Source organism: Mesoplodon mirus (genome assembly GCF_964341445.2).
Source record: "Mesoplodon mirus genome assembly, chromosome: 3".
Taxonomy (NCBI): domain Eukaryota; kingdom Metazoa; phylum Chordata; class Mammalia; order Artiodactyla; family Ziphiidae; genus Mesoplodon; species Mesoplodon mirus.
In genome coordinates, this window is record NC_138978.1 from 124,197,593 (window position 1) to 124,264,057 (window position 66,465).

Consider the following 66,465-nt stretch of genomic DNA (forward strand, 5'->3'; position numbering starts at 1 on the left):
CTTTCTTTCTTTCTTTTTTTTTTTTGCGGTACGCGGGCCTCTCACTGTTGTGGCCTCTCCCGCTGCGGAGCACAGGCTCCGGACGCGCAGGCTCAGCGGCCATGGCTCACGGGCCCAGCCGCTCCGCGGCATGTGGGATCCTCCTGGACCGGGGCACGAACCCGTGTCCCCAGCATCGGCAGGCGGACTCTCAACCACTGCGCCACCAGGGAAGCCCCAACAGCACATTTTATAAATGAGAAAGAAGAGGCTTAGAGGAAAAAAATCACTTTGAGAGTCAGGGTATAGTTGGGACCGGAACTCAAGTCTCCTGACTCCCAGGTCTGTGCTTAATCCACTTTCACTGCCTCCCCTCTGACTTTTGTCTCCCCTTCCTAGCTTATCCCTGGGGAGGTCAGAACGAATCAGAAAAACGCCCAAAACGCCAAAGCCAAAAAGGACATGGTTCCTCCTCAACCCCTGCAGAGCAACGCCTGCACCTGAAACGTCATAGTCCCAAGTGAATTCACATCTTGGATAACATGGGTCCTTCTGAGGAACTGGCTGTCCTCGGACTTTCCGAATTTAACAGACTTTCAAGATTTTTATTGACCTCGCACGGCTCCTGTCACCATGGTGGCAACACTGTCTAATTCATGGTGGCTGCCCAGGTCTCCTGTCTCCACGGTAACCGGTGCTTTGCGACCTTCAGTTTGCAGCGGTCGTGCTGCAGCCGCTGCAGTGGTTGCTGGGCGACGGCGGAGAGAAGCAGGTGGCTTGAGGTGGGGACCCGGACAGGCTTCCGGTAGGGGTGTAGGGGCGGTTCCGGGGAAACCTGCGCCCCCAGGTAGGGGTGCTCTGGGCCGCCGGCCCCGCAGCCCGCCCTTCCCCGGGCCCATGGCCGGGGCGGTGGGTGGGACAGGGGGCTCAGGCTGGACTTGGCGGCCGGTGGCGCGGGACCCGCTACTGGCGCGGGCCTTCCATTCATGCACCGAACTGCGGGGACGGTTCTATCTGGTGGGGGGTCTCCTAGCCGGAGGAGCGAGAGAGCCGAGCAGTGATATGGTGGTCTTTGATCCGGCTGGGGGCCAGGCCGTGCGGGTGGGAGCCCGGGGCGGCCCGAGGCGCAGCCACCACGACGCGGCGCCGGTGGGCGGGCGCTGGCTCTGTGTGGTGGGCGGCTGGGATGGGTCGCGCCGCCTGGCCACAGTAAGCGCCCTGGACACCGAGCGCGGTGTGTGGGAGGCGTGGACCGCCGCCCCCGGCAGCTGCCCCCCTGCCGGCCTCAGTAGTCACACCTGTACCCGCATCTCCGACCGAGAGCTGCGGGTGGCAGGCAGGGAGGGGGGGACTCGCACTCAGCGTCGTTATGGAAGCATCTACACGTTAAGGCTGGACCCTGGCGCCCGCACCTATTGGTATGACACCCCTTGCCCCAAACCTTTCATGCTCCCTCACTGACACTCCGGAAAAACAGCTTCGCAGGCAATTTATCTAATATCCTCACCCTAGAACCCTCCTTTCCCAGGAATCTTCCATGTCTAAGATAGCTGAACTCTCTTATCAATATTACCCTCCCTCTCAACCGAACTACATATGGCACTGTCCCATGTCTCCTTTCTATCCTTGGCACGGGGGTTGGGGAAAAGGCAGTACAGCACTTATATTTTCCAGAAAACCCAACTCAGGCCTGAATTTCACAGCTATAAGGAAGAAGGCTGCCACACAGTCTCACGTTCAGGTCACTGCGCTGCCCTGCTCCAAAGTCCTGGGCCCCACCCAGGTCACCAGCTATTGCTCTTTGGGGGCTGCAACTCAGCTGAACCAGAAGTAGCTGGGCATTGGAGTCATGGGAAGATTAAGGTATTATCTACTCACATCTTGCAAAGGGTGGAAGGGGGCTAAAATTGGGATGCCCAAATCCCTCCAGACAGTCCCTTCTCTCTCCCCCAAGGAGGAACCATCTGTTGCCCCCCGTTTGATGGAACAGCTTGCAAGTCTCGTGAGCAGTGGGCAGGGGTCCCGGCAGGGGCCTCGAGGACTCCGGCATCACTCATGTTCTGTGGTTGGGCCCTTTGCTGTGCTGTTTGGTGGAGAAACTCTGACTAGAGCCCGAGACACCATCTGCAATGACCTCTACATCTATGATACCCGTGAGAAGGGGCTTAATGGTTGAGAAGGGGAAAAGGTGGGAAGATAGGAGAACCCGAAGACTACAGAAAGCAAGAGGATAGAGTAGTGGGGTAGGGAGAAGGAAGATTTAGTCGACCAATTAAAGGAACACACAGAATGTTAAATTTTGAAGAGGCCCACAAATCCAGTGAGGAGAAAACTAATGAGCAAATCTTTGGTCTGGTTAAGAGCCCCATGGGAGCCAAGGTGCTACTGCCTCAATAACCACTCTCTGCCCTTACCCAGCAGGAAAGTCTCCTTCTCTGTGGTTCCACTTCCCCTGTGCAGACCATGGACTAAAACGCGTGGGCCACCGGACCTGCCTTTGGAATGATCAGCTCTACCTGGTTGGGGGTTTTGGTGAGGATGGCAGGACAGCTAGTCCACAGGTTTGCATTCTGGACCTCTTTATCTAAAGAACAGTGCCAAGATACACCACCAAGCCCCTGTTTTGTTGCAGACTCATAAAGCTTTAGTTATCACCAGTGCTATCTGCCTCATTTCAAATGCTGATTAAATTTCAACCTGAGAGTTAACATCTGTTTCTGAATCTTTTGGCGGGGAGGGAAGTAAATAAGGAGATGCATCTTTATTTGCAAGGTAAAGGATAAAATATGGGACCTAGTTTGATATTGTGAGCCATTAACCAGATGGACCCCAAACCAAAAATCATATGCTTGCCCATGCCCCGCACAAATGCTACCCCTAATACTGGGTGAAAGCTTCAGGCTAGAGCTAAGCATTCTGAACAAAACATTTAATTAACAAAAAAAATTTACAATAGCAGAGAAAACAATAACAATAAAGAGAAATTAGAAGAAGTGGGAATCAGGGTAGAAAAAAATGCAAAGGCCTTGGTCTCTAGGAGACCAACACTCCAGCTGAGCTGGACTTAGCCCCAGCCCCGTCTGAGTTTTCCTTGGCTGCTGGCTTCTCGTCTTCCCCCATGAGACGAATATTGTGCTTTTCCCGGAATTCATTTAGTTCTTTTCCCTTTGCCTGAAGCTGCTGTGTCAGTGTCTCAATGATCTTCTGTATCTAGAGGGCAAACGAAAGGGATTATGTAAGGATTTCAGGACTCCCTTCCCCCATCTGTTACAGACTATGGCTGGGGGAAGTGAAGGAGTGATGATACCTCTAACCTCAGCTTTAACCAAGTATTAATAGTAGAGCCCAGACACAAAAAGTATTCCTTTCTTAAAAACAAGGTTTATAAACTGTAGTATACATAAGAATCACCTGGGCTGCTTATTTTTAAAATGCCACTTCATGGCTCCCATCCCCAAAGGTTCTGAATCAGTGGGTACAGGAGAGGGTCCGGGAAGCTGCATTTTAAATTAGTCCTCTAGGTGATTTGGATGCACGTAGCCATGGACTACACTGTGAGAAACTCCACTCTAACCACTTCCCCTCCCCCAATTCAGCCAGAAAAGAGGCATACTCAGCAACTCCTTTGTCTAAGGAGTTAGATGTAGCATAGCTAAAGAGCATAGGCTAATAGGCTATTTATGCTGCCTTCAACACGAGTTCCTACCCACACTTTCCTCCCCGACATTCCCTGAAGCCCTGGCCTCCCTTTCCTTACTCCATGGTTGCCCAGAGCATCTACACAGGGATTCTTGCTCACCTGCTCCTTGTTGTTCTCCAAGGCAGGCAGCACCTCTTTGACAGTCCGCTCCACCAGTACCCCTCCAACCATGCGGTAGCACTTGCGGGTCTCATCTACCTCCTTCAGCGTATCGATCACTAGGCTGAGGTAGGAGGACAAGGCAGGATCTGAGAATTCAGTCCCACTCCGCTGCAACCCTCTCTTACAAAATGGCCCATCCGCCCCCCAAAAAAAGGGGGGCCCATCCAACTCTCCTGTTGTTTGCTTCTCCTGGCTTCCTCACCTGTGCTCATTCAACTCCATCTCCAGCTCAGCTGCTTTGGATGCCAGGCCCCGCTGTTCCTGCCGAAGGCGGTTGAAGCCAGCAATTACCTAAGAAGGTGAGAAAGAGATAAAGGTGAGAGAGGGGACAGTGGAAATGGCAGAGGGTCAACATAGGATAGCAGGCTTTACGAAGATGCAGTAGTAGACACCTATCTTGGAAAAGGAGTAGAACAGTTTGCAGTTTCTAAATTAAGTCTGTCTGGAATTCCATTCACCCAACACTGAGTGCCTACTAGGTGTGAGATATTTGCTAGGCCATCTTGCAGCTTAGTTTGGTGAGGATTAGGCATCTGTTACATAGGAATGGGGGTGGAGAGCTACTGGAGCACCTACAGTGGAGCTTAAACTTGCAGGTAAAGAGGGCTGTCAGGAAAGGCTTTGTAACAAGCAACTTTTTTTTTTTAATTTTATCTATCTATCTATCTATCTTTATTTATTTATTTATGGCTGTGTTGTGTTGGGTCTTTGTTGCTGCACGTGGGCTTTCTCTAGTTGCGGAGAGCGGGGGCTACTCTTCATTGTGGTGCGTAGGCTACTCATTGCGGTGGCTTCTCTTGTTGTGGAGCACGGGCTCTAGGCGTGCAGGCTTCAGTAGTTGTGGCACACGGGCTTAGTTGCTCCACGGCATGTGGGATCTTCCCGGACCAGGGCCCAAACCCGTGTCCCTTGCATTGGCAGGCGGATTCTTAACCACTGCACCACCAGGGAAGTCCCATGTAACGAGTAACTCTTGTTTGGGTCTGTCCAGCAGCCCTCCCATTAGGCAAGTGCCCCCTCCTAATTCACTTGGGGTTCTTGAGAGGCTACTAATCACAGGACCCTTGCTCTTTGACCACAGGGGCAGTGACCTATATTCTATACTACAGGGATTGAATTTTGAGTAGAGACAAACAGGTACAGAAGGCAGCTGGAGCTAAGACACCTATAGTTGTCCTATAAAGATGATCCTCCATTCCTGTTCCTGAAATCCCCAAAGCTGCCCTAGTTATTGAACTCTGTGTGGCCTAGTTGTTTAATGTTCCTTTTCACTGTGTTCAATTCTGTGACCTACCACCATCCTTCTAAAACACTCTTTTAAAAAAATAATAAATAAGTTGCCCAAAGCCTGCATCTGTAGCCTCTAAACCCTAACTGATACAGGCTTCCTGAGAGATAATGCCTTAACTGAAGCCTGAAGGATTAGAACCTGGGGGTGGGGGTGGGGGGGTAGTGGTACAAAAGAAGCATAATAACACACATAAAGGCCCAGAGAAGTGATTACCACCAGCTTCTTGTTCCCCAGAGACTGGGCAGAGAATTAAACAGTGTGGAATTCAGACAGGGCGCTAATACCACCGCCAGCATCACTTCTAGTGTAGGGCTCTGATGACTGTATTTGGAAAGAAGCACCCGCTGAAAGGCAAAAGGCCAGGTTTCAAGTTTTGTCTCTGCCACATATTGGCTGTATGAACTCTGACGGACTTTTAGCCCTGTTCATTCAACCCTGGCTACACATTAAAATCATCAGGGGACCATTTTTACAACGTGAATAGTGGAGCCTCAGAACAATTACACAATCACTGGGAGTGAGGCCCAGGCCTCAGTGTTTAAAAAAAGATCTCCCATGAAATTCTGATGTGCAGCCAGAACTGAGAACCACTGGGTTAATCTCTCTGAGCCTTAGTTTTCTCACCTGTAAAAGGCAGATGATACGTACTTCATAGGGCTGTTGTATCACGTGAACGAATTAATGTGAACCGGCTTTGTAAGCAGTGAAGTGCATTAATTACTATTATGACCTTCTCTCCAAACCCAAAGTGTACCTTGGACCCTCCTGGTCCACTGCGAGCAGTGAGCCCATTCATTCAAACCACTGCTAAATCTCTCACTCTCATTTACATAATCTCTAGTCTCATTGCCATCACTGACTAACCACCTCATCTTTGCTAGGATCCCTTATCTCTAGCTCTTTCTCTCCACAAGATTCATATACAGCTAATATAACAATGACTAACCACTCATCTTTACTAGGATCCCTTATCTCTAACTCTTTCTCTCTGCAAGATTCATATACAGCTAATATAATCCAAATGACTATCCCGCACCACCCCTACAGCCCTTCTACTGCCCAATAAATGAAGGAATAAATTTGACTAGAAACTTGTCATTCCAGCAACTTGTTTCCTTCTCCCATCCATCATCCTTTCATCTCAATCTGCTTCATCCACTCATTTCAGCAAATGCCTTGGAAATCTCACTCATCTACAAGCTGTTTTTCCTTCACCTTCATTGCCTATATCAAAACTATTCCATTTATAATTAGCATTTTCTCCACTGTCAATGTTACAGATCAAAATACTTTCCTCTAAGAAAATTCCACAACTAAACTAGACTCTAGATGTTCTCCTAGCACCCAAATGACATCCACTCTTCTGCATGTATGTCGTATTTAACACACATTAATGAACTCAGCTTAAATGTCTAAAATTTCTGAGGCCTGAACTCATTTTCCTTAGTAATTAGTAGGAATCTACTTTTCAACCACCAATTTAACACAACTATAGGCAAAAAGATTTTAAATCCAACTTTTCTTCAAATACTTTTGCTAATTAACAACCCCTGTTTCCTCTTGGTCCAGTTATAGAGTTTATTACAACACCAAACTAAAGTAAATATATCTAACTGTATGAGTTATCCACAATTGTTATGGAAAATTTCAGCCACTGATGCACTTGAAGGAAATGAAATCTCTTAGCAGCTAAATGACAACTAACTTTTAGTTAAACGCAAAATACACTGATATTAACCTGCCATCTCTGAGGTGTGCCAGGTAATGAAGACAGAGAGACTATGCTCTATTCCCACATTCTTCCTCCTAAAATACAACTTACTAGTGGTTTTCTCCCCTATGGCTTGACCTAATTTTCCTTCTCTTTCCCTTATTTCGTGTTCTCCTAAAGCAGTCTGGCATGAGTAGGGATGGCCAGGTCACTGTTGACTCTCTCAACCCTATTAAATCATCTAACATATAAACATCCTGCTGAAAAAGAATCCAATTAAAATACCAACTATTTTTCCTTTTTCTTCTTTTGGCAGTGCGGCACAGCATGCGGGATCTTAGTTTCCCCAACCAGGGATGGAACCCGTGACTCCTGCAGTGGAAGCACGGAGTCCTAACCACTGGACTGCCAGGGAATTCCCTATTTTTCCTATTCTAGAGTAACTTCAAGCCTTACAACTATGCAGAGCTCTTTACATTTTCATATTTGGCAGGTACAAATAATTTTACACAGGACACGATCATCTTTTTTTTGTTGTTGTTCCCAGTGATTAAGAATCCGCCTGCCAGACATAGAGAATGGACTTGAGGACACGGGGAGGGGGAAGGGTAAGCTGGGACGAAGTGAGAGAGTGGCATGGACATATATACACTACCAAATGTAAAATAGATAGCTAGTGGGAAGCAGCTGCATAGCACAGGGAGATCAGCTCTGTGCTTTATGACCACCTAGAGGGGTGGGATATAGGGAGGGTGGGAGGGAGGCTCAAGAGGGAGGGGATATGGGGATGTATGTATATGTATAGCTGATTCACTTTGTTATACAGCAGAAACTAACACAACAATGTAAAGCAATTATACTCCAATAAAGATGTTTTAAAAAAAAAAGAATCCACTTGCCAATGCAGGGGACACGGGTTCAAGCCCTGTTCTGGGAAGATCCCACATGCCGCAGAGCAACTAAGCCCGTGTGCCGCAACTACTGAGCCTGCGAGCCACAACTACTGAGCCAGAGTGCCACAACTACTGAAGCCCACGTGCCTAGAGCCCATGCTCTGCAACAAGAGAAGCCACCGCAATGAGAAGCCTGCGCACCACAACAAAGAGTAGCCCACGCTCACCGCAACTAGAGAAAGTCTGTGCGCAGCAACAAAACCCAATGCAGCCAAAAATAAATAAATAAATGAATAAATTTATATTAGAAAAGATATAATTGACATATAGCATTGTATAAGTTTAAGGTGTACAACATTATGATTTTATATATATATGGAAATGATTACCACAATAATGTTAGTTAATACATCCATCACCTCACAGTTACTGTTTGTGATAAGAACTTTTAAGATCTATTCTCGGGGCTTCCCTGGTGGTGCAGTGGGTAAGAATCCGCCTGCCAATGCAGAAGACATGGGTTCGAGCCCTGGTCCGGTAAGATCCCACATGCCATGAAGCAACTAAGCCCTTGTGCCACAACTACTGAGCCTGCGCTCGAGTCCGTGAGGCACAACTACTGAGCCCACGTGCCACAGCTACTGAAGCCCGCACACCTAGAGCCCGTGCTCTGCAACAAGAGAAGCCACCGCAATGAGAAGCCCACGCACTGCAATGAAGAGTAGCCCCTGCTCGCCGCAACCAGGGAAAGCCTGCGCAGCAACGAGGAACCAATGCAGCCAAAAATAAATAAATAAAATTAATTTTTTTAAAAAAAAGATCTATTCTCATAGCAACTTTCAAGTATATAGTACAGTACTGCTAACCATAGTCACCATGCTATACATTAGATCCGCAGAATTTGTTCATCTTATAACTCCAAGTACCCTTTGACCCCCTCTAATCATTCCTCCGCCTCCCCCTCCAAGCAACCACCAATCTACTCTGTTTCTATGAGTTCAGTTTTTGGTTTTTTATTCCACATACAAGTGAGATCATACAGTATTTGTCTTTCATTGACTTATTTTCACTTAACCTAATGCCCTCAGGTTTCCTCCATTTTGTCACAAATAGCAAAATTTCTTTCTTTTTTACAGGTGAATAATATTCTCCTGTATGTGTGTGTGTGTGACATTTTATCTGTTCACCCACAGAACATGGTTTTCTAGTTTTTAAGGGCTATACAGCATTTACACCCTATTGATATATTTTTTAAAGCTAACTATTCTTCTCTTGTTGGGACATTTAGGTTATTTCCAATTTTTCTGTAATAAATAGCATTGCTTTTAAATATCTGGACAAATAGTACAAAAATTTTACAGCCATTTCTCTTGAATCATATTCCCCAAAGTAAGATTAATGAGTCGAAAGGGTATTAACATTATTATAGTTTCTACTGCATGTTGCTATAAAGTTCTCCAAGGTGACCAGATGACTTTACAGTGCTACCAGCAATGTCATGATTGTACCTAATGGTACCTTATATTATCTTTGCTAATTTAATAATTTTTAGAGCAGGAAGAGATCTTAATTCCAGAAACCTTGGAATCATCCTCAACTCACTATCCACACCCAATTAATCTCTAAATCATATCTATCTACTAATACTAAATACCTCAAATCCATCCACTATCATCTCTCACCTGTACTACTGGAGCTTCCTAGCTGAGTTCCACACTTGCCTCCAGATCAGCCCCCTTCAATCCATTCCCCACACTTCAGCACAAGTAACCTTAAATTTAAATCTAACCGTATTATTCCTATGCCTAAACCTTCAATGGTTCCCACTGCTCATGGGATAAAATCCAAACTCCTGAAGACAGCAAAAAGAAGTCCTATAAGACCTGGTCCTTCCTGACCTCTCCCAATCAGTCCTTCTCCCACCTCTTACAGTCAGCACTACTGCCCAGTAGAACCACTTGCAGTTCCCCTATTCATTTGCCTTCAGGCATTTGCATAGAATCCAAACCCTACCTGGCACACTTACCCAAACATCTCTCATTGCATTTTTCTCTGCCTAACTCTAATTCTTTTTTTTTTTAAACTTATTTTTTTTTTTTTAAGTGTTAGGCTTTTTTTGGCTGCGTTGGGTCTTTCTGTGTAAGGGCTTTTCTCTAGTTGCAGCGAGCAGGGGCTACTCTTCGTTGTGGTGCACGGGCTTCTCATTGTGGTGGCTTCTCTTGTTGTGGAGCACAGGCTCTAGGTGCATGGGCTTTAGTTGTGGCGCGCAGGCTCAGTAGTTGTGCCTCACGGGCTTAGTTGCTCCACGGCCTGTGGGATCTTCCCGGACCAGGGATGGAACCTGTGTCCCCTGCATTGGCAGGCGGATTCTCAACCACTGTGCCACCCCCCTAACTCTAATTCTTTCTTCAGGTTTCAACTTAGATTCTTCTAGGGAGCAGTTCTTGCCATCCCCAACTCCCATGTTAACTCCTTCTATGGGCTCACATGTAAGCATATAGCAATTCCTTACATTTTTTAATAGAAAACTTTTTCTGTTTTCATGTATTGTGTTCCTTATTTTCCACCATGCAGCCTGCCTTCTAATCTTTATTGTTATCTTCTTTGGAAATTTAAAATATGCAAATACAACCTCTCTTAAAATATCTATCTTTCATAGTCCTACAATAACCTGCCTTCCTTCCACAGTTTGCATAGTAAAGGAACACTACTATATGCCAAGTACTGTGCTAGACTCTTTTTTTTTTTTTTTTTTTTTGCGGTACGCGGGCCTCTCACTGTTGTGGCCTCTTCCGTTGCGGAGCACAGGCTCTGGACGCGCAGGCTCAACGGCCATGGCTCACGGGCCCAGCTGCTCCGCGGCATGTGGGATCTTCCCAGACCGGGGCACGAACCCGTGTCCCCTGCATCGGCAGGCGGACTCTCAACCACTGCGCCACCAGGGAAGCCCTCTTTTTGTTTTTTTGGCGGTGTTGGGTCTTCCTTGCTGCGCCACCAGGGAAGTCCTGTGCTAGACTCTTTATTTCATTTAATTCTAAAACAAACAAACAGGGCTTCCCTGGTGGCACAGTGGTTAAGAATCTGCCTGCCAATGCAAGAGACGCAGGTTCAATCCATGGTCCGGGAAGATCCCACGTGCCGCGGAGCTACTAAGCCCGTGAGCCACAACTACTGAGCCTGCAATCTAGAACCCACAAGCCACAACTACTGAAGCCTGTGCACCTGGAGTCTGTGCTCTGCAACAAGAGAAGCCACCGCAGTGAGAAGCCTGGGCACTGCAACGAAGAGTAGCCCCCTCTCACTGCAACTAGAGAAAGCCTGCGTGCAGCAACGAAGACCCAATGCAGCCAAAAATAAAATAAATAAGATAAACAAGTTAAAAAAAAAAGATCACACAACTGTAAACAAAAAAGTCAAACTATTTCCACTTGATTTATTTTGGTTTTCTTTTCTTTCTTTTTTGTTTAATTGATACCATATAATTTTGATAACTTTGGGGAAAATCTAAAATCATTACATTTATCCCCAAAAGGTCCTTTGGTCTTCTTATCTACATGATATTTACTCTTATTGGGTTCAATGGAAGAATAAAAGAGGTAGAGAATTATGACTGGATGCATCTGGAAAAGCATTTTCTGGGCTATTGCTGCACGAAATATCTTCTTTTCAGTTCAGTGCCCCCTTTTCTGACAAACATACTCAACTCTAAAAATTTCTTCGACCTTATCAAATGATGATTTGACCATCATCAAATGAGGATTCTCATTCCTTCTCTTCATCAAATATTTTAGGACTAGTCTACATGCACTGCCTCCACTTCCTCACCTCCCAATTCACTTTATTTATTTATTTTTTTGGCCAGGCCATGAGGCTTGCGGGATCTTAGTTCCCCAACCAGGGACTGAACCTGGGCCATGGCAGTGAAAGCACCGAGTCCTAACCACTGGACCGCCAGGGAATTCCCAAGTTCCTTTTTTTGTTGTTGTTACTTCTCTTTTTAATCTAAGTTTTTTCCAAAAAAATGGAGATATCTGCCTCATAGGATGTTGAGAGGATTCATTAATTACATCAAGGACTTAGGACAATATCCAGCATATTACAGATTGTCAATAAATAGTGCCTGCTATTATTATAAAACACCTCCACCTAAATGTCCTATGGATACCTTAAACTCAGGTCATTCAAAGCTGAATTTTCTTTTACTCCATTTTAAACTGCTCTTCTTCTTGTCTCCCCTATTTCTGCTAGTGACATGACTCTAGCCTGGTAGGAACCCTGGTTTCATCTTTGGACACACCCTTATCCCATCAACTGCCAAATTTATTGCCTCTACCTCAGCAGTTTTTCTTAGGCTTACTGACATCACCCTAGTTGAGGCCTTCATTACCTCTTGTCTGAACTACTGCAACAGTCTTCTAAATTATCTCCCCATTTTTGGACTCTCCAAATCCATCCTATACATTGTTGCTAATTTAATTATTTTAGCACTTGGGTGGCATAGAAAAATATTCGTGATATATTATTAGGCTTAAAAAGCAGATTACGGGGACTTTCCTAGTGGTCCAGTGGTAAAGAATCTGCCTTACAATGCAGGGGCCAGGGGTTCGATCCCTGGTCGGGGAACTGAGATCCCACATGCCAAGGGGCAACTAGGTCTGCGCACCACAGCTACTGAGCTCACGCGCTTCAGCTAGGGCCCACGTGCGGCAAACTACACAGCCCACACGCCCTGGAGGCTGCATGCCACAACTAGAGAAGAGAAAACCCACATGCCACAACTAGAGAGAAGCCCGCATGCCATAACAAAGAGCCCGCGTGCCGCAACTAAGACCCGATGCAGCCTAAAATAAATAAATAATAAATAAATCTTTTTTTTTTTTTTTCCCCGGTACACGGGCCTCTCACTGTTGTGGCCTCTCCCGTTGCGGAGCACAAGCTCCAGATGCGCAGGCTCAGCGGCCATGGCTCACGGGCCCAGCTGCTCCGCCGCATGTGGGATCTTCCCGGACCGGGGCACGAACCCATATCCCCTGCATCGGCAAGCGGACTCTCAACCACTGCGCCACCAGGGAAGCCCTAAATAAATCTTTTTTAAGAGAAAAAAGCAGATTACAAAACAGCAAATAGTGTATAATACTAATTTTATAAAATTAAATATGTAAAATATGCATGCCCTCCCTTTCCAACTACACACACATATACAAAAACATAAAGGAGGGGGGAACCCCTCAAAGGATATATTTCAAAATGGTAAGAATAGTTACCTCTGGATAGTAGGATCATGGGTAAAGTAGGATCATGGGTAATTTATTTCTTATTTTGTACTTCTTCTTGTGTTTTCTACATTTTCTAAAATGAATGTGTATAATTCTATGTAATAAGAAAAAAAATCAATAGTATAACATATATCCTTCTATGATTCCCTCACTGCTTACATAAAAAAGTCCTGAATTCTTTGCCATGCAAAGACTCAGCTTGCTTTAAGGACTACATCCTTCTAACTTATAACTCATGATTTAGCTAAACTAGTCACTGCACTTCAAGTCAATCTATGCTTTCCTCAGATCTCTTCTTACCCTATTCCCTATATTCTATTTCTACTGCCACCTGTTCAAATTTATCGAATCCTTCAGGCTCAGCTCAAATATCTCTAATAGGATTATGGTATAAAAAATAGGTCTGTCTGATGCTCAAGTCCCTCAATTAAAAGCCCTGCTCTCCCAGTTACTGACTCTGGGTAAGTTAGCTAAAGCCTCTGAAACTCAAACATCTTGAGGACAATACTGCTACTTCAAATGGCAGTAATTAAGTAACAGAAGATAAAACAAGTAAAGTGCCTAGCACAATGTGCCACTTGCCTCCATCTTGTCTATATGGCTCAAATTTGCACCAGTGATAAGTATAATATTTTTTACCCAGTGTTCTCTCTGGAACACAAACAAAGGCCAGAGAATGCTAAGCAAGGAAAGCCTCAGAACTCAATTACCACAATTCTTCAGTCTCTTTTGAGGGCTTCTTTTTCTCTACCACCCCTTAACTATTGGTTTCACTCCTGTTCTACTTCTTTTTTCACTTTCTGTACAAACTGTAGGTGAGTTCATCCACAGCCATGGCTTTGTCTACCATCCACAAACGTATAATTCTCTAATTTGTATCTCCAACTCAGATTTCTTTCTGTAACTCAAGATTACAAATCAAACCACCTACTAAATGTCTCTACCTGGATATCCCACAAGAAACCCAAATTCAAACTTTTTTTCTCCCCAAACCTGTCCATCTTCCTATATTCCCTGTGGCACCATCAAAAACAGAAACCTGAGGGACATCTTAGACTCCTCTTTTATCCCTTTTTCTCCACTTTCAAGTCTTGCGGTCCATCCCAAACTTTAAGTCCACCTGCATCCCAAACATTTCAGGCAGTTTCATGCCACAGTATTTTTAAACACATTATTCCCTCTACCTAGAAAATCCTCCATTTCCTTCTTTGCTTGACTAACTTCTCTCATCCTTTAGAATGGAGCTAGCTGAAGGATTATCATTTTTACAAAACAAAGTAAGTAACACTTATTAAGCACGTAGTATATTCCAATCACTGCGCAAAACACTTTGTATGCGTTGTCTAGCCTAATCATTGAAATACAGTGAGGTAAGCACCATTACGTTTCCACAGAAGGAGAAGACCAGAAGAAGTAACTCATGGGAGGTCATATATAGGTAGTAAAAGGTAGAAATGTGATTCAAATACAGATCTATCTGAACCCAGTGCACTCGTTACACTCTTAGCCACCCCACTATACCACACTTCCCTTTCCCACCCAACCCCCAATCTCATAATCTCCTGCTTAGTTAGAGGTCCCTCCTCTAGCTGCCATTAAGAAGGCCCGTGAGGAACATTATAAAACTTACTGTTTGGCAACCTAATCAAAAAATGGGCAGAAGGCCTAAACAGACATTTCACCAAAGAAGACATAGAGATGGCCAAGAAGCACATGAAAAGCTGCTCAACATCACTAATTATTAGAGAAATGCAAATCAAAACTACAATGAGGTACCACCTCACACCAGTTAGAATGGGCATCATCAGAAAATCTACAAACAACAAATGCTGGAGAGGGTGTGGAGAAAAGGGAACCCTCTTGCACTGTTGGTGGGAATGTAAACTGATACAGCCACTATGGAGAACAGTATGGAGGTTCCTTAAAAAACTAAAAATAGAACTACCATACCACCCAGCAATCCCACTACTGGGCATATACCGTGATAAAACCATAATCCAAAAAGACACATGAAAAAAAAAATAAATTGAAGGGCTTCCCTGGTGGCGCAGTGATTGGGAGTCCACCTGCCAAGGACACGGGTTCGTGCCCCCGTCCGGGAGGATCCCACATGCCGCGGAGCGGCTGGGCCCGTGAGCCATGGCCGCTGGGCCTGTGCGTCCGGAGCCTGTGCTCCGCATGGGAGAGGCCACAATGTGAGAGGCCCGCGTACCACAAAAAAAAAAAAAAAAAAAAAGACACATGCACCCCAATGTTCATTGCAGCACTATTTACAATAGCCAGGTCACAGAAGCAACCTAAATGCCCATCGACAGACGAATGGATAAAGATGTGGTACATATATACAATGGAATATTACTCAGCCATAAAAAGAAACGAAACTGTGTCATTTGTAGAGACGTGGATGGATCTAGAGACTGTCATACAGAGTGAAGTAAGTCAGAAAGAGAAAAACAAATATCGTATATTAACGCATATATGTGGAACCTAGAAAAATGGTACAGATGAACCTGTCCGCAGGGCAGAAATAGAGACACAGATGTAGAGAAACAAATGTATGGACACCAAGGGGGGAAAGTGGTGGGGAAGGGGTGGTGGTGGGATGAATTGGGAGATTGGGATTGACATATATACACTAATATGTATAAAATAGATAACTAATAAGAACCTGCTGTATAAAAAATAAAGTAAAATTCAAAAAAAAAAACTTACTGTTTGGTTTGTCTTTTCTCAAATGAGTCTGTGTGTTAACTTGAAAACAGGGTCTATTTCATTTATCTTTTTCCCTGTACCCAGCAGAATGTCTGACACATGGCAGACCCTCAAAAAGTATTAAGTTCCTTCTCCCTTGCCTTTTTCCCCCTAAGTCAGGAACTATCTCTTCTTTCCTCCCCAAAATTCCATAGCACTTTATATCTCTCTTAGATATATTTCTGCCTCACATTAGCATTTTGTATGTCATATTTTTCCCACCAGACTATAAGCTCATTGACTGTAGGGGTCAGTTTTAAAGAGCTTTATGCAAATACCTCTGCCTATAGTAACTGTTCAACAAATAACTGATAAATGATACTTTAAAAAGCTGTTGTTCTGACTACGTTTCCCTATTACACAGACTTCTTCCCACCCCTAGTAAACACTAGCCCCACTATTAGCAAACCATGGTTCCCAAGGCACAAGGGGCTTTTCTGATTAATTTATCAAACGTTTCCCGGTGCTAGGCACTAGGGGAAATGCATGCTCAGAGTTTTAGTAAAGGATTTCTGGTCTCTAAAAAAAATTCAATCTAGTAATGACTCCCGAATCAAAATAGTATGAAACACTAGACTGTTCGAGTATGTGAGTCACGTGTCTCTGCAGAGCGATGACGATTTTCAACGTGGTTTCAGGGTCCAGTAACAGACTACCCTCCCGGCCGTTGACTAATCCCCTGGGATTCGTTAGGAGCTGCCTTGCCCAGCCATACCCTGTTTGAAGGTGCGGAGGAAAATAGGGAAAGTGCCCACCCATCTTTCCTCAGACTTGCGCATCCTCCCAGACCCTGCTTCTCAGAGCTTTTCTATCCCCCAGGCTCACTCAACACTCCGAGGGGGCGTGGCTTTCACCTACCAATCCGCCTACTCTCTCCCCGGGGGCTCAGCTAGCTTCTCCAAGGGCCCTCCCCTCTCTGGGTGGCCACACAAATGTGGGACTGGAGTAAAGGTCTGCACCAGCCACAGGCTTCCCCCCTGTTCTCACATCGACTCCGGACCCAGCCGGGTTGCCTTCCTTCGCGTTCCCTGCTCCCCACCTGCTCTGCTGACACCGTCCCCTTCCCCGCGCCGCTCCCGCTGTTCTTGCCGGTGCGACCGCTGTTCTCCGCCATCTTCACCGCCTGCTGGGCTTCTGGCCTGCGTAGCTCAGCCCACCCGCCCTGCGTCACGTCCGGTCTCGGAGTTACCGCCCTCTCGCCCCTGGCTCCCCCACCTCCTGGCCGCTCTTCGGTTCGGATCCTGCGAATCGTTTTTGGCCGTATCTTCATGTAGGACCTACTACCTATCCCAACCGCTGCGGTGACTCTCACCTGCCATGCTTTAACTTGTGCAACAGAGACGCTGCCCCTGGGAGAGGCGGGGAAGGACGGGTTAACTGGAGAGTGGGGCGCGGGTTGGGCCCTGGGTGATGAGGAACGAGGAAGGGTGAACTTCTCCTCAGAGACTCTGGTGGGGGAAATATGCTTTGCGTCAATAAAACTGTGCAGGTGCACAGTCGAGAACAGAGGCTGGGAAAACCAAGGAAGTATCTTGGAGATGACTTGTGAACTGCGGAAACATTTGACTGAGGAAAGAGGCTTCAAGTTAATGTGAGATCAAAGCCCTTTCCTCCATCTTCCCACTTTATGAGCTCTTCTGTAGCCCATAATTACTTATGGTACAGAGTGTTTTGAAGACTTGGGGGGTTTTACAGGCGGGGCCCTGATTCAGCTTCACAGCATGACGAGAGAAGTCAGAGGATCTTAGAAATTTATTGCTTGAGAGTGGGGTTGGTGTCCTGATTTCTCACCTTCTTCAGGTTGGGCTTCATCATCAGGCCTCCTCACCAGCTCCTGTCCCTTCTTTTGTGTCCTGGACTCCGGATACCTCGACTCTCAGTACTTTGTGCTCAGCCCAGGTAACATGTTTTGTTGTGTTCTCAGTGCCTGGCACATAGTAGATGCTCAATAAATGTTTGTTAAATGTATGGATGGTGGGAAACACTGGGGTGCCAACCATCACAGAACATTTGATCAGTGGGTCATTGTGCCATGGGGCACTGTGCCCTGTAAGAGCAGATTCAAAGGAAAGTCCAGCCTTCCTGCCTCCCCGCCTCCCCATTTTAGCCTCTTATCATTAAACTTGGGTTTCCCCATGCTAGTCAGTCTGAGTCCTGCCTGTGCCATTCACAGCCTCAGAGCCATGGCTGTCTCCTCTTCCTCCTGGGAACTACCCCTGGTGGCTGTGTGCCAGGTAACATCGACACCAGACAAGGAGCAGAACTTTATAACGTGTGCTGAGCTGATTCGGGAGGCTGCCAGACTGGGCGCTTGTCTGGCTTTCCTGCCTGAGGCATTTGACTTCATTGCACGGAACCCTGAAGAGACGCTTCACCTGTCTGAGCCACTGGGTGGGAACCTTTTGGGAGAATATACCCAGCTTGCCAGGTATCAGGGAAAGGGGGAGGAAGAGGTAGTTTCTTTCTGGGTAATGTCCCAGGATTGCCAGATATGAGGGTAGAGCCTTGAGAAGAGTTGTCAGTGTCCCCTCCCCCTCAGGGAATGTGGACTCTGGCTGTCCTTGGGTGGTTTCCATGAGCGTGGCGAAGACTGGGAGCAGACTCAGAAAATCTACAATTGTCATGTGATTCTGAACAACAAGGGTGAGACTTCAGCCTGCCTCTTCTCAGGCTCTTCTATCTAAGATTCTCCAGAATTCTGTGTTGTTTCTCAACTCTGTTTCCTTGGCCAAGGGTTTTAGGGGCGTTTGTATTTCTGTCGCTAGCCTATAAGCTATCTCCTCTTTGGGAGGAGAGGAACTAAGCTGGGCTTCTAGAGCACCAGCACTGAGTACTCTTTCTCCCTCTTACTCAAGGGTCAGTAGTGGCCACGTATAGGAAGACGCATCTGTGTGACGTAGAGATTCCAGGGCAGGGGCCTATGCATGAAAGCAACTCTACCATACCTGGGCCCAGTCTTGAGTCTCCTATCAGCACACCAGCAGGCAAGGTGAGAGTTGTGAAAGGATGAGGGTGGGAGAGGAACAAGAGGGAGGGGAATAGGAATATTTTGAAGTGGTAGTAGAGGATAGAAAGCCCTAAGGAGTGGAGTAGCGGGGTTATGACCAGATGCTGTGAAAAACAGGGTGGGGGACTAAATAGACTATTTTCATTCCAGATTGGTCTAGCTATCTGCTATGACATGCGGTTCCCTGAACTCTCTCTGGCATTGGTTCAGGCTGGAGCAGAAATACTTACCTACCCTTCAGCGTTTGGATCTGTTACAGGCCCAGCCCATTGGGAGGTAAGAGGACACCTCTTTAGAACATAAGGGCTTTCTCTTACCTCATTCTCCACCCTTGGCTCTACCAGTTAAAAGATTTTCTTCTCCTTCCCACCTAGTGGGAAAATTCATTTCCCCAGATTGTTGCCTCTCAGAATAGTTAACATAGTAAATCATTCATAGGCAATTATCAGAATGGTCACAGTGGATAGATTGGCCTGTAATTTCCATGGCCTATCACTTCCCTACTAGCTGCTACCTGTACTTAAGTGAACGCCCATCTCCTCCATCCCCAGGTGTTGCTGCGGGCCCGTGCCATTGAAAGCCAGTGTTACGTAGTGGCGGCAGCACAGTGTGGACGCCACCATGAGAAGAGAGCAAGTTATGGCCATAGCATGGTGGTAGATCCCTGGGGAACAGTGGTGGCCCGCTGCTCTGAAGGACCAGGCCTCTGCCTTGCCCGAATTGACCTCAGTTATCTGCGACGGTTGCGCCAACACCTGCCCGTGTTCCAGCATCGTAGGCCTGAACTCTATGGCCATCTGGGTCACCCACTGTCTTAAGACTTTTGACTTCTGTCCGTTGAGACCCCCATTGTGAGCTGGTGTTGCTGTGACTTGTAGGCAGGACCCAGGTGCAGCTCCCCTCACTTGGAGAACCTTTTCTCTCTTGCTGGAACACAGGCTCAGCTTCTTGGGAAAGAAGAAACTTTGACCTGAGCTCAGATTTCAGTTTCAGAAAGGTGGAATTTTATATAGTCACTGTTTATTTCATGAAAACTGAAGTTATGCTGAGGGCTGAGCAGCACTGGCAATGAAAAAAATATAATCATCATAAAGTCTGTGTCTGGATATCTCTTTTGGGAGCCGAAAGGGGAGGTGGTATTGTACCAGCTGGACTAGGCTCCAGTTCTAGGCCTCCTGACTCATTCAACATGCCTCCCTATCTAAATAAAAGTGCAACACGCAGTGCATGTCCCAACCCCATGCTCCCAAGCTTGGGGGTGGGAGTGGGGGTAGAGGATGGGGAAAGAAAAAGAAGAAAGGAATTGATATTGAATCATTTCACTTTCACCTATGATGCCCTTTGCCCAAGCCAGAAGAAAGCAAAGGGGAAAAGGGCTGCAGGGTACATATTTATTTTCACTTGAACATGGAAAGGAAGTGTCACACTCCCCCTTCCCCTTTTTAGGGGGAGTGCATTTTAATCAGCAACCTCTTCTCCATCCACCCTGTGTATGTGTGTACACACACACCACAGTTGGGAGGGTGACTAGGCTGACCTAGTCCGCTTACCTATTACTCCTTTGAAGAGGGTTTGACAAAGAGGGAAAAGAAAGGAGCCACACCAGGCCGAGATTTCAAGCCATGGAATGGAGTAACGAGGCAGAGAGGAGCAGCACCAGAGGCCAGGAGAGAGTGGAAAGGGCCACAGCTTCTTTGTTTTTTAAAAATTCTATAATTTGGGAGAGGGTGGTGATTAATTTCCAAAATACACTTCAGAGTCCCACCTTCCACACAGCTCCCTACAGACAGCCCTTTGGTTTCTCAGACAAAATTTAAGAGCCCTCATAAAGCCAGAAGTACTGATAACCCCTCAATGCACCCAAAAGCAGTGATCACTTCAATTCCTTACAAAGACTATGTTCTATAGACTTTGCTTCTCCCTATACATTTGTCTTATGGCTCAGTGGCAAGGTGGCTGTAGAGACACACATGAGGGGGGTAAGTGGAAAAGGGAAACAAAGGGAAGCCCAGGCACATGGGTGCAGGGAGGGGTGGGGAACACCACTTCCATTTTTCATTTGTCTTTTCCTTTAAAAAAAAAAAGGCAGGGGTGTGATTGGTTGGAAGGGTAGAGAACAAACCCCAGAACGGTATGTAAGCTCCAGAGGTGGGTGGTGAGAAGTCCCCAGAGAAGTGAGAAGGGGGAAAAGGTCAGGGCAATGCTTGCAGCATCAAGTTCCTCAGGAGTTTCTGTCGGCCCAGCTCATAGTCCTCCTCATCCACGTTCACCAGCAGCTTGATGGCCTCATGGCCCACAGCCTGCTTGAGGGAGTCTGTGATGAAGACACCTTTAAGTGCCTCTAGTAACGAGCCATTGATATAGTCGCGCCAGAATGCGTCGAGGTAGGTGAGCTCAGAGAACTTGATGTCACAGATGATGGAGCCCAGGTCCCGGGACTTGAGGATGGTGTTGGCCTGGTTAAAGCGCTCAAACTGGCGCTCAAGTGGGTCCTGCTTGTTAGAGAAGACGTTGCCCTGCAGAGCAGTCTCATGCTGGCAGTATTCAGCCCGAACCCGCAGTCTGATGTCTGTGGGGAAAAGAAGATATGCAGAAGAGGTTGCAGTTTACACCCAAGTTTGAAAGGTTGAATAGAAGAGCAGAGTAGCAAACTTGGGAACATCACTTGACAGCTTCTCTACCTCTTCCCAGGACTAGTTCTTTTATATGTACCTCCGAAATCCTTGCCTGAACTCAAGAGGTGCCCAGGTCAGATTACTTCCATCACTCACAAGTAGCACCTTGATTCTAGGAGATATTTTCCTAATTAACAGACACAGAATTTCACTTTAATACTCTATCATGACTTGGGTCATCCTACAATAAGGATGTCATAACAGCATCCCTTTCATCTAGTATTACCTAGAAAGAGTTGAAATATACTCTGCCACAAAGGTAGAGGAGTCCTCCTCCCAGAGACTATACCATTCAATCTCACTTGGCAACAGCAATCAAACGGAGCCTTTACACTGAATAGAATAACTGCCCAGTATTCCAGCAGTTCTTTGTATTTCCCTTCAAGTCTACTCTACCTCTAGAACCCTTGAACTTCCTCACCGCATGTCTGCTTTTCCTTGGGATCTGGTGTCACTGACTTCCGGCGTTTTCGCTGGCTCCCAAGTGTGGCTCTCCCTCGAGCTGGCCGCTTGCTACACATCTGAGGGCCCGAAGTGGGGCAGCACACCACAGGATAGTGGGGAGGCACTGACCAGAGGGTAAAAAGGGAGACATAGTAGGGTAAAAGCAGAAATTCAAACACTTCACTTGGAATGGGGAAGGATCATTTAGACTTAGCATTAAAAGCAGTATCAATAATGTGACCTGAAAGGTGGACACAATGTGGGAACAATTACAGGGCCCAGATGAAGCATTAACACCTCATCTGATTTGGGGGGGGCCAGACATGGCGGGGGAACACTGTCCTTTCATTTAGGCTGGCAAAACTGGGAAAAGATGGGTCCAGTGTCCTCTTTCTTGATTATGGAAATTAGGGGGAGTTAATATTGTCTCACCTGTTTTAGGGGGGTGGGGAGGCCTCGGTTCTGGATCGCTGAGGGCTCTGGGTGTCACGTAGCGAATTGATGTCTCTTCCAGATATTTGTCTACAAGATCAGGGCACACTGTAGGGGGAGAGGGATTCACTCAGGAAAAGATACACCCTTCCCTTCTAGTCCAACCCTCCAATGGGCCTCATAACCTATTCTCCTCAGTACTCCCCAGCGTCAATGCCTCCTTCTGCTTGGCCTCCCATGCTGCTCACACAAGGCCGCCCACAGCTCTTCCCTGATTCCAGTGTCCCCAGCCCCCAATGCACCCTCACCAGCCCGTCTCCTCTTGAGGGTGACGTAGGGCAGCAGGTCATGGCGGGTGATGATGCGCAGCAGCTGCAGCACCTGGCGAAAGTTACTCTCATCACAGCGGCCCTGGCGCTCCAGCGCCAAGAAGAAGTCACGTCCATTTCGGATGAGGCCACGCTCGTGGTCATCAATGACATCAACAAAGAGGAAGGAAAGAACTCGTACGTCTCTGTGTGTCAGGTGGGTGCCCACGATGTCAAACATGCGATGCAGGCTATACAGCCCGTGCTCTTGCTCACCATGCTCTTCGGGCCACACCTGGCTTGCCCTCCGCTTTAGGCCCGCCATGCTGGGGGCTCAGGTGCACAATGCTTTCCAGAATCCCTGCTCAGCAGCTGCAATCCCCACTATACTATAAGGAAAAGGAAAGAACCTGTGAACCACTCAATGGCAGGAATTAGTCATCCATTCCTATATTCCCAGAGCCCAACACAATGCTTGGCACAGTGTAGTGCTTAATAAGCGTTTACTAACTTTTACAAAGTTTTTTTTTTTTTTTTTTGACTGCACCACGCGGCATGTGGGATCTTAGTTCCCCGACCCTTGCATTGGAAGCACGGAGTCGTAACTGCTGGACTGCCAGGGAAGTCCCTACAAAGTACTTATAAAATACAGCCTAGAGCTCTGTATATCCAACAGATGCTGCCCTAAGTCCATATCCTACTGGAGAAAGATAGTAACTTCTGCTAAGTAAGACTTGTTAACTGCAATTTTAGCACTACATATTCAGCAGAATTTTCTATTAAATATTACCCCAATTGTTCCTCTGGCCTCCAAAATACTGCTTTTGGTCCCTTGTGCTCTCCCTGCCAGCACCCCCAATCAATTCATCCCTTAAATGTAGGTGAAATGAGGAGAAGTAGAGAATTCAGTCTAAATTCTAATATAGAAGCTGCATCAGATGAACTTAGGGGCTGACAACAGGGAAACTGAAAGCCTTTAGGGTTAGAACTAGTTTTAATTCTGCCTATTTCAGGACTTCCCTGGTGGTGCAGTGGTTAAGAATCCGCCCGCCAATGCAAGGGACACAGGTTCGATCCCTGGTCCAGGAAGATCCCACATGCCGCGGAGCAACTAAGCCTGCGAGCTCCAACAACTGAAGCCCACACGTCTAGAGCCCGTGCTCCACAACAAGAGAAGCCACCAAAATGAAGTCCGCGCACCACAACAAAGAGTAGCCCCTGCTTGCCGCAGCTAGAGAAAAAGACCATGTGCAGCAACGAAGACCCAGCGCAGCCATAAATAACTAAATAGAAAAAAGAAAACTGGGACTTAAAAAAAAAATTCTGCCTATGTCATTAACAAACTGTGTAGCTGTGTGACCTTAAGTCACTTAACTTGAAAGTCTTACTGTCCCCATCTAGAAAACAGGGATGAAAGAAACTACTCCTCGGAGTTAAGAATCCAATGAGAAGATGCATGTGAAATCACTGTAAAACTTATCTAAATGGTTAAGAGATTTCAGAGATAAGCATCCTTGGCCTCTGCAGCCCAGACTCATCCCTCCACAAACCTAACCTCATTTTTCCTACAATCAAACCAAGTCCAGGAGAATAAATGCTAAGAAAGTTAATTAAATATCCACCAAAACTCATGGATTTAAAACAACAAACATCACTAAGCTCCTAGGTTGAGCATTCTTGTAAGTCTCCTATGCCACCTGTACTCGCCTGATGTTCACACACCATTTGGATATGTCACCTTCTAACCTTTCCTCATGGTTGTCATTTACCAATCCCTTGTCAATGACCAATCCCAGTCCTACATTTATTATATATTTTGGCATTTAATTCACAAATTTCCTCCATCATTCTGGGTAATATCAGTGACCCAGCCAATAACCAATCCTCAAGTCCAACAACTTTCACCTCCTCTCTAGCCACTCATATTTACTGCCCTGGCAGGGAGTACCACCCAGTACTGCTCCACCATCTGACCACAACCTCCAATCACCCAATCAATTATAAATTCCTGTTGATGCTACTTTCTATTTCTTAAATCTGCCTCACCCTTCCACTTCTACCACCACCATGCTGGTTCAGGCCCCAGTAATCTCTCACCTGGATTACTGCAACAGCCTCTCTAAGGCTGTTGCAGCCACCAACCCTAACCTGCCTAAATCAATCCCCCACGTCCAGCTGAATTATCTAAAATGCACAATTGACCACATCACTTTTTGGCTTAAGACCTCGCTACAGTCCCCTCCTCACCAATAAGAACACTCCAGACTCCTTACCCAACACACCAAACCTTCCAAGATCAGGCCTTGCCTACTTTGCCAACCTCATAACTCACTTTTTATTCTCTAACATTATCCGTTTGTTTATAGTTCACATACATCATACAATTCATTTCTCTGTAACTTTCTTCAGACTAGTCTCTTTGCCTGAATGCCCCTCTCCCTTCTCTTCCACACCCCCCATTACCACCCTTTTTCAGATGGTTAACTCCTACTCATCCTTTAAGAATCAGCTCAGATGCCATCTTCAAATTCATTCTCTACACCCCCATGCTGGTATAAGTAGTCCTTTTCTGTGATCCTATGGAACACTGTACATATTTCCCTTAAACCATTTATCGAAGTGTACTAAAATTATTTGTGTATTTATTATTCTATTAGATCTTAAGCGACTCATGTAGAGAGCCTAGGTCATATTCATCTTTATGTGTCTAGTGCCTAGCAGTGGATGGAGGCTGGCATATAGTAGGAGTAACCTGTTGTTGAACTGAAATGAATCTCCAAGAGATCACCACAAGCAACACCAATTAAGAAAAAAACTCACAAAAATCCAAGAGTGAGAGGACCCAATTAAAAGTACATGCAACTCAGGTATCATGCATATACTCTTAACTGGCTATAGCCTCCCCCACACTGCAAAACTACCCATACCATAGCACCCTACTCAACAGCGAGACAGGCCGTTCTGTCCATTTTATACTCCAAGAAACTGAGGCTAGGTTAGAAAGAGAATAAAATTATAAACTACTTCAGAAAAGTCAAGCTGTTGGGGACTCAGAAAATTGAAGAGCAAGTAGGACCTGGTTCTCTCCTTTAATCCTGAAACGGAAGCACAGAGACTCATACCCTTAAGAAAAGGGGAGGGCTTCCCTGGTGGCGCAGTGGTTAAGAATCCACCTGCTAATGCAGGAGACATGGGTTCGAGCCCTGGTCCGGGAAGATCCCACATGCTGCAGAGCAACTAAGCCCGTGCGCCTCAACTACTGAGCCTGCGCTCTAGAGCCCGCGAGCCACAACTACTGAGCCCACGTGCCTAGAACCCGTGCTCCCCAACAAGAGAAGCCGCTGCAGTGAGAAGCCCGCGCACTGCTACGAAGAGCAGCCCCCGCCTGACGCAACAAAAGAAAGCCTGTGCGCAGCAATGAAGACCCAACACAGCCAAAAATAAATAAATAAACAAATAAGAAAAGGGGAGGGCCACCCTGTAATCACCTAGCCCCATACCGTGGGTTCAGATATGTGGACAGGAAATATAGCCCGTATCTAGTTATGAGAGCCCAGATGTCCCACCCAAAGCATGGGAAACAACAGGGAAAATAGCAATTCAACTATTGACTGGTTTTCCTTGTCTCTTCCTCTCTTGTTTCACCTGCTGCAGTCACCGGCTACAAACAGAGGGGACTGAAGGAAAACAACTTCTTGCTCATAGCAGGTAACATGAGAAAACTGAGTCTCCTTAGAGCCCCTACAACTTCTCCTTGTTCCCTATCCCACCTGTTCCCCTTGGCCAGCTGTTCATTATGTGGGTCCCATAAAAAACAGATGGGCAGGTTTCACATTCAACCAATCAGAAGAGCAGGCTGCTTCAGAACTCCCTAATTCAAAGTGTCCTGACTATAAACCCCAGGAAATTAGGAAATATTGTCCCCACATACCTGGTCACTGGAAAATGAAGCAGAATACAGGAAAGCACTGTGGTCCTAATTATGTATCAATGGATGCAATTCTACAATAGGTTTCAATCCTGAGGGTTAACTCCCCAGATTTGAGGAAAAAACAGCCACCGTTAAGTCGTAGATCCTAGGCTGGATCAAAGTGACAGGAATTATCAGAGCTTCTAGGTCAGTGGTTCTCAACCAGGGGCGATTTGCCCTGCAGGGGAATTCAGCGATGTCTGGAGTCATTTTAGATTGTCATGACTGGGAGGGTGCTACTGGCGTACAGTGAGTAAATGCGATGGATGATGCTAAACATCCTATAATGCACAGGACGGCCTCTTAAAACAAAGAATTATCTGGCCCAAAATGTCAATAATGCTAAAGATGAGAAATCCTATTCTAGATGGAGCATGATGAAGGGTCAAAAGGAGAGACAGCATGTCGCTTCCATCCTATATCTGGAAAAGGAAGTAATTTGGTCCCTCCAACCCAAACCCATCAAACAATATTCCAGAAGAAAAGCCAGTCAGACAAAGACTCACTTAACTTAAGAGTTCCATCCCACTCCAACCTTGGCTTGTCTATCACCTGCTGTTGCCATTTAGGTGAACAGCAGGTGACAGGACTACACTCCCTTCCGCCCCATCCCAGGAGGTCTAATTTGACCTAGTTCAATCTAAATTTCTGTGCAGATCAGAGAAATGCCATCCTCTGCAAGACAGACAGAAAGGATCCTGCACTTAAACCTTGCAGCCATCTTTAAAGTCCCAAAACTAGACCAAAAGCAGACCCTTCCTTGTTAGGCCGCTGATCAGACTTATACTGCTTATGCAATGAAGCAAAATGCAGAAGAGGCAGAAGTTTCCCAAGGCCATGCTTGTCCTTGGGAGAAATGTCAGGAGGCTGGCATGCAGACTAATAGGCAGCCCTCCCCACTTAATTATCATCTAGGATGGTGAGTTCACTCACTCAGCAATCCAGATGGGGGTTCCAAGGATCTAACTTCAGCACTAAAAGAACGTGGCCAACTTCCTCTTAAACCAAAATATACTCAGCTTTCTGTGGCAGTGAATCGAAGGAACTCAGCTTAAATTACAGAGATCCTAGGTGAAAAGTATCAGAGCAGTGAGGAGAATATACCCCCTCTAAAACTGAAGACTAGAAAGAACTTCAGAATCTTGGTGCTTGAAACATTGCCAGACACCAAGAGACAAACACTCCAGTAAACAAGAGTCCTGATCCTGCTGGTTGATTTGGGTCTATTTGAGAGCCTAACGTATATGGATCACCCTTAATAGGTTCCCAAGACTAATTCTTTATTCTGATGATTGCTGCATTTCCTGGAGCTGCAGGATTTTTTGTTGTTCGTTTTCTTTTGGGAGGTCCAAGCCAGCCAAGGGCCAATAAACAATCTATATGTATCTACAGGACTTCCTCTTGACTAATCGTTATCTATTAGATTTCTACTTCCATGCAAAGTCTAGTCTCATCCCAACCAGGGATGAGATCTGTATTTTTTGAGGTACTTGATTCTCTCAGAAGCCCTTAGAAGTCATGTGGAAGAAATAAAGAGTGATGCCTTGAAATGAAAACAACAGTCTAGTTTCATCCCAAAAGAACTAGAGGTATCTGACTCTCTCAGAAGCCCTGTGAGAGGGAAAGTCACGTGAAAAATCTAAAAAAGAGTGATGTCTTGAAACCTGAAATGTAAAGGACAAGGAAAACCTTAAAGATGACTAAGACGACTACATAAAGAGCCTTCTTGCTGGTAGGACCAAGAAAATGTAACCAAATATCTGGAAGTCAGAATTACAAACTGTGTTTTCAAAATGAAGATTCCAGAACAACTAGGAGAAAGAGTAAGCTAGAGGAAAAGCCTTCCCAGGGCAGGTGCCTCAGCAACCCTCCAAGGGCAACATTTAGTATACACTGTACTAGAGTACAAAGTTCCATATGTTTAAAAATGTTTCTCTCAGGGCTTCCCTGGTGGCGCAGTGGTGGAGAGTCCGCCTGCCGATGCAGGGGACGCGGGTTCGTGCCCCGGTCCGGGAAGATCCCACATGCCGCGGAGCGGCTGGGCCCGTGAGCCATGGCCGCTGAGCCTGCGCGTCCGAAGCCTGTGCTCCGCAACGGAAGAGGCCACAACAGTGAGAGGCCCGCGTACCGCAAAAAAAAAAAATGTTTCTCTCAGAGCTGACCACGAAGGCTAGATAATAACAAAACAAGGCTGGAGTCTTGCCCTAAGACACCTAATTTCTGTTCTTTCCCTCCTACCAATCTCCAGTGACCCAAAGGGACAATGACTGCAACAGATCTTACACACTGAAAACCCATTTTCCCTGTCAGCTACCCCATTACTGAGCTCAACTCCCAATATGCCATTTCCATTTCATGCCATTTCCATTCCCTTCCATTGTTTGAAAACAATAAAAAGTTCCAGACTTACCTCTGCAAGAAACTTAATTTCCCAGGTCTCTTCCTAGCACAAGGTTCAAAGCCAGCAGCAAAGCAAAAACAAATAAGAGGGGGAAGCGTCAATTTTCAAGCTTTATTTTGAAACCTCAAAGAGGTAGTCAATCTCAGCTGCAAAAATATACAGACAAGCCTAAAGCCATTTAAATTGAAATGATCCACTCCAAGCTAAATGAGAGAACTCACTCCCATCAAAGTGCCCAGGCTTCCCTAACCTTCTATTACCCAATTCACAACACAATACCAACTCCAAGAATTTCCAGTCTCAGTGGCTTAGGGCAAGAAAGGTCCCAAATTCAACAACTTGTGGGAAAACCAATTATCCTCTGACACCTCACCTGACTCCTCAACTCCTTATGAGGCTCACCTACTTTGTTACAGTATTAACATTGACTTTCATCTTTAGATGAACTAGGAGGAAAGTGGTTACAGTCAAAGAAGGCACTTTCTTTCCATTACTTCACTTATGAGACCAGAACTATCCTCCAAATTCTCACACACAGTGAGAACAAAATATCCACTGGGGCAGCATCCAGTCAAACATCTACATTTCACCAGGGAACATCTTTTAGGTATGGATACTGACCCCCGCTCCTAGCACTTAAACAGCAAAAGAAGGGTCTGGAAACGAAAGCACTCATTTAATTAGCATGGCTGCCTAGACACACACCATCCTGTGTTTTCTGTTCCCTGCAAACAGCGTTCCAACATAGCATGGCTGTTTCCCCATTCTGGCATTGCTAATTGTTTAAAACTAGAAAAGTCCTTTACTCCTTCCACATTCCAGCGATACCAGGCTCCCCATTTTCTCTTCTTTTTTTAACCAGGAAAAACAAGGGAGCAGTAAGCTAGGCAGCTTTTGGAAATCCAGTTGAACCCTCATCCAACCCCAATTCTCCAAATCCACATGACCATTCCCTTCTGCCCTTCCCACCCTAGTAAAAGCTAAAGGCCTGGCAATTAGAATTGGCTGTAACTGATGTGCTTAACTCTGCTCTCTCTTCCTTTCTACAGGGGAAAGGGAAACCCCTGAACCTCTATCACTCGTGCAGCTACACTGTCCTATCTCCCATCCCATTCCCCTTCCTCCCAAACTTTCCTCCTAGTCTCTCACTTTCTCCATTACCTCGTCACACCGACACGCTCTCCATTCCCCAAACCTCCGTCCTCTCCTTTTCCACCCAAATTCTCCCCTAGGCCCTTCCCCCTCCCACCTCCAATTTAACACTTTCAGAACCTACCCCCAAACGTCTCAAATCCAATCTTCACCTTTTCCCACCTCTCCACAACACCCCTTACAAGAGTCCAGTCCTTCTTCCAACCACATGCCACAAGCCCCCTTCCCCTTCACACCCTCGGCCCCCCCTTCCCGTTCCTACCCCCTCAGCCGGGCGGGACCGCAGCCCCACTCCCCACCTCGGCCTCTCTAATACCCCTAGCCTGGTCCAGCCTCGGCCCTTGTTTACGCCCCTCCCCTGCCCCACTCCTCCGCCTCGACCCTGCCCTCTCCCACAGTTGCCACCTCCCCCGCACGCCCCCCTTGGCCGCTCCCCTCCCCCACCTTGCAGCGTCCCGTCACCTCCCTCTCTTCAGGTTCTCAGGCTAGACGTCGCCACCGCCTCCCCCTCCACTTTCCTTCCCCAAGCCCTTTGCGGCCCCGCCCGGCCCCGCCCCGCCCCGTCCCGCTCGACTCCCCCTCCCCACTCCGGCCGCCCCGCCGCCTCACTCTCGGCTCAGGCTCGGCGCCGCCATGTTGGATCCATCCGCGCCGCTCTCCCGGGCCTGTCTCACGGTGCCGCATCCGGGCTCCAGCCGCCGCCGCCGCCGCCGCGGGCGTGGGGGAGGGGAGAGGCGGGCGGGGGTGGCTGCATCCTGAACAGCGCCTCCCGGAACCTGGCCGGTTAGTGGCGGCTTCGAGACCATAGTGAGGCATGAGCCGGAGTAGCCATGCTAGTTGAGGGCAGCCTGGCAGCGGCATTAAACGGGGAGTGGATAGCTTCATTTCGGTAGCGGAGAATAGAGATTGGCAGCCATCTTGCTTTGGGGCAAGCTGGCAACGCAAGTTTTTCTTCAGGACGGCTTCAGGGCCATAGTAAGGCATGAGAGAGGGTTGCGTTCTTGAGTGTGGAAACGTTGGTGGGGTCGGAGCTGTCTGGTGTCGACTTCAAGATCCATTGAAAGACTGCGACTGGCAGCCATGACGCATAAGGGCGGAATATTACGGGGGTCGGATTGCCCAGCGAACTTGGGGGAAGGTTCATGATCTGGGTTTGACCTTTGCTCTGAGCTTCCTGGTAACCCGGACGTTCCGTAAACTTGGGTCCGGAACAGAAAGTGCTGCTCAGATGCCCTCTCGGATTTCACTTTTTGAGCATTTGGTTTTTGAGCACCCACTTCATGAAGGAAGTGTCGCCTGAGCTGAATACTGGACTGTTGGGAATTGGGGGTGGGGGGCTAGGTACCTTCCGGAGCTGCCAGCAGCCTGGTTTGGTTAAAAGAGAGGTAATAGATGAGTCCCGGAGGTTGGGAGGGGCCTGTTTACGCAAGGCCTTGTAAATTAGTTTATTTTATCCTAAGGGTAATGAATAGGTTTTGGAGAGTCTTAGCAGAGGTGTGAACAAATATATTTGCGTTTTAGAAAGATTACTGGTTGCAATGAGGAGAATGAATTGGAGGGCGTGAAGTTAGAGGCAAGAACAATTGGGAAGCTCTTACCCTGGTAAGAGACTACAGCGGTCTGTCCTCCAGAAGTGGGGAGTGCAGATGGGGAAAGTTGATCGGAAATGGGTATGAGGCTGAGGGAGGAATCCAAGGTATTTCCCAGTGTTCTGGCTTGGGCACCTGGGGAATAATGCCATTTTCATTGTTGTTTGGGGTGGGGGAAGAGTGAGTTTTAGGTGCCTGTGGGATATCCATTAGACAATAGAATATTAGATAAGGTGTGTTGGGAGTCCAAAAGGAAAGTTTGGGGGGCGGGGGGGCGCCCTAGTGTGTGAATATAGAAGGTTGTTGAAACCATGGAAGTGACTAAGATGGCCTAGAAAGAGGAATTTGAGATGACATGAGGGAAGAGAGAGGAAAAGAGGACATTGAGAAGGAAAGGAAAGAAGAAACCAGGAGAGAAGTATCAAGGAAACTGGTCAGTGTCAAACATAACAGATCAGGTAAGATGTGGACTAAAATGTGTCCAATGGATTTTGCAACAAGTAAGTCGTTTAGTAATTTTGGAGAAAGCTGTTTCAGAGATACAGTGGGGGTAGAAACAACATTGAGGTAAATTGAGTGACTGGCAAAGCACAGTGTGTAAAGACAATTTCTTCACGGTGTTGACCGTAGAAAGAGGCTAGCAGTAGGGTATAGCATGAGGGAGAATTACAAAGAAAGGGAAGGAGTTTTAGATATGTGGGACAGCCAGATGGAAATGTCCAAATGGCATGGAAAAAAAGCAAGTGCAGAAGAATACTTACATATTTACACAAGCGTTAAAAAATTAACTATGAAGAGTGGGCCTGGGAGGGATGAAACTTATGCTTTTTATTTTAGATTCATCTTTACTGTTTGAATTTGTTTTACTGTGTACATAACATATATTACCTTTATAGAAATCTGCTTTTTAAAAACTCCAATGATGTATAGGCCAGAATTTCGGGATCATGAACATTTCAGTGGTAGTTGAAGCCATAGATTTGGATAAGCTCCCCAGAGAACAGCAGAGGGCTAAGAAGAGTGCCTTGGTAATTCTGACGTTTAAGGCAGGCACAAGTAGGAGAGCCCTTGGAGAATCTTTGAAAAGGAACAACCAGTGAGGAAGAAAAACACTGGATCCTAATTGTCACAGAATCAGAAGGAAGAGAGTGTTTCAAGAGGATGGAAGTTATTAAAAGTGTCAGATGTCCCCAGAAAGGCAGCTAACAAGGTTAAAAGCTAGCTCCAGACTCAGGTTTCCTGGGAACTTGGCATAAAGGTCAAATCCAGATCTTGAACCGTCACCAAATATCACGTGGAATTCAACCCCCATGCTGTTCCATCCTTATGTGTCGTGGTTGCCAGTCCCAGTCTTTCAATGGGTCTTGAAGTCAACACCAGCCAGTTCTGGCACCACTAATATTTCCACAGTCAAGAATGCTTCCTCTCCCATTCTTTACTATGGCCCTTAAGCTGCCAGCAAGAAAAACTTGTGTTGCCAGAAATGGTAAAGTTAAGGAATTGAAAGTAGGAGTAGGGACTTCCCTGGTTGTCCAGTGGTAAAGAATCCGCCTTCCAACGCAGGGGACATGGGCTCGATCCCTGGTCGAGGAACTAAGATTCCCACATGCTGCGGGGCAGCTAAGCTTGCACGCCTCAACTAGAGAGCCCGCATGCTGCAAACTACAGAGCCTGTGTGCTCTGGAGCCTGCGCGCCACAACTACAGAGAGAGAAAACGCGCATGCCGCAACTAGAGAGAAGCCCACACGCACTGCAATGAAAGATCCTGTATGCCGCAACGAAGACCTGACACAGCCAAAACATAAAAAATAATAAAATAAAATAATTAATTAAAAAAAAGAAAGTAGGAGTATAAGTTAGAGTTGAGAAGGTCAAAAACTAGCTAATGATCACATGGATTTTCCTAAAACCACCCAGATAGGAAGAGTTGGCAGCACAGAGAGGTTATTTAATAGGCACTGGAGTTCTCAGTAAGCATGAGGGATAAAGGGTACTAGAGCCAAATGGCATAAGCTTTAAAGAAGGAAGAGTTTTTACAAGAGGATGAGAGCACAATCATCTGAAAGTAGCAGTGGATTGCAAAGAGAAGGATGATACCCTGCCCCCCTTTCCTACGGGAGTGGAAGAATGAACAACCTCTACTTTACACAGTTGAAGGGAAGAGATATCCATTAGAAAAAGCCAAAAATGTCTACCCCCGCTTCACCACCACCCCATACTGGTACTCTGTTCTGTTGTAAACAGCCTCCCCTATATTCTCATTTTCTTCACAGATTACTCCCTAACTTTTCCTAGTGGATGAGTCATCAGGACAGAGGTAGCTAGCTGTGATATATGGAAGGGGGATGTTCCCCACCCACATAAGCCCACAAAAGAGGCAGATGCAGGCACTATTTCTTAAAATAGAGTCATGTTCTCTCCCTACCCATATCCGGAAGTGGTTTGATACCTAGCAATCTTGACATCATGGTAGTAATTCCTTTCCATGAGCCCGTCTCCTAAACTTAACCCAACCCCATTTAGAGGATTAGAGAGGAGAGTCCATGCTGAGGACTGCCTTCTCTAATAGTATGGTGTCCTATCTGCTCTTTGCAGCCTCTGGGGAAAAGATAGATTGCCTTCTTCACTCAGAATGGAAAGCTAAAGGAAGGACTGGGATTTTTCTTCATTAGGCCTTCAAAGTAATCCCTCTTCCTCTATAGGACTGGAAGGACCTAATCCTTTTCCCTGGGGCCAAACCTTAACTAAATTTTACAAATTCAAGACATTGGGACAGTTGCCTGGCCAGCTGTTCCTTAGTCCATTCATGACTGCATTTGTAGGAAAGTTTTCTGTTTGGGGGACCCTGGCAATTCACTCTTAAAACATGAAGCCTTTGGGAATTCCCTGGCAGTCCAGTGGTTAGGACTCCATGCTTCCACCGCAGGGGGCACAGGTTTGATCCGTGGTCAAGGAACTAAGATCCCACGTGCCATGCTGCGTGGCCAAAACAAAAGACAGACAAACAAAAAACATGAAGCCTTGAGATATAATAGGTGCTGAAGAGATCATAATGCCAATAAAGAGAGCTGAGCAGATTTCCTGAGGTGAAATGGGATAAATACTAATTAAACCAAGGAGACAGGCACTCTCATGCCCAGCACTGAGAAAAATTATTTCAAACACTAAGATTTTTTGTTAGTTGTCGCTAAGTAGCTGTTCCCCTTTGGCTTAAACTTTACATCATCTCTGCAGTTAAAGCAAAAACTTCATCTCTTGCCTGATGTTCTTTTTCCACCCTCTCCTTACTTCAACTAAAAACTCGAGAAAACTCTCTCAGAAGATTGAGAACCCTATGTAGGATTCTTCTGTTCCTCCGCTTTTCATGTCCCTTCCTTTATATCAGTTCCTGTCTCTTCCTTGGAGCCTCAGCTGAGATAACATCCCTCCAGCTTTCAAAGACGGGCCCCTCCAACTGGACTCTGAATCCCATTCTATTCTGCTTCTCAATACACTCTATTCCCACAATTATCTCTTCCTTCACTAGAATCATTAAACTGACATCCTTTGGCTACCTTTCACATGCTCCCATTTCCAGTATGTCCTGCACTTAATTCTCAATTCACTCTAATTTTCAGTGGTTAGAAACGCCCTTTTTTTTTTCTGTACTTGGAAAAATCTCTTTGTAACTTCCATTTATTGTTCCTGTTTTCTTTTCCTCTGGATCAACACATCAGAGCTAAATGTCAGCCCTTCAGATAGCTACTATGTCCCTACTAAATATTTTTTTCCCAGTCAATGGTACTACCAATTCAAATTATAGTAGATCTCTTATCTTTTTTAATCTGAATACTCTATTGAGGCTGCTTGTCCCAGTCCATGCTGTTCCCCAGCTCTGCCAGAATTAAAATCCTTTTAAACCAGACATTCCCTTAAAGAATTCTATACCCTGTTAGCAACCTATTGTCACAAGTATCCTCTTGACTCTTCCAGACCCACTCTGATCCCTATGTCCCTCCCTGGGCTTTCCTCTTGAACTTTATCCTACAATGACTTGCTGACCTGACAGTCCTCTCTAGGTCTTGGTTTCCCATTAACTCCAAGCTGCTCTAGCTACTCATTTTCACCCAAGCATCATACTTGCTCCTAATTTCAGTTGTACTTCAAACCTAGCTGTAAGCCCTTAGCTAGAATTCTAGTGTCTGCTGGCTCCTGAATAGAAGAGTAGGGACCACAATCAGTCACTGAATCCTAATGATCTGCTGTCCAAAATTCTCCTTAACCTGTTCCCTTCATTTGCCAGCTCTGACCCTCACTAATATGACTTTGGGCAAGTTTCTTCTCTGAGCTTGTTTTCTCATCTGTAAAAAGGGCAAATATAAAATAACATCCATATCATAGGTCCCTGTTTTAATGATTATATTAAATAATATATGTGCAGTGTCAACACAGGGCCTAGCTCATTGTAAGCAGCGGATAAATGTTACCTAATATTTATATATAACAATTTTCACCAGGTTTCAGAAATTCAGGAGGTTCTTTATTAATGCTCTCTGCTGCCCCCATGGGGATGATTTTTCCAAGTCATTGGTTATCCCACAGGCAGGCCATGACAAAAAACAGCCCTGTCTTACCAACCCCACCAGCTAATTAGAGAATTAATTCTCTTTGGTTGGTTGTTCAGTCAAATAAAAATGATTTTATATTTTAGCAAATTCACTATCTTTTTCAAAGAACATATCAGGAAACTATTACATTTTCCTGAAGTCAAGATGTACTGTCTATGATGTTCTAGTCTGTTAATCTAGTAACACTGACAAGGAAAGTCATTCAGTCATTTACTTAATAAATATACGTTAGGCATTTACTAATGTCAAGTACTGTGATAGGCATATAGGATAGGATACACAGTGGTAAACAAAACAGACATAGTCCATGTCTTCATGGAGTTTACAGTTTACATGGGTAGACTGACACTAAGGAAAGAAAATAGCAAATATATAATTTTAAATTGAGATAGGTGCTATGAAGGAAAAGAACAGAATGCTGTGACAGAGAAATGAATGATCAGGGAAAGCTCTCTTTGAGGAGGTGACATGGAAGCTGAGACCCAAAGGACCCAAAGGAGCCAGCCTTCTTGAAGAAAAGGGAGGAATATCCCAGGCTGAGAGGATACCTGCTAAAGGCCCAAAGGCAAGGAACAGCCGACACCTTGGGAGACTGAATCACATCGCCATGAACCACTGTAGGCATCTGGGGATCGCTGCTTTCTTTTCTATTCATAAAATACTTTTTAATAACTTCTACAGTTTTACTAAGAATCAATAATCTTAGTTTTTTAGTTTCCAGAATTCACCATCTAGAATTCCCCTCTTTGAAAATTTGGACATTTGCTATATTGTGTGTTCCTCAGATGACCTAGACAGAAAACAATTTCACTTACAAATATTTCTGATTTCTAGAATACCATGTGTCCAGGCCCTGAACTCATTTAAAATGCTAAGAATCCTGTTACCATTTTAGCTAATCATTAATGAACTTATAACTAACAAAAGACTTTTCCTAACTCATTTTACCTCATTCCTTAATGTTTTCTTCCAAGCTTTAGCTATTTATAAACCTTTTATATAGCTAAAATAATAATGTAATTATCATTATTGCAGATGATAGCTTATTTACATAGATATAATCATGAGAATCAACTTTAAAATTATTACATATAATAGAATTTAGTAAAATGGTGGTTGGGAGGGGAAATAACATGCAGAAATAAATATCCCTTATATATAAACAATAAGTTAAAAGTATAATCAAAAAAAGACCCAATAGTGACAAGTCAGATAAAATGCCTAGGAATAATTAACAAGAATGGGCAAGATCTGCATGAATGAAAAAAAATTTTTTTCCCTGTGCTGCATGGCTTGCAGGATCTTAGTTCCCTGACCAGGGATTGAACCTGTGTCCTTGGCAGTGAAAGCACAGAGCTCTAACCACTAGACAGCCAGGGAATTCCCAGTATGAATGAAATTTTAAAATGCTACCCACGGGCTTCCCTGGTGGTGCAGTAGTTACGAATCCGCCTGCCAATGCAGGGGACATGGGTTCGAGCCCTGGACCAGGAAGATCCCACATGCCATGGAGCAACTAAGCCCGTGCGCCACAACTACTGAGACTGTACTCTAGAGCCCATGAGCCACAGCTACTGAAGCCCATGTGCCTAGAGCCCCCGTGCTCCACAACAGAAGAAGCCTCCACAATGAGAAGCCCACGCTCTCAGCAACTAGAGAAAGCCCATGCACAGCAACGAAGACCCAATGCAGCAAAACTAAATAAATAAATGTATAAATAAATAAAATAAAATAAAATGCTACCCACATAAAAGAGAACTTGATCAAACGGAAAATAATATCACGTTCTTGGATAGACCCAAATATGTGAGGAAATTTTGTATTGATAAAGATGTCACCTTAGATCAGTGGAAAGATTATACATACCCTTTAAAATTACTTCCACATGTATTAATAGCCAATCGTAATTAATATAAAATACTAGAAACTATCTAAAACGTAACGGTACAGGGACTTCCCTGGTGGTGCAGTGGTTAAGAATCTGCCTGCCCATGCAGGGGACACGGGTTCAAGCCCTGGTCCGGGAAGATCCCAAATGCCATGGAGCAACAAAGCCTGTGTACCACAACTACTGAAGCCCACACGCCTAGAGCACGTGCTCCACAACAAGAGAAGCCACCACAATGAGAAGCCCGCACACCACAACGAAGAGTAGCCCCCGCTCGCCACAACTAGAGAAAGTCCACACGCAGCAACGAAGACCCAATGCAGCCAAAAATTAATTAATTTTAAAAGTTTTATTAAAAAAAAACATAGTGGTTCAAAAAGGTTGAAAGTAAAAGAATTGAAAAAGATATACTGTGCAAATATAAACCAAAAGGAAATTATATAATAACAGATACAGTAGACTTGAAAGCAAAAGCGTTACTAGAAATAAACAAGGGCACTTCATATCAACAAGTCCAATTTACCAGGAAGTTTTAAATTTGTATGCACTTCAAATTATATAGAGCAACAGAGCTACAAGGAAATAAAATAGACAAATTCACTATCATAATAGGAGATTTAACATACTGCTGTCATCCACTGATAGAGGATACCTCTTTCAGAACCAGTAGACACCCCCCCAAAAAAAATTAGTAAGGATATAAAAAACTTAAACGTGAGCAGCAAATTTGATTCAACAAGCAGATATATAGTCACTGTACTCCAAAACTTTAAATTACAAATTATTTTCAAGCACACTTGGAACATTTTTAAAACTGACCATATTGTGCTATAAGGCAAATTTTAACAAATTTCAAAGTATTAAAATTATACAAAGTGTGTTTCTTGACTTGTAGTTAAGCTACAAATCAGTAACAAAAAAGTAACTAGAAGTTATGAAATACACTACTTCTAAGTAACCCCCCAAAAAATCACAATTGGAGTTAGAAAATAATTTGAACTGAATGATAATAAAAATATTACGTACCAAAACTTAGATGTGACTAAAGCTGTGCTTACAGGAAAATGTATAGTCTTAAGTGCACATATTAGGAATAAAGAAAAGCTGAAAGTTCATAAGCTTTGCATCCATTTCAAGAACCTATATAACACAAAGCAGCTATACTCCAGTAAAAATTAATTTAAAAAAAGAATCTATATAACAGTAAATTAAACCCAAAGAAAGCAGAAGAAAGAAAATGTGCACATAGAGATGTCTGGAAGGATGTATACTTAAAATGATAGCAGTTTTCGTCTCTTGGGGTAGGATTTTGAAAAAATTTTATTTTTCCGTATTGCTTAAATAAGCTGGAACAAACAAAGCCATTTTCATTTTAAGAGAAAAAGTACTAGAGGAAAACATGGGATAATTTTTTTTTTAATAATACAGACTGTTGTGGTGACTCAACACCAGAAGTTATAAGCAAAAAAGACTGGTAGACTTGACCTCATGTATGAAAAATTTCCACATGGTTAAAAATACTATGAACAAAAGCAAAGACAGATGCCAAACTGGGAAAAAGATTTACAACTCATCACAAACGGCTAATCTCTTTAATATAAATATTTTTAAAACTCATACAAATCAGTAAGAAAAAATGAATGACAATTACAAAGGAGCAAAGGATATAAGAATTTACAGAAAAGGAAATACAAATGGATCCTAAACATATGAAAAGATATTCAGCCTTACTCATAATAAGAGAAATGGACATTAAAATTGTCTTGAGATTCCATTTCAATCATGAAATTGGCAAAAACAACTCTGTTAACACTGATTTTTTTTGGGGGGGGTGGGGAAACTTGTCATTTTATATATTGCTAATCATAATACAAATCGGTTTAATCTTTCTAGAGGCAAATTGGCAATATTTAACAAAATTTAAAATATACAAATTAAAAAAAATAAAAATACAAAATCTTTTGAGGCAACAGTTCCATATCTAAATATTTATTACATATGTACAAAATGATGAGTAGGCAAGACTATTAACTGTATCAATGTTCATAATAGCAAAAGACAACCTAAATAAATATCCTGAGGGTCTTGTTGAATAAATTATGGTAGATCCATACAATGGGATGCATCTACAAAAGAAGAAAGAGGGGGAGGGGGGAAAGAATAAGGTAGTTTTGTATGTATTAATATAGAACAGCCTCCAAGATATATTATTCAGTGAAAAAAGCAATGTGCAGAAATGTGAATAGTATGCTATGATTTTTATAAAATGTTTTAAAAGAATGTGTATGTGTGTGCATATTGGTAAGTGCATAGAGTATATCTGGAAGGATACACAAAAAACTAGCTGGAGGGGAGAGGCCCCTGGGGAAGGGAACTCAGTAGCCAAGGAATGAGATAAGAGGGAGACAATGTTTCACTCTATATCCTTTTGTATCTTTTGAATTTTGAGCAGGTGTATGTATTACCTATTCAAAAGTAAATATTTTAAAACCACATCTATGTACAATTTTGTGTTCTGATTTTACACTTACTTTATAAATATTTCTCTATAGCATATTCCATATAGTTAATATAACATTAACAGTTTCCAGGAGCTTTCTTCCCTCTTCTGTTATAAATAATGATCTAGATACTTTGTGTCATTAATATAATACTATATTCCCTCATGCCTTCCTGCCTTACACATGTTCTTCTTTCTGCTTAGAATGCCATACTTAGCCTGCTCTCTCCTTGCCCGCACATTCAATGTGCTCATCCTAAGAGTTCCAGTTCAAATACTAACAGCCTTACCTGATTCTCTCAGGAATACTTACTCAGACAGTACTTTGTATACCTCCAGAATAGAGATTTTTTATTTTATGGTAATTGACTGCTTATTAGTTTTTCCTCCCCAAAGAATATGTCTTTTCATCTTTGTTAACCAAATCCTCTGACACTCCCAACCCTTGCCAAGATCTTACTAGCTAGCAGATTGCAGTTAAACTCGAAGTCCATAGTTGCAAAATCTCTACGGATGATACCAACACCTCAGAGGGTCCTGTGCACACATCAGCCCATTCCAGGGAGGGGGTTTGTTATCTCATTTATGTTCCTGCAGCTCTACTGTTTGTTCCTGCAGTCTCTCTTTGTGTTTTCAGAAACACTGGTTCATTACTGATAGCCGTCTTCCCTTTTAGGGCCATGAATAGCCCCTGCCACCACCTCCATCCCCTCAGATCACTGGTGCTAATTTCACATTGGCCTGGAAATGGTAGAAAGCTGTTTAAGGATGTGATTTCTAGAGCCAGACTGTGCTTGGGCTTGAATTCCAATTCTACCATTTAGTGGCTTTGTGATATAGGGCTTTCTTTCATTGAACCTGACTGTTCCTCAGTTTCCTCAAATGTAAATGAGACTAATGAAAGTTATTATCTTAAGGTTGTTGCCAGAATTAAAGGATCTAATTTATAAAAACGTTTAGGACAGTGCCTAGCACACAGTAAGCATCGTATAAATGTTAGTTTTTATCATTCACTTTACCAGGTTCTCTAAGTGTGAAACTAATTCCCCACAGCATAACAGAGATCAGGTTACAGTTTACAAGAATTCTTTGCTGAAGTCTCCAGAATAAAGGCAATAACAAAGGAGAAAATTTTACAAAAGTGGCCACCCATCTACACTGATCCTCTATAGCAGCAGTCCCCAACCTTTTTGGCACCAGGGACCGGTTTCATGGAAGACGATTTTTCTACGGACCGGTGGTGGTGGGGGGGGGGGGTTCAGGCGGTAATGCGAGCGATGGGGAGCGGCAGATGAAGCTTTGCTCACTCGCTGCTCACCTCCTGCTGTGCGGTCCTGTTCCTAACAGGCTGCGGACCGGTGCCGGTCCACGGCCCCAGGGGGTTGGGGACCCCTGCTCTATAGGGTGGCTCCCTCCCTGTAGGAGAACCAGAATTTCTCTCACCATTCTGAGTAATATTCCAGAATATCAGAGTCCAGACTAACCCCTTAAAGACCAGAAGGAGGAAAATTTAATTCATTTCCTAATCCAAGGTTTATTTCCCTAATACAATATTTATTTCTCCTTTTGTCCCAGGAGCTACGTTTCTCCATGATGACTGACAATGGGATTTTCAACTATTTTCAGAGGCTCCTTCATGTACTCAACAGTACTCTTCCATCAAAACCGTGGTCTGACGTTAGTGTATTTCCCAGAATTTTTTTTTTTTTTTTTTTTTTTTTCAGTATGCGGGCCTTTTACTGTTGTGGCTTCTCCCGTTGCGGAGCATAGGCTCCGGACGCGCAGGCTCAGCGGCCATGGCTCACGGACCCAGCCGCTTCGCGGCATGTGGGATCTTCCCGGACCGGGGCACGAACCTGTGTCCCCCTGCATCGGCAGGCGGACTCTCAACCACTGCGCCACCAGGGAAGCCCTATTTCCCAGAACTGAGTTTTCCAATCAATTCTGTCAGGTTCCTTTTTATAGCTGTTTTAGGACAATTTCCATGAGGGCAAGGACTCTGCCTGCCTTGTGCACTACTGTATCTCCAATGCCTGAATGTAGTAAGAACTCCATAAACACATGAATTGTGTATGAATGAGACCTTCCTTTGAAAAAAGATGAAGCTCAGGCCTACACTCTTCTTTCAGTCTTCTCAACCTTAGCTTCTGATCTCTTGTGAGAATTACTTAAAGCAAGAATCAGCTAAATTGATAATTTAAAAAGAAACTTCTCTAAAATAAATACACTCTCCAGAGATGCAACTATGCTTACAATAGAGACAGCCGTCGTGCATTATGAACTCTGCTTTACAAAGTGGTCTAATAAAGTGATTTTCAAAAAAAAAAAGGTAAGATGCAGATTTAAGGTGACAGCTTGTCTGATGCTTACCTAACTCATCAAGATATTCCTTTATTTTAAAAATATTCATTGAGCACTTACTTTGTGCCAGGCATTACAGTATTATTGTATGAACAAGACTGACACACAGTCTCTACTGTGAGCTTACAGTCTTTCAAGACAATTAAACAATAAAGTGTCATGTGTTGTTACCATAGGGGAAGTGTTCTAAGGCTAGAGGTCTTCTGCCTGCACTTGAACAAGAGCAGCTCTGCACTGATCATTTTTATATTTGAGATTCCAAGTGAGATTTTTTGTTGTTGTTGTTAACCTGGCTCCAGTATTACAAAAAGTTTGAAAATTACTGCCATATATATATATATATATACACACACATACATACATATATTTATTTATTTATTTTTACTTATTTATTTGTGACTGCATTGGGTCTTTGTTGCTGTGCGCAGGCTTTCTCTAGTTGTGGCGAGCGGGGACTACTCTTTGTTGCAGTGCGTGGGCATCTCATGGCAGTGGCTTCTCTGTTGCGGAGCACGGGCTCTTGGCACGCGGGCTCAGTAGTTGTGGCTCACGGGCTCTAGAGCGCAAGCTCAGTAGTTGTGGTGCATGGGCTCAGTAGTTGTGGCTCACGGGCTTAGTTGCTCCGCGGCATGTGGGATCTTCCCGGACCAGGGCTTGAACCCGTGTCCCCTACATTGGCAGGCGGATTCTTAACCACTTAGCCACCAGGGAAGCCCTGCCATATATTTAATGTGAATTTCATTCTGAAAATCTATTATGTGAATGAATGAAGAGACACTGTATATATAGTTAAAATCACCCTATAAGCATTACTATCCTCCTTTTATAGGTGAGAAAATGCAGTTCACAGAGTAACTCTCCAAAGTCTTCCCCCGCCCCAGTTTTATTGAGGAATAGTTGACAAATATAATTGTATAAAGTGATGGTTTGATATAAATCATATATATGTGATAGTTTTATATATATATATCATATATATATATATATATAGGAATGATTACCAAGATCAATATCCACATCCATCACTTCACATAGTTTACACATGTGTGGTTAAGAATGCTTAAGATCTACTCTCAGCAACTTTCAAACATACGATACCATTTTATTAATTATAGTCACCATGCTGTACATTAAATCCTCAGAATTTATTCTTTTTATAACTGAGAGTTCGTATCCTTTGACCTACGTTTCCCCATTTCTCTCTCCCCCGTCTCTAAAGTCTTATGACAATTAAATTGCAAGCCTCATTCCGAATCTCTGCACTCTACCACACCACAGAGCCTACACCCTAAATGAAATAAATCTTTATTTCTCTAGGAGAAAGAACTCTAGTGAGATATTACAAGCTTTGCCTTACCCTTATCCAATATTCAATATTTCAAAGAAAGAAATATATAGCATGAAAATAAAAGACAAAAACCACATCATCATCTCAGTGAATAAAGAAAAAGCATTTGGGGAAAAAATCCATATCCATTCATGATAAAAACCTTCAACACTAGGAAGAGAAGGGAACTTCCTTAACTTGATAAAGGGCATCCACGAAAAGCCTACAGGTAACATCATACTTAAGGAAAAGACAGTGCTTTCCCCTCTAAAATCAGAACAAGACAAGGTTGTCTGCTCTCAACACTGGACTGGAGGTTTCAGCCATTAGAAATTAAAGTTGTAGATAGACTATATAATTTGATGATTAATGGGATTTGATCCAAAATTACTACCATGGGTTGGAACGATTAACACTGAAAACAAGATATGTAAGTTAAGGCCAAAAATAATGTGCTTAGGTTTAAAAACCAACTGGAAGATACAAATTTTGCAAAAGGATTACTGGGTACCTACTGTGTGCCATGCACTAGAGATAAGAGACATGATTACTTCCTAGATGCGTTCATTCCAGACCCAAAAATGCCTAGGCTACACTAAGGCAAGTCTTCCCGTGACCTCTAAACTCCTTTGGCATTTATTAAGAATTTTCTAATTCAATTGTGTTAACCGTTCAGGGCTGAGCCTGTATATACTTTGGTTCTCCACAGTTCCCAATAATTCTCAGGAGTTTACTACCCTCCTAATGGATCACTGCATTGGCCCCCCGCTATCTCAGCTGAACTACAAGGAAGTTAAAGAAGTTTATTCGAAGCCGAAACATGTGAATCGCGCGTTTTAGGATGACAGCGCCGGAACGGCGCCTAGAACTGCTTGAAATTGTAACAACTCTTCCAGTGTCCGGAAGCGTTTTCTGAGATTACGTCTCTGAGCATGAGCGGAAGTCACCCTTTGAGCCATCTGCGGTTTAATTATATTCTGGACAGAGACATCCGTTTCCATTCTTTTCTTCTCGTTGCACCCATAAGCAAGTGATCAGGTGACAAATTTCTCTTCGTTACTATAAAATAAAGATCGTATGCAAAGAAGTTTCAAGGCAGCCCAACTCCCCATCGTCCAGTAGTAAAGATGGAGGCGCCCTGAATGTAAACTACAGGTAATACCACTTCCGTGTTTCTCTTGCGCCCTGGTCCAAGATGGCGGATGAGGCCACCCGGCGTGTCGTGTCTGAGATCCCGGTTCTGAAGACCAATGCCGGACCTCGAGATCGGGAGTTGTGGGTGCAGAGGCTCAAGGAGGAATATCAGTCTCTTATCCGGGTCAGTTGTGCTTCTACTGCCAACCGCGTCGCAAAAGTGTTGCGGGTAATCTGGTGTCCTTAAGAATAGGCTCCGTGTGGAAGCCGTTTCCGGTTTTAAAGTTTAACTTTACGAATTCATAGATATTGGACGACTGCGGGGCTGGGGGACTTAGGGAGGCGCGGTGGGGAGGAGGTGCCTCCTAAGAGACTCAGGTTAGGAGCCACGGTGGCGCCAGACTTTCTGACTGAAAGCAGCAGTTATTTGGGGGATATGCCGCCCCGGAGGATGACGTGTCCTTCTGGCCCCAGGTGATTGCTCTCTTGGATGTAGGGGAGGTGGTCAACAGGAATTCCTGGAACCCTGGGTCCCGGTCCGCGTCTCTCCGCTCCCTCTTTCACTTGTCCTGAGGGAGGAATACACGTTAGAGCTAAAAATTCAAGTAGATATTAGTTGCAGAGAGACAAGGAGCTGAGCTCAGGGTTAGGAACGAGCCATCTTCTGAGTTAATCTCCCTTCTGTGGAAGGAGAAGAAAATTTGACTTTCTTGCGGTGGTCTCTGTTTCAAAGGCTAGCAGCTTTCCTGATGCATGTATTCATTCACTAAAAAAACATTTATTGTATACCAAGTACCTAGGAAGGGCATCCAAAGCCGAATAAAGTTGAGCCTACGGAGGTGGACAGAAACATATCATGATAATACATTATGTGGAGAAACAGGGAGAAGGAGTCTGAGAAATTGCTAAGATGTTTTGAAGCAGGAGGTGAGATACCGAAATCCAGCTTGGGTCTGGTCAGGGAAGGTTTCCTAGAAGAGGCAATGCTTGAGCTGAGGCTTAAAGGGTGAACATAAGTTGGCCTGATAAAACATGAAGGTAAGAGAAGAACATTCAAGGCAAAAGGAACAGCATGAGCAGTCATAGAAGCTAGAAACACCATGACATATATGAAGAAACACAAGTAGATCAGAGTTGTTAGAGCATCAAAATGTGGCAGGGAGTGGTAGATAAGGCTTGACAAATAGATTTGAGCACTTTATCTTGGAGGCATTGGGATACCTTTAAAGCATGTTAAGCGGAGGAGTAACACAATGAGATTTGGGTTTAGATCAATCACTGGCAGTAGAGAGGAAAATAGAATTGACAGGGATAAGATTGAAGTTAGGAGGCTGTCATTAATCCAGGCAAAAGAAAGATGATGATCTAAACTTGGGAGTTATGGTGAAGATAGAGAGGAGAGGTAGATTTAAAGAATATTCAGAAGGTAAAATCAGCAGATTGGTTTGTAGAATAAAGGAGAAGGAGGGTCAAGGATGATTCCCAGGTTTTTGGCTTGGGTGACTGAATGCTAATACTGCCAACTGAGATTGGTGCAGTGGAGAATGAAAGACTAGAGGGAAACTCGGACTGCCAAGTTTGAGGTACCTGTGGAATGAAGGTAGAAATTTCAATACACAGCTGGATAATGGAGTTGAAGCTTTGAGAAAAGCTCTAGATTAAAGATAAAGATTTAAAAGTCATCAGCATATGGGTGCTTAAGAGAGGAAGTAATCACACACTTTTCTTTTGAGGGAAGGGGGACTGCCCTTGACCTCAACACCCCCCTCAAAGACCTCATTCTCTACTTTTAGTACGTGGAGAACAACAAGAATGCAGACAATGATTGGTTCCGACTGGAGTCCAACAAGGAAGGGACTCGGTAGGCAGACCCTCTTGGGAGGTGTGAGGGTGGGGATGTCACATAGCTTGAGCATTTTGGTGTCCCAGAGCCCACTGTCAGGCCTTTCCTGCCCCTTTCTGGTCTCCACTCCCACAACTCCAGAGTTCCCCAATTCCCAACCCACGAGTCTCCCAGGCTGGTCACCTAAGCCAAGAAGATGTCATCTGAGTATTAGAAGAATGGGAAAATTGCACTGAGGTTTGGTCTATGTTACAGGTGGTTTGGAAAATGCTGGTACATCCATGACCTCCTCAAATATGAGTTTGACATCGAGTTTGACGTGAGTATGATGTAGTGGGAATTATGGAGGTTAGTAGAACAGGAGGGATTAGGTGATTGTTAACAAGCTAACCTTTCTTGGAGGGACCCAAGATAACTTTTTAAATGGGAGGGAAAAGCTGAGGTTTGAAACAAGCATAGGTTATAGTTATTCATCTCCATGTCCAGAATCCTGGTGTGTGACTGCTGCTTGATGAGTTTATAGAACATTTCAGTTCAACCAAGAAATGTGTATATCTGATTAGATTAGTTCCTTTCTATTCTGATTCTGTTTTATTAAAGCTTTCTAATTCTTCCAGATTCCTATCACATATCCCACTACTGCTCCAGAAATCGCAGTCCCTGAACTGGATGGAAAAACAGCAAAGATGTACAGGTAGGACTGAATAGGAGATGGGAAAAGGTCAAAGAAGGCCTTGGGGAAGAACTCTCTGAGGCAGGAGTTTTCCCAGAGTCTGCAGGCCTAGAGAGACTCCAGGTCTCCCTCTGCCAAATCTGGGCAAAGCACTTAGCTGACCTTGTTCTCAATTCTGATCACCAGTAGTCTTGCTGTGCTCTCAAGAGCCTGCTGTGCTTTGTGGTATACCTTGCATGTCAACACCTTCTGATCATCTTGTCCATCTCATAGGGGCGGCAAAATATGCCTGACTGATCACTTTAAGCCTTTGTGGGCCAGGAATGTGCCTAAGTTTGGACTAGCTCATCTCATGGCTCTGGGGGTAAGTTTGGAGTATTTGGTATATAAGGGGAGAAGGGGTTAGGTTCTGAGTGGTATAAGAAAAGTAACTGAGAGTAAACAAGGAATAACAGTGTTTTCCTTTGGGCGTGTTCTCCTAGAATATCTCTAGGAAGGAGCTTCTGATGGAATAAGAGGCATTGATTGGGCGGTAGTAATCTCACAGGGTCTCCCTTGTATTGCAGCTGGGTCCGTGGCTGGCAGTGGAAATCCCCGATCTGATTCAGAAGGGAGTGATTCAGCATAAAGAGAAATGCAGCCAATGAAGGATCAATCTGCTGAGGCAGGACAGAGGGACCTTCCATAGGCTACGTTCCTGTTTTCCTGTGCATCATTCTTTTTACTCATCTAACCACTTCCCCCCACACCCCTTCTCCCGTAATTGTTACTAAATATCAATAGTTGCAGCAGACACTGCTGAAAAAAACAACGGTATTGCTGCTGAATTTCTAAGTTGGGCTACACAGGAAGGAGAAAGACTAGGGCCTTGAAAAACCAAAAGGCAATTTATATCCCTTGTCCAGGTGGAGCAGTGTGAGGTCCTGGAGGGATAGGGGGTGACTGAAAGTGAGTACATAGTCTTTTTGGTTTCTGGAGATAACTCATCAATAAAAGCTGCTTCCTCCTGTGGCTTGTGGTTCTCATTGGTGGCTGTTAATAGAGGGTGAGCAGGCTTAGGGTCAGCAGGCTAAGACCCAAGGCACATGTACAACTATACTAGTTCGGGAGGGAAGGGGAAATGGAGGATGCTCTGTCTGGTCTGGAGCTGGGGAATGAAAGGAAATCCTGACTGCTCTCCCTGCTGCTGAGATCTGCTTTTGTCCTTTAGCAGGGAGCCTACTGCTTTGGCCTGCAAGATGTTTGACGACTGGTTTTGCAGAGCCAGTATTCCCTGCCCTCCAGGGATCTTCCCAACCCTATGTGGATACTTCACTGGTCTGTGGGCTGGACCCAGGCCCTGCATTCGCACCCCTGCTCCCTGGGAAGGATCTGTGCTGCAAGCTGGGGGGCCATACTACGATTGTCAGATCTATATCCTTTAGAGCCACGGGGTGGGGCGATGGGACTCTACTTTAGGGACTTGCTTTGGAGCGATGGTTTAAAGACAATTCTTGCCAAAGCTGGGAACTGGCGGTCCTAAAGTTGGCTGTGTTTCCATGGTGTCGGCGGCGGAGCCGAGGGGGCGGGTTCACGCAAGCGCCGAGGAAGCCGGTGGGTGGAGTCTGAGTGTGGGTGCGCAGGCGCTGTGGGAGACAGTGAAGCCGGCGGCCGGTGGCCGGGCGGGACCAACAAAGATGGCGGCGGCCCCTGCGGTGGGAGAGATCTGGGCACTAGCTGCGGCTAAAGCTGCAGCCGGGCCCGCGGGGGCGCTGCACGAGGGTAGTAGGGGGTGGCCCTGAGCTGGGGCCTGGCCCCGGCTGGCCTCCCCCGCCGCCTCACCCGGGGACAGGTACGGTCCGGGGCGTTATGGCGTGGGGGTGCCGAGGGAAGACTGTTCCAGACCCGAGAGATCGCCCATCCCAAAGGCAGAGACGCTGGGGGCCCGGCAGGCCTGCGAGAACTGGGCAGGAGGGACCAGCATCCATGGATCGTGTAGAATATGCCGCTGGACCCCGTAGCCAATCAGCAGCCTCGGCCTTTCTGCCCTCGAGGGGGGCGGACCCGGTTGAAACCTCCTGTGGTGGGAGACGTGCAGAGATTAGGGGTCAGGGAGTTAGTTCGTCCTCCCTCCTCGCCACAGCCCCTGAGCCCCAATACCACTTTGGCGCTCAGAGGTGGGGGAGGGAGTGATTCGCAAGTAACCTTTTTAGTGTACTTCATTTGCAGCCAGGAGGGGCAGGGGTTTGAGAATGGAATGCTGTCCTTGGGGCTGTTATACTTGCATCGACACCGCTACTTGACCAGAGGTCCCAAGTGACCCAGAGCGCATCCCACTTGACTAGGCAGGTATGGGGGAACCTTCATGAACACCTAGATTATAAAGACAGCCAAGATAGGAACTCTTTATCATTGGCTCTCCAGTAAAGCAGTATTCTGCTGGAAGGGCGTGAGGAATGTAGAAAGAGTCAAAGCCCTGCCTGCTATCATTCATTCATTCATTTACTCAATGGATACTAAGTGTTTACTTTGTACCAAACACTATACTAGGCACTGGGGATACAATGATTGATATGATAGACATGGTTCCTGCCCTCCATGCATGTAGCTAGTATGGCAGCCTAGGTTCCCACCTCCCTCTATTCAAACGCTGATCGTCTCTTCTCCTCCCAGGTCCAGCCTGTGGTGTCCACAATGCCCCAGGCTTCTGAGCACCGCCTGGGACGGACCCGAGAGCCACCTCTTAATGTCCAGCCCCGAGTGGGATCCAAGCTACCATTTGCTCCCAGGGCCCGGAGCAAGGAGCGCCGAAACCCAGCCCCTGGGCCGAACCCTGTGTTACGACCTCTGCCTCCTAGGCCAGGTCCCCCTGAGGAACGGCTCAAGAAACTGGAGCTGGGACGGGGACGGACCTCAGGCCCTCGTCCCAGAGGCCCAATTCGGGCAGATCATGGAGTTCCCCTGCCTGGCTCACCACCCCCAACTGTGGCTCTGCCTCTCCCATCAAGGACCAACCTAGCCCGTTCCAAGTCTGTGAGCAGTGGGGACTTGCGTCCAATGGGGATTGCCTTGGGAGGGCACCGCGGCACTGGAGAGCTAGGGGCTGCACTGAGCCGCTTGGCTCTCCGGCCTGAGCCACCCACTTTGAGACGTAGCACCTCTCTCCGACGCCTTGGGGGCTTTCCTGGGCCACCCACCTTGCTCAGCATACGGACAGAGCCCCCTACTTCCCATGGCTCCTTCCACGTGATATCTGCCCGGCCCTCTGAACCTTTCTACTCCGATAACAAGATGGTGAGGACTTGCCAGCACATGCCTTCCATGCCCATGTTCCTCCATGCCTCCAGCTTTCTTGCCATCATATGGCTTTCCTTTCCCCTTTTTGCCAAGTTCCTTTTTCACCCCCTTCATTTCAGTAGTTTGGACTCTGCTCTGCCTTATTTAAGTACCCTTAAGCCTCATAGACCCTTTCCAGGGTTGTCTGTGACTCCCCAGAATGGTGTGCCATTTCAGTCCCCAAGGAATAAACCATTTGGAATTCTTTGGGTCCCCAGGCCCTTACCTTCCCTTGCTGTACCTTGTCTCCTAGGATGCTGCCTAGGCCTAATTAATCTCTGGAGCTGAAGAGGGGCGGGCTCAGAACATCTGAGCTCGTGTGGTTGCCCATTTCCCAACCTAAGTGAGCTAGGCTGATTGCAGTTGGAGCCGTCAGGAGAGGGTGCAGGAAGGGGCCACGGGCGCAGGAAGGGGCCTTGGGGGTAGCAAGGTGGGGGTGGGGAGCAGCTGGGCAACCATGCCAGTGCTTGGGGAGTTGCCCCAGGAGCTGCATCGCCGGCTAGCTGGGCAGAGGAGTAAGTGGGGAATAGGTGGGACAGCCATGGCTGAGTCCGTGGTACACTCAGCTGTGATAGGCTTACTGCTCACGGCCATTGAGGTAGGGAGACCCTAATACCCAGTGACGGAAAAAGTGTAGAGTTTGGGGGTGAAGGATGGGGTGGGGAAGGCAGTGGGCAGCATGCTGTCGAAAGGTTAAAGTGCCAGCTGGGATATATGGGAATATGCTGACTGTACTCTGACCTTCCAGGCTCATCACACACTGCTTCTGGGCTCTGGTCATGTTGGCCTCCGAAACCTGGGGAACACGGTGAGAGCCATTCTCCTGTCTTTCCTAACAGGAATGTGAACTGGTGTTGGGGCCAGGCATGGGGAGGGAAACTTGGGGAAGGACAGCACTGAAGTTCTCCTAAGGCTTCCTAGGCACTCGTCTGGGGAGGTAATGGCACTGTCTTTACTGCTCTCCAGTGCTTCCTGAATGCTGTGCTACAGTGTTTGAGCAGCACTCGGCCTCTTCGGGACTTCTGTCTGCGAAGGGACTTCCGGCAAGAGGTGCCTGGAGGCGGCCGAGCCCAAGAACTCACTGAAGGTGGGGCGACAACTCCTGCTCCCTTCTTTCAAGTCCTCTTTTCCCCAAACCCTTGTAGGTCCATCTGCCAGTGCCAGTGGCCCCAACCCTGAAAGCTGGCAGTTGTATCTGTTTTCCCAGTGCCTGACTTCCTAGAGGTTGTTTTCCACCTTCTAAGCCTCCTCTTGATTCCCTCTTCTAGTCATTAACCATTGTTTCCCTTCCCCACTCCCACCCTAATAGCCTTTGCAGATGTGATTGGTGCCCTGTGGCACCCTGACTCCTGTGAAGCTGTGAATCCTACTCGATTCCGAGCTGTCTTCCAGAAATATGTTCCCTCCTTCTCTGGATACAGGTGGGAGAGCTGGAGGGTATGGGATTTCTCTCTGGCCTTGTCTGGGGGTAGGGCCAAGCAGCATTATTCTGAGCCTTGAGACGCTCTTCATCCAGGAATTGGGGACAGATGTCTGGGCAGAGCTTAGTGACTGTGGACTAGGCAGGGGTCAGTTGCCCATGTTCTTTGTCTGACTGCAGCCAGCAGGATGCCCAAGAGTTTCTGAAGCTCCTCATGGAGCGGCTACACCTCGAAATCAACCGACGAGACCGCCGGGCTCCGCCAGTCCTGGCCAATAGTCCAGCTCCCTCCCAACCTCGCCGTGGAGGGGCTCTGCTAGAAGAACCTGAGTTAAGGTAAGGTTGCTCCCCTCCTTCTTCTCCGCAGTAGTTTATCAGCAGCAGTCATCCTTCACAGAAGTAAGCTAGTCAAGATTGAGGATGTAGGGTCCAAGGAAATACTTAGCTCAGAAAATGGTTTGAGAAGCAGTGCAGAAGTAGGAAGAAGGCAGGAGGAGGGAGGCTGAGGGGCACAGATGGAGGCAGAAGATAGTGCTATGGCTGTCACCATATTGACGGAGGAGGGGATAATTAATTTACAAGGTACCTAAGGGGTCTGAAGCCAGGTGGAGGAAGACGGCATGTTCTTCCCTTGTCGACATTCCTTTCTTTTCCTCTCACCTTGGATTTCCCTGGAAAGTCCTCTGAAGCATTACTCCTTTGTCTCTTTCTTGAAATTTAGAGAAGGAGCTGGGGTATGGGTGGGGTACAGGGCTCTGTGGATCATTTCAGTGGTGTTGGGGGTGCCCGGTGTTCCTGCTGTCTCATGGGTGCTCCCCACTTCCCTTGATCTGTCCTAGCGATGATGACCGAGCCAACCTAATGTGGAAGCGTTACCTGGAGCGAGAGGACAGCAAGATTGTGGGTATGGAACGAGACAAAGTGATGGGGAAAGTTAGTGTGTGGGGGATGCGGGCTTGGCAGAAAAAAATCGATCCTGTCCAGGGGTGTAGGAACAAGACTGGATGACAAAAAGGTGGAGAAGTTGTGAGGGGTTTGTGAGGAGTGTCGGTGGTGGGAAAGGAAGGGTCAGGCAAACAGGTGGGAAGAGTTGGGAATCCAAGGAAGCATCTCAGGCATCCCACAATGACTGCTTCTCCTGCCCCTTTGCTTCTATCTAGACCTGTTTGTGGGCCAGTTGAAAAGTTGTCTCAAGTGCCAGGCCTGTGGGTATCGCTCCACGACCTTCGAGGTTTTTTGTGACCTGTCCCTGCCCATCCCCAAGGTGGGATTCCAGAAGATTCCAGGGGTGGATGGGACAAGGGTTCTGTGACCCAACCCTACCCACCCCCAGTGTGGGAGGGAACCCTGTGGGTCTCTGGAGCAGAAATGAAGCTTGGATTAATTGAGAAGGGTTGAAAAAGGAAATTCAGAACATGCTGACCCTTCACTCTCCTTTCCCCCCAGAAAGGATTTGCCGGGGGCAAGGTGTCTCTGCGGGATTGTTTCAGCCTTTTCACCAAGGAAGAAGAGCTAGAATCGGAGAATGCCCCAGTATGTGTGGGTTCACAAGGGATATAGTAAGGGTGGGAGACCTGGGGGGGGCTCCATATGGGTAAAAGGGGTTGCATGATGCCTTAGTATGAAGAATAACACTTATATGTCTGGGTTCGTGTAGGAGTTTCAGATATGTCCTGGGATTCCCAGGGCAAAGGGCAGTAGCCCAGAGGATCCAGAAGTAATAGGGAGCATAGTAAATTTGTATGTGAGTCAGGGTGTCAGAAAAGCCAACTGAGGTGAGGAGCATGTTAACCTTATAATATTATTTGACATTTACTCAGGTGTGTGACCAATGTCGGCAGAAAACACGAAGTACCAAAAAGTTGACAGTACAAAGATTCCCCCGAATCCTCGTGCTCCGTATCCTAATCTTCAAATTCTTACTTCTCCTATTCATTCTTTTTCCTCATTCCCCATGTTTGCAGAGGTTGGACATTTGGGAATTCAGTTTTCCTTAGGAAAAGCCTGCCACTCCACCTTTCCCTACCAAGCTCCCCATGTGTGTTCAGGGAGGGGAGTGGACAACATTCAATTCCTCAGCCCCCCTCAGAGGCCCTCTGCCTCCCAAATTCTCCTTAACCAGAGCTTAGATCTTAATCGATTTTCCGCCTCCCGAGGCTCCATCAAGAAAAGTTCAGTAGGTGTAGACTTCCCGCTGCAGCGACTGAGCCTAGGGGACTTTGCCAGTGATAAAGCCGGTGAGTCTTGTAGGGAAGGTCCTGAGGAGCTCCCATGAAGGGGAGGGAGAGAGTGGGAGTGGGGCACAGCTCTGACTATAGAATTTGGTCATCTCTAACCCCGAAGGAAGCCCCGTATATCAGCTGTATGCCCTTTGCAACCACTCGGGCAGTGTCCACTATGGCCACTACACAGCCCTGTGCCGGTGCCAGACTGGTTGGCATGTCTACAATGACTCTCGGTGAGAATAGCCTCCTATTCAACTCCTGCCCCATTCCCGCTGCAGCCCTGACACCTTTCCCTAATACGAAGCCCCAGGAGAGCACAGTGCCTGGTAAAGGGCGGGCGGTGGGTGGGTGTGTGTGTGGGTATGGGGGCGTCTTTCCTGATCACTACCGGGATGCTGTGAGGTTGATCATGTGGGGAGGGGGGAATATGCAGGAATGATCACACCTCCTTCCCCATCTCCCTTCTTCCTAGTGTCTCCCCTGTCAGTGAAAACCAGGTGGCATCCAGTGAGGGCTACGTGCTGTTCTACCAACTGATGCAGGAGCCACCCCGGTGCCTGTGACATCCCCTTTAAGCCCTGGCACCTGTGAAACCCTTTCAACACCCTCAAGCCCCCAGGCTCCCCATTTACCTCAGAGACGTCTATTTTTGTGTCTTTTTAATCGGGGAGGGGGGAGGGGGTGGTTGTACCTCCCATTATTTTTTTTATTAAAAAATACCCTTCTACCTGGAGGCTCCCTTGTCTCCCAGCCCCATGTACAGAGCTCCCCAGGCCCCTGCCCGTGTACAGCCCCCAGACCCTCTACAGTCTCACTTTTTTTTTGTGAATAAATTTATTAAGAAAAAATGATGTCCTTATTTGTATTTGTGCTTAAGGGGGGTGGAGATACAGAACTAGGCCGAATTGGAGTCTTCCTGGGACTCAGTTCCCTCTCTGAACAGATGGGGGCGCGCTCAAAGCCGTGGGGGTGGGAGTGGGGATAGAGGTGCCGGACCAGGACACGTTAATGCCAAGGTTTGACCACGCAGTGAAGGTTTACATTGGGAGGAAAAGGGAAGGCGAGTTTGAGACTCGTGAAGCTGTAAGGAAGCCTGGAGCTAGAGCGCAGGCACTGGGTAGACGGGTTCTGCCGGCGTAGGGAGCTGCCCCCTCGAGAGCGAGGTGCCCAAGGACCCCTGTTGATAAACACGGTACGTTGCCGGGCCGCCCTAACTCCCGTAGGTCCAGGCTGTTGCTAACATCAAGGAGCTGTTTATGGAGCCACCTCCCCACGGACCAGCCTCCAGTGTCCCTATCTACTCTCCCTACAACCAAAGCTCATGAGGCCCTCCCTCCAGGGTTCTCAGCCTAGCTGGGCCTGGGAGCTCGAGCTGGGGAATGCTAACCAGCACGCAGCTCTCGCCGCTCCAGCCTTGAGGCGAAGTCAGTGATGGATACGGCTGCTCTCTCCAAACTGGCATCGAACCAGTTAACTAACCTCCAGCTCCAGAGAGCAACCTTCTACAGGGGCCAGCCCCCCGGCCTTTGCGGGAGGAGGAGCCGCTGCCTGTTCAGTGTTTTCATTGGTGAGTGTGATCGGGGCCTTCCAGGACCCACCAATCCAGGAGCAGGAAGGTAAGGTCAGGAGTGTGCCGCGAGAATAGAGTGGACGGAGAGTCGGAGAGACCGAAAAACTGGGGGGAGGGGAGGGGAGGCGGTGGAGGCAGCGGACTGAAACTCTAGGCCTAGTGGGGGCGGGCGGGAGGAAAAGCGCTTCAGAAGACCGGCGGCAGGCCGGAGCCCAGAGCCCTGCGCTAGCAGATAGCGTGGGTGTGGCCCTTATCCACCTCCCAGCCCCCGTCCCTGGGACGCCGGCGGCGTGATGTGCTGAGACCTCTGTCTCCTCCTTTACCCTAATTTTTCTCGTTCCTCTCGTGGGTGAGTCCTAGGCCCTGGGCGGGGACCTCACAGTTCCACCAACCCATCCGCGGGCTCTGCCTTAGTTTCCCCTAAAGCAGCGAATGGCCGGGGGTGGAACGCGGAACCCGCAGGTCTTCTGGAGAGCAGGGTGCTTCTGGTCAGCCTGTCCGTATCGCCTCCACACCCGCAGGCTTCACCATGGGCCGGACCGTGGTCGTGCTGGGCGGAGGGATCAGCGGCTTGGCCGCTAGTTACCACCTGAGCCGGGCCCCTTGTCCCCCCAAGGTGAGTGGCCCCCGCCTCCGTGCCAGAGGGAGCCTCCTTTAATACTCCTCTCCCATTTTCAGCAAGAGGGAATGAACCGCCCCATTCCCCTCCTGACCCTTTACGCCGCCGCGGCTGCGGCCGTGGCTATAGGCTGCAGTGGCTCCCTCTTGTCCCCAGGTGGTATTGGTGGAGGGCAGCGAGCGCCTGGGAGGCTGGATCCGCTCGGTACGAGGGCCAGATGGTGCTATCTTTGAACTTGGACCTCGAGGAATTCGGCCAGCGGGAGTCCTGGGAGCCCGGACCCTGCTCATGGTGAGCGGCTTGTGGAATGCCTAGGAGAGGTTGTGGAGGGACCTTCACTAGAGAATAGAGTGAAGGGGAGCAAGTAGATTTGGTGGTCAGTCCTTTCCTTAGTTCATGCTCTTTCTGAGGACGTGTGGAGCAGGTTTCCGAGCTTGGCTTGGACTCAGAAGTGTTGCCTGTCCGGGGAGACCATGCAGCTGCCCAGAACAGGTTCCTGTACGTAGGTGGCGCCCTGCACGCCCTGCCCTCTGGCATCAGGTAATGCTCTCACCTCCTTACTGCCATCCTTCTCCTCTGCTTCCATCCTCATATCCCTTCCATTTCCTCATCTTCCAGTTTGTCAGCCCTCCCAGCAAAAGGGGTCAAATGAATGGAAATGACCCCCTGGAGCTGGGGGGTTAAATCAGAGCTCCCTCTTCACTGTGCCTTCCTCCACGCAGGGGGCTACTCCGCCCTTCCCCTCCCTTCTCCAAACCTCTGTTTTGGGCTGGGCTGAAGGAGTTGACTACGCCCCGGGGCAAAGACCCTGATGAGACTGTGCACAGTTTCGCCCAGCGCCGCCTTGGTCCTGAGGTAACACCGCCCAGAAGCCCCCAAATCCCTCCCCTCCTAAACCAGCTGCAGATCCCCATACTCGAACCTACCACTAGGGCCTCTTCTGTACCATCTGAAAATGCCCTCTTCTCTTCATACCCAGTAGCCCCCCAAACTCAGTGTTGGGGGTGAATGCCTTCATTTCCTTTCCATCCTTCTGTAATAGTGGGACTGCTTTCCAACCAAACCCCACCCCACCCCTCTTCTCTGCCAAGCAGGGACAGTGGAAATTAGTGCAGCTTATTCCTTGGCCTCTCAATCCCAGTCTCACCCTTAAGGTGGCGTCTCTAGCCATGGACAGTCTTTGCCGTGGAGTGTTTGCAGGCAACAGCCGTGAGCTCAGCATCAGGTCCTGCTTTCCCAGTCTCTTCCAAGCTGAGCAAACCCATCGTTCCATATTACTGGGGCTGCTGCTGGGGGCAGGTGAGGGGGGAGTTGGTTCGAGGGTTGAAGATATTAAGGACTGCCAGAGTGAGGGACTGGAAGCAAGGGGTGCTATTTTAATGATTTTTCTCTACTTCCTCCTCTGCAGGGCGGGGCCCACAGCCAGACTCAGCCCTTATTCGCCAGGCTCGGGCTGAGCGCTGGAGCCAGTGGTCACTCCGTGGAGGGCTGGAGACATTGCCTCAGGCCCTTAACACCCACCTGACTAGTAGGGGTGTCAGTGTTCTCAGAGGCCAGCCAGTCTGTGGGCTCAGCCTCGAAGCAGAAGGGTGCTGGAAGGTAGGAGAGTCCCCTGGAGTGTAATGAACCTGTTAGAGTTTCCAACTTTGTCTAAATGCTTTAGCCGGCAGGACTGGAGTTTCTCCTTGTTCTCCTGTCCTAGAAGCTATTTAAATATGGGCTACTCCACATTCCTAGGCCTTATTTTTGGACCTTCCTCCAAGACCTGTTTGATCCAAACCTGTGGATAGAATATATATAAGTGGCTCCCAGCTAGGGGAAAGAACCACTGAGCTCCACTAAACATTTCAGAGTAGCCCACTGGCTTTTGTCTGGCCCACTTCCTGGAGTAATGGGGGGATGATTTTTGTGCTGACTACTTAGTCTCTTCATCCTGACTCAGCACCCAGTCTCTCTCCTGCCTGGGAAACTAAGGCAAAATTCCCATGATCTCTGTGTCTTTTAAATGTTTTCTTCCTCTCAGGTGTCTCTAGGGGACAGCAACCTGGAGGCTGACCACATTGTTAGTGCCATTCCAGCTTCAGGTAATGTGGTGGTCACCCTCCCCTTCTCCAACCAGGTTGAGGCAACGTAGCTTCTTTCTGGGCCAACAGGACCATGCCATGCCCCTGAACTGGTCAACCCTGTGGGAGTCTAATCCCAAGGAGGGTTGGTAAAATTGTAGTGTGAATGCCTCCTGAGGCAGGCCTCTGCCTGCTCTCCTCCAGTGCTCAGCAAGCTGCTCCCTGCTGAGGCTGCACCGCTGGCTCGTGCCCTGAGTACCATCACTGCTGTGTCTGTGGCTGTGGTGAATCTACAGTACCGAGGAGCTCGTCTGCCTGTCCAGGTGTGACACAGAAGAAGGGGAGATGTGGGCTCAACTGGAACTCTTCCCTCCTGACCCAGTCTCTTCCTTTTCTCCAGGGATTTGGACATTTGGTGCCATCCTCAGAAGACCCAGGCATCCTGGGAATCGTGTATGACTCAGTTGCTTTCCCTGAGCAGGATGGGAGCCCCCCTGGCCTCAGAGTGACTGTGAGAGAAGGCAGCTTTGCTTAGTGGGAGTTTCCCAAGAGCTCCTCTGTGCCCCAGTGTAGTAAGGCCAGGCTGGTCAGTGCCGTATTCCCTCCTTAGGTGATGTTGGGAGGTTCCTGGTTACGGACATTAGAAGCCAGGGGCAGTGTCTTATCTCAGGAGCTGTTCCAAAAGGAGGCAGAGAAAGCAGCTGCCACTCAGTTAGGACTGAAGGAGCCACCAAGTCACTGCTTGGTCCATCTACACAAGGTAAACACTCCTCAGCTACCCACTGGAGGCAGGGACTAGTACATTTGTCATTGTCTACCCAGGCCTGGGACATCAGTAGTAATCTTTCCCTGTATCCCCTCTTCTCTCCCCAGAACTGTATCCCCCAGTATACTTTAGGCCACTGGCAAAAATTGGGTAAGTTGGGAAAGCAGCTGGGCTGAGAAGAGCTATGAAAATAGACCCCCAGCTGTAACATTCCTTTTATCTTTTCCTCCCAGAGTCAGCTTCCCAATTCCTGGCTGCTCAGAAGCTGCCTTTGACTCTGGCCGGAGCCTCATATGAGGGGGTTGCTGTCAATGATTGTATAGAGAGTGGGCGCCAGGCAGCAGCCCGTGTCCTGGGCACAGAACCTAACAGTTGATCTTCAAACCCCACTTCTTCCTGCCCCTGCTGACAGAGATTCTCTCACCCATGAAAATAAAAGTTGCTGGAGCTTGGCTTGGTCTGGCTGTTCTGTCTCCTGTGGGCGTGGGTGGGGTGGGTGAGCAAAGGTAGGTAAAGGGTGCTTAGGATACAGAAAGCAGGAGCAGAGGCAAGACAAAGTCCTTTATTAGAAAATATATCAAAATCCCAGCCCCCTGAGCAAGGTCCAGAAGAGGGAGCTACTCCAGCACTGGCAGAAAGTACCCTGGGAGGGGCTTCCTTCAAACACACTTCCTGGGAACCATAAATAGAATAAATATTCACAGAGGTCCCGGGAGAAGTCAGAACACTCTTCTCTCCATGGAAGAGGAAGGGATTTGGGGTCCAGCCCTGCTCTTACCCCATGGGCAGGGGACTCCTAGGAGTCATCACAGAAAATCATGACATCGAGGATTCACAGTCGTAAGCCCTGGCTGGTGACCCTAGAAAGAGGGACCCCCAGGGCTAGAGGAGCCCAGCTCCAGTCCAGCAGTGAGGAGAGGCCCCTGCCCCCAGCACGGCAGTAGAGTTCATTTCCCCCACATCCCCTCTAAGAGCAGTGAGGAGCTGAGGGTGGGGAGAACACAACTCTTCTGATTCAGTTTCATGATTAAGGAGGAGTCAGTGTGAACCATGGGGAGCTGTGTGGTTGGCAGCAGGCAGAGGGTCGGGCCTGGCTGGGGGCCGGCGCTGCAGCATCTCCTGACGGAAGGCCTGGGAGGAACCAGGTGGGTAACGGGGACCAGAGGGAGTCTGAGGACCCCGAGGGTCAGTTCCAATGTCTGCTGTGATGTTGGTATATAGAGGGCCCAGCTCTCGAGCCAGCAATCGGTATGTCAGTGAGTTCATCCCATCTTGAGTCCAGGAATTCCGGGTTCGGACCAGGAGGTCAAATCTGAGGATTAGAGATTGGAGACTAAGACCTGGAAAGGAACAGCCAGGAATCTAGGAAACTTCAGGAGCTGCCTGGCTAGGGTGCAGAATCCTGAGGATCCAGTAATAATTCCCGGGCAGCCCTCTCATCCTACCTGTGGGGATTTTCCTCGTTGCCCTTATCTCCTCGGTGCTTCACCATCTTATAGTGTCCCACAGATGTGGGGGGCCGAGAGATCTTCATCCCAGCCAGGCGTACCCTATGGAAAAAGCGAGGGCAACTTGGAGGATCCAGAGCAGAAGAAAGCTGCTGACAGGTGAGCAAGAAGAGCTAAGGCTAGCAAGGATGGAATTGCACGTTTCTTTACACAAAGAACAGCTATTACTAACTAGGCAAAAAAAAGTGCCAAGTACTGGAAGGGGAGAGAAAGTCAAACAGAAAGAAGGAAATGGCTGAAGAGAATGTAAAAGCCTGGATGTATCCAGATCCTCAGGGCCTACTGCCAGGCACCCTGGGGGCTTTAAACAATTGGCAGAGGTAGATTTGCACCTCCCACCTTTGTTTCCTAAGTGGCTCCCAGGAGCTGCCCCTGCAGTCTGGAAAGGACCGGGAGAGGAGCCATTTTCTCCAAAAGGGAGGGCAAGACTGGGAGTCACAGACCCAAGCTCAGCAATTCTTATTTAGATGAGTAGCTGAGCTGCCTCAGCTCTGCCACATCCCCTACCCGCCCCCCCACCCACATTAAGAAAAGAGTGGAACCAAGTAATCAGGACCTGGAAAGAAACAAACTCCCACTCTGACACACAGAAGCAAGAAGTGAAGATAGCCTGGGAAGGTACTGAAAAGAATACATACATTTAGAAATTGCTGGGTGCTTTACACACATACGGAATAAAAGAATTCATAGAGATGTCATATCAGAGGACAGAGGGGGAGGAGAAGCAATGGGTCCAGTATATCAAGCCCAAATAGTCAAATGACAGATAGAAAATTGGGTCAGCTGAGGCTGAAGGTCAAAATGTTTCACACGCTAAAAATAAGTTGGCATCATGCCAATGGCACAGACTTTTAAAAAAAAAAAGTGGTTCTGGGCTATGTGGAGCTGAGCCTCTCCTCTCCCAGCCCTGAAAGGAAGTGTGGTTTGGATGCAACCCTAGCAGAGGCAGGACTAAACTGTCTGTAGGCCCCTTTCCAGCCCTGGAATCCCGTGATACTATAGCCTACTGATCTTATCTTCTCTCCCAGGAATGTAACTAACCAGATCTAAGAGACTGAAGGATAAAAGAATGGGGAGCAGCATGCAAAGCCTGACCTGGGTAGACTGAAAAGACTAAGGGAGAGGAATGGGCACAGTGCAGCACCAGGGAGCTAAAAGTTAGTGGTAAAGGGCTATGGCTAGGGGTGGTCTCAGAGGACAGTGGTCTAGGCTGGGGTTAGGGAGGGAGGTGGAGGCAGGAAGTCTGACCTGGTAGCAATGTCATCATCCTCACCACCCCAGCCCCAGTATTCATTGGGGAAGCCATTCATCTTCAGATACTGGTCAGGAGTGAGCGCCGAGACCCCTCCAAAGTACTGGGGGTACGGGAGGCTGGGGAGAGAAACACCCTTGGATTCCACAAGTCTTCTGGGGGGCCATCCCTCCTTCTTCCACTGGGTGGTGGAATTCCTGCTTCCAGTACCCTCTCATGCCCTCTACCTGTATCCAAACTTGTTCATGGCAACAGCAACATGCCGGGGTCCTCGGGGGTCACACACATACAGATTGTGGTCGTTCTCTGGCAAGAGGTCCACATCATGCAAGAACAAGCAGTCCCATTCTTCATCACGCAGGGCCTCCCGCACCCCAACATTCAGCAACTTTGCCCTGTTAAATGTTCCATTTCCAGCCTGGAAGATAATGGCGGAGGACCAAACTAGGTCTATAGGTAGCATGGAAAAGAAGCATAAAAGTGAAAAGAGGGAAATCAAAGCGGGATATGGGACAAGGAGAATGAAGAGAAAGACAACTTCTTTGTTTTTTCATTCAACAAAAAAATTTTTGAGCAGCAGTATGTGCCTGACACTTACATGCTGCTATTTAGCATTTAATCCCGACAACAAACAAACCATGTAGAACAGGTGGTATATTAGTTATCACTCTTTGCCTCATTTTAGCAGGTTGGGTATCTTGCTCAAGGTGACATATGGAACAAGTGGCAGAACCCAGAATTTTAGCCCAAATCTATCCACTTCCAAATTCAAGAACGGAAAAATCATGGAAGATTATAGGACAGTGGGAATATCCTTAAGGAGAAGTAAGGGACTAACACGTTGGCAGAGCAGTGCCAGCTGCTGCTTTCTTTTTATATGTGTGTGTGTGTGTGTGTGTGTGTGTGTGTATTGTTTTTTTGTGGGGGGCTACATCGGGTCTTTGTTGCTGCAGGCAGGCTTTCTCTAGTTGCGGGGAGTGGGGGCTACTCTTTGTCACGGTGGCTTCTCTTGTTGCGGAGCACGGGCTCTAGGCGCGCGGGCTCAGTAGTTGTGGCTCGTGGGCTCTAGAGTGCAGGCTCAGTAGTTGTGGTGCACGGGCTTAGCTGCTCTGTGGCATGTGGGATCTTCCCAGACAGGGCTCAAACCTGTGTCCCCTGCATTGGCCGGCGGATTCTTAACCACTGCCCCACCAGGGAAGCCCCCTGCTTTCTCACATTCAACAGTCTGACCCTCTTTTTTTTTTTTCTGTCTGACCCTCTTAAAATTATTTCAGGGATCCATTATATAAGAGTGGAGTGGAATTTGTTTGAGGCTTCCTTATAAGAAAGAAAATCAGAAGGGTATGGGAATTGGGGGTACCTGGTGGATGACATAGATGCCATAAGCGAGCTGCTGGCGTTGCAGGAATGGGTGCAGGTGGTAGAGCAGCAGGCGCAGGTGGTGCTCCCGGGCACGATGGGGCACAATAATGGCTGTTCGGGACCGGGGCTCACACCCTGCAGGGCGGTACCGGCCCCCCGGTTCCACCCGGGGATTTCTCTCCACAATCTCTACCAGTGATGGCACTGGGCTAAAGGACACGGACACGGGACCCACTGTTGGGAGGGAATGGCAAGGTCAGGGATTAGAAGGGCAAGAAGAACTGTCCCTGGCAGTCTGATTCTGGGGCTCAGCTCCCCCAAGGGCTTGCTCAAAAATCTCACAGAACCTTGAGTTCCCCATCACTGGGACAGCTTTGCAAAGTCTGGAAGGTGAAGGCTCCTTACCTAGCCTACCTTCTTATTAGGGTTCCATAACTCCCCCCTGCCTCACAAGGTTAGAAGCTTACAGTCAGGGGATGGAGAGAACAGACGGACTTCCAACTAACTCACTAAACTAGGAGTGATCTAGAAAAGAAGCAAGTCCTAGCCCGAGGCAAGAAGAGCCCATAAATGGGCCGTGGTTCAACCCAAGAGCCCAGTCGAAACTCCAAATTTAGAGTCCATTCTATCTCAACCTCAGCCTCCCTTCCAGTTACGTGACCCTCCTGTTCTAAGACCCACTCCTGCCATCCTATGCCTGTTCAAGCCTCCCTGTCCCCACACCTTGGCCTTGCCTTCACTTCCGCCTTCCTTCTCCACTCACCTAAGAGAGGAGATCGTTCTGGACAGTAGGGCAGACCTTGAGGAGCTGGGGGGCCCCCTGGGGCAACAGGGGCCCCAGGCAGGTGACTGAGGTTACTGTAGACATCATGGGGATGAGAGTAGTCAAATGTTGGCTCCTGCTCTCGGCCAAATAGAGCGCTGAGGCTTCGGAAGCCCCCCAGCGACAGGTACATCATGACAGCCAGCTGGGAGCCCACAAGCAGGGCCAAAGTGCAGGGTCGCTCCAGCAGCCTCCGCAGCATCCTGGGGTGTAGTCTGGAGAGGGAGAGAGGAGAGTGCTGGGGCAGGCAGGAAGAGAGCAAGCCAGCAAAAAGAGGTCATTGGGCAGGGATGAAGGTGGTGCCAGGGGTAAAGAGGAAAAGAACAAAGTCACAGAAGGGAGCACACAGATGTATGGAAAGAAATAGAATGCTACCACTAGCAGACCTACCACCTGTCACTTCCAGCCCAAGTTTCACTCTCCTCCACCCCTCCCTCAAACCACTGCTATCACCTACTATCAGTCCCCAAGAATGCTTACATCATTCATGTCCCAAGGCCATTTCAGAGCATTCTCTGGACAACCTCCCTTCCAATTTTAGAGGGGGTAGAGATAGACTCACCTAGGTTCAAGCTGCCTTCTTCAGGATCATGGGGACTCCACGGGGTCCCGGGGGAGCAGAGATGTGAGGCATTATATAAAATTGGAAATGTCACAGAGGACAGAGAAAGGCTCCATCCAGCACTCCAACAGCAATCTTAGGACCAGCTGAAACAGAAGTGGTCAAGGATAGCCAGCCACCCACAGAGGGGCAGAGACGAGGATCAGGGTGAAACTGGTTTCCCAGCTGGGGAAGGGAGGGAAAGTGGTTGGAGAGAAGAGGGGTGAAGCAGCAGATGCTAGGTCCCTGGCCTCTCCCCCATAACCCTCTAGTGTGTCAGATTCACTCTATACTTAACCATCCTCCACCCCAGCAGGACCAACCTGTTTGGAGAGTGGGGACAGGGAAGCTATCGGAGATCTTACTTTCGCCAGGGGGTGAGGCAGTCTTAACAGGACTGTGGGGTGGCCTCAAGAGAACCCAGGGAGGCGGAAGAAACTGGTTCCTTTCCGTTCTTCACGTTTCTGGGAGCTAGCTCCGCAGGTGCAGGGAGCGTGACCACCTGGGAGCTGCATGCAAACAACCTCGGAGCGCGGCGGGGAATAGGTTGGGGGTAGCATCCCCTAGCTTTTTCTACCTTTCCCAGGTCTTATCGGAGGTGGGGATCAGGGGTTATTGGTGAAATGAGATAGGGAGAGGGAGGGCTGGGCAGAACCTGTCAGAGGTACCTGGGCTAGCTCACCTAGAGGGCGTGGTCAGCGCTCTGCAGGGGGTTACAGCCCAGTTGTTTCGGAGCACCCTCATCCCACCCCAGTCTCCTCCTGTGTTTGCTCTACCTTGCAATGTGAGCCCACCGGCCTCTGTCCATACTTGCACTTACGTCCCCCTTCCCTGCTCAAGGCTGTCTCCAGCCTTTACCCAAAACT

The 66,465-nt window shown here is 47.2% G+C and overlaps 8 protein-coding genes across 22 annotated transcripts in view; 5 read left to right on the forward strand and 3 right to left on the reverse strand.

Moving 5' to 3' along the window:
* Positions 1–876: 876 nt before the first annotated feature.
* KLHDC9 (kelch domain containing 9) lies at positions 877–2,766 on the forward strand (the record flags this gene model as incomplete). The annotated part of the gene is made up of 4 exons (XM_082612842.1): positions 877–1,397; positions 1,683–1,842; positions 1,934–2,132; positions 2,401–2,766. The coding sequence occupies 4 exons, from the start codon at positions 877–879 to the stop codon at positions 2,565–2,567; spliced, it is 1,047 nt and encodes a 348-aa protein (XP_082468968.1). The 3' UTR covers positions 2,568–2,766.
* A 127-nt stretch (positions 2,767–2,893) lies between these two features.
* PFDN2 (prefoldin subunit 2) lies at positions 2,894–16,915 on the reverse strand. The gene is made up of 4 exons (XM_082612855.1): positions 16,803–16,915; positions 4,044–4,132; positions 3,779–3,902; positions 2,894–3,189 (listed from the first exon to the last, which is right to left on the reverse strand). The coding sequence occupies exons 1-4, from the start codon at positions 16,875–16,877 to the stop codon at positions 3,013–3,015; spliced, it is 465 nt and encodes a 154-aa protein (XP_082468981.1). The 5' UTR covers positions 16,878–16,915; the 3' UTR covers positions 2,894–3,012.
* Positions 16,916–16,942: 27 nt separating this feature from the next.
* On the forward strand, positions 16,943–19,866 carry NIT1 (nitrilase 1). 4 transcript variants are annotated; one of them, XM_082612846.1, is made up of 7 exons: positions 16,943–17,064; positions 17,564–17,662; positions 17,937–18,191; positions 18,303–18,406; positions 18,619–18,752; positions 18,921–19,046; positions 19,322–19,866. In XM_082612846.1, the coding sequence occupies exons 3-7, from the start codon at positions 17,947–17,949 to the stop codon at positions 19,586–19,588; spliced, it is 876 nt and encodes a 291-aa protein (XP_082468972.1). In that variant the 5' UTR covers positions 16,943–17,064; positions 17,564–17,662; positions 17,937–17,946; the 3' UTR covers positions 19,589–19,866. The 4 variants fall into 4 exon arrangements, with proteins under 4 accessions (XP_082468972.1, XP_082468970.1, XP_082468969.1 ...); XM_082612844.1 differs by having other exon boundaries at positions 16,952–17,033; XM_082612843.1 differs by lacking the exon at positions 16,943–17,064 and adding an exon at positions 17,093–17,354.
* A 281-nt stretch (positions 19,867–20,147) lies between these two features.
* DEDD (death effector domain containing) lies at positions 20,148–30,979 on the reverse strand. Of its 4 annotated transcripts, none has more exons than XM_082612847.1 (6): positions 30,762–30,979; positions 29,010–29,042; positions 22,630–23,018; positions 22,322–22,429; positions 21,867–22,013; positions 20,148–21,339 (listed from the first exon to the last, which is right to left on the reverse strand). In XM_082612847.1, the coding sequence occupies exons 3-6, from the start codon at positions 22,952–22,954 to the stop codon at positions 20,963–20,965; spliced, it is 957 nt and encodes a 318-aa protein (XP_082468973.1). In that variant the 5' UTR covers positions 22,955–23,018; positions 29,010–29,042; positions 30,762–30,979; the 3' UTR covers positions 20,148–20,962. The 4 variants fall into 4 exon arrangements, with proteins under 4 accessions (XP_082468973.1, XP_082468974.1, XP_082468975.1 ...); XM_082612848.1 differs by lacking the exon at positions 30,762–30,979 and adding an exon at positions 30,597–30,656; XM_082612849.1 differs by lacking the exon at positions 30,762–30,979 and adding an exon at positions 30,277–30,295.
* Positions 30,980–45,347: 14,368 nt separating this feature from the next.
* UFC1 (ubiquitin-fold modifier conjugating enzyme 1) lies at positions 45,348–49,086 on the forward strand. 4 transcript variants are annotated; one of them, XM_082612852.1, is made up of 7 exons: positions 45,353–45,463; positions 45,621–45,743; positions 47,353–47,420; positions 47,658–47,721; positions 48,020–48,096; positions 48,349–48,439; positions 48,642–49,086. In XM_082612852.1, exons 2-7 carry the CDS (start codon positions 45,621–45,623, stop codon positions 48,720–48,722), a joined length of 504 nt encoding a protein of 167 aa, XP_082468978.1. In that variant the 5' UTR covers positions 45,353–45,463; the 3' UTR covers positions 48,723–49,086. The 4 variants fall into 4 exon arrangements, with proteins under 4 accessions (XP_082468980.1, XP_082468978.1, XP_082468977.1 ...); XM_082612854.1 differs by lacking the exon at positions 47,353–47,420 and having other exon boundaries at positions 45,348–45,463; XM_082612851.1 differs by lacking the exon at positions 45,353–45,463 and having other exon boundaries at positions 45,587–45,743.
* Positions 49,087–49,178: 92 nt separating this feature from the next.
* Positions 49,179–55,875, forward strand: USP21 (ubiquitin specific peptidase 21). Of its 3 annotated transcripts, none has more exons than XM_082612839.1 (13): positions 49,179–49,906; positions 50,728–51,087; positions 52,139–52,198; positions 52,357–52,477; positions 52,700–52,811; positions 52,991–53,146; positions 53,650–53,714; positions 53,971–54,074; positions 54,257–54,343; positions 54,631–54,709; positions 54,940–55,047; positions 55,154–55,268; positions 55,508–55,873. In XM_082612839.1, the coding sequence occupies exons 2-13, from the start codon at positions 50,749–50,751 to the stop codon at positions 55,596–55,598; spliced, it is 1,437 nt and encodes a 478-aa protein (XP_082468965.1). In that variant the 5' UTR covers positions 49,179–49,906; positions 50,728–50,748; the 3' UTR covers positions 55,599–55,873. The 3 variants fall into 3 exon arrangements, with proteins under 3 accessions (XP_082468965.1, XP_082468963.1, XP_082468964.1); XM_082612837.1 differs by having other exon boundaries at positions 50,728–51,348; positions 55,508–55,872; XM_082612838.1 differs by lacking the exon at positions 55,154–55,268 and having other exon boundaries at positions 50,728–51,348; positions 55,508–55,875.
* Positions 55,876–56,750: 875 nt separating this feature from the next.
* PPOX (protoporphyrinogen oxidase) lies at positions 56,751–60,505 on the forward strand. Of its 3 annotated transcripts, XM_082614199.1 has the most exons (13): positions 56,752–56,954; positions 57,127–57,221; positions 57,381–57,515; positions 57,649–57,764; positions 57,947–58,079; positions 58,379–58,523; positions 58,633–58,823; positions 59,248–59,308; positions 59,492–59,610; positions 59,688–59,798; positions 59,898–60,047; positions 60,161–60,203; positions 60,287–60,505. In XM_082614199.1, the coding sequence occupies exons 2-13, from the start codon at positions 57,135–57,137 to the stop codon at positions 60,427–60,429; spliced, it is 1,434 nt and encodes a 477-aa protein (XP_082470325.1). In that variant the 5' UTR covers positions 56,752–56,954; positions 57,127–57,134; the 3' UTR covers positions 60,430–60,505. The 3 variants fall into 3 exon arrangements, with proteins under 3 accessions (XP_082470326.1, XP_082470325.1, XP_082470327.1); XM_082614200.1 differs by lacking the exon at positions 57,947–58,079 and having other exon boundaries at positions 56,751–56,954; positions 58,366–58,523; XM_082614201.1 differs by lacking the exons at positions 56,752–56,954; positions 57,127–57,221; positions 57,381–57,515 and having other exon boundaries at positions 57,653–57,764; positions 58,366–58,523.
* Positions 60,506–60,606: 101 nt separating this feature from the next.
* Positions 60,607–66,465, reverse strand: part of B4GALT3 (beta-1,4-galactosyltransferase 3) — a 6,006-nt gene continuing 147 nt past the window's right edge. The window contains exons 2-8 of one of the 2 annotated variants that reach the window (XM_082613839.1): positions 65,561–65,706; positions 64,939–65,213; positions 64,174–64,409; positions 63,041–63,231; positions 62,810–62,932; positions 61,499–61,603; positions 60,607–61,365 (exon numbers count right to left, since the gene is read on the reverse strand). In XM_082613839.1, the coding sequence (XP_082469965.1) occupies positions 61,092–61,365; positions 61,499–61,603; positions 62,810–62,932; positions 63,041–63,231; positions 64,174–64,409; positions 64,939–65,200 (1,191 nt within the window). In that variant the 5' untranslated portion in view covers positions 65,201–65,213; positions 65,561–65,706 and the 3' untranslated portion in view covers positions 60,607–61,091. Of the gene's footprint in view, positions 61,366–61,498; positions 61,604–62,809; positions 62,933–63,040; positions 63,232–64,173; positions 64,410–64,938; positions 65,237–65,560; positions 65,707–66,465 lie in introns of both variants that reach the window. The other variant, XM_082613840.1, reaches the window with a different exon arrangement.

Bases quoted from the DNA above. Each gene is read 5' to 3' on its own strand.
- NIT1 (XM_082612843.1), top strand. From the start codon at position 17,302: ATGACTTGTGAACTGCGGAAACATTTGACTGAGGAAAGAGGCTTCAAG. The intron at 17,355-17,563 runs GTGAGATCAAAG...CACCTTCTTCAG, and splicing joins GAAAGAGGCTTCAAGTTAAT to GTTGGGCTTCATCATCAGGC. The intron at 17,663-17,936 runs GTAACATGTTTT...TGCCATTCACAG, and splicing joins GTACTTTGTGCTCAGCCCAG to CCTCAGAGCCATGGCTGTCT.
- USP21 (XM_082612837.1), top strand. From the start codon at position 50,749: ATGCCCCAGGCTTCTGAGCACCGCCTGGGACGGACCCGAGAGCCACCT. The intron at 51,349-52,138 runs GTGAGGACTTGC...CTGACCTTCCAG, and splicing joins TCTACTCCGATAACAAGATG to GCTCATCACACACTGCTTCT. The intron at 53,715-53,970 runs GTATGGAACGAG...GCTTCTATCTAG, and splicing joins AGAGGACAGCAAGATTGTGG to ACCTGTTTGTGGGCCAGTTG.
- UFC1 (XM_082612852.1), top strand. From the start codon at position 45,621: ATGGCGGATGAGGCCACCCGGCGTGTCGTGTCTGAGATCCCGGTTCTG. The intron at 45,744-47,352 runs GTCAGTTGTGCT...CTCTACTTTTAG, and splicing joins AATATCAGTCTCTTATCCGG to TACGTGGAGAACAACAAGAA. The intron at 48,097-48,348 runs GTAGGACTGAAT...TCCATCTCATAG, and splicing joins AAAACAGCAAAGATGTACAG to GGGCGGCAAAATATGCCTGA.
- DEDD (XM_082612850.1), bottom strand. From the start codon at position 22,954: ATGGCGGGCCTAAAGCGGAGGGCAAGCCAGGTGTGGCCCGAAGAGCAT. The intron at 22,430-22,629 runs GTGAGGGTGCAT...CTCCCCCTACAG, and splicing joins CCTCAAGAGGAGACGGGCTG to TGTGCCCTGATCTTGTAGAC. The intron at 22,014-22,321 runs GTGAGACAATAT...CCCTCTGGTCAG, and splicing joins TCCCCACCCCCCTAAAACAG to TGCCTCCCCACTATCCTGTG.
- PPOX (XM_082614199.1), top strand. From the start codon at position 57,135: ATGGGCCGGACCGTGGTCGTGCTGGGCGGAGGGATCAGCGGCTTGGCC. The intron at 57,765-57,946 runs GTAATGCTCTCA...TCCTCCACGCAG, and splicing joins GCCCTGCCCTCTGGCATCAG to GGGGCTACTCCGCCCTTCCC. The intron at 59,611-59,687 runs GTGTGACACAGA...CCTTTTCTCCAG, and splicing joins GAGCTCGTCTGCCTGTCCAG to GGATTTGGACATTTGGTGCC.
- PFDN2 (XM_082612855.1), bottom strand. From the start codon at position 16,877: ATGGCGGAGAACAGCGGTCGCACCGGCAAGAACAGCGGGAGCGGCGCG. The intron at 4,133-16,802 runs GTGGGGAGCAGG...TCACCTTCTTAG, and splicing joins GGACGGTGTCAGCAGAGCAG to GTAATTGCTGGCTTCAACCG. The intron at 3,903-4,043 runs GTGAGGAAGCCA...CTCCTACCTCAG, and splicing joins ATGGAGTTGAATGAGCACAG to CCTAGTGATCGATACGCTGA.